This window comes from Polistes dominula, unplaced genomic scaffold, assembly GCF_049000335.1.
Source record: "Polistes dominula isolate Pdom_NZ unplaced genomic scaffold, Pdom_raw_medaka contig_32, whole genome shotgun sequence".
Classification (NCBI taxonomy): Eukaryota; Metazoa; Arthropoda; class Insecta; order Hymenoptera; family Vespidae; genus Polistes; species Polistes dominula.
In genome coordinates, this window is record NW_028300880.1 from 1,172,698 (window position 1) to 1,244,786 (window position 72,089).

A 72,089-nucleotide genomic window follows, 5' to 3' on the forward strand; every position below is an offset into this window, starting at 1 on the left:
TTGATATAAAAGAAATTAAACATAAAATAATATATAATATTTATAATAGGAATCTTTGTATATAAAAATTCAGTGTCACAATGTTTGTCCATTAATAACTTCGAAATTACTGAACCGATCTTAATGAGATTTTTTGTATTTTGTGTGATTTGTTTCAACTTAGAATATAAAATACATTTTATTGCAATTATTTTTATTTTTTATTGCTAATTTAAAGATTTTTTATTTAGAAGTTATCTAAGCCTCTAGGTTCTGTATGTTTTCAATAGATAGAGCTGTATTAAAATCTCAATTATTTCACGTTTTTTTCAGATTTACATAACCTAACCTTGCTTTCTATGATTTTATACATTCCATTATAATGGTGGTATTACTTTATGTTGTTATAATTTACTAAATAGCTTAGAATTATATTTAATCAACATTTTATAACAAAACCTCATCAACACGTCGTCAGAGCATCGCAGTACATATATATATACTCTTGTAATATATATAATAAAGTATATTATATATAAAAGTAAACGAAAATCTGTAACGTTCACTACGTGGTTGTTGAGGCGTGCAGAAGAACGCGGCTGAGAACAAACTCTCTTTCTCTCTCTCTTTTTCTATCCATTCTCTCACTTTTTTTTTACAACCGCAGCCCTTTTCTTCGTCCTACTACTAAAAGGGCGCCTATCCTGTCGAAGAAGAAGAAACGTTCTGGGAGAAGGAGAGATTGGACGGCGATCGGATTTAAAGGGGGCCGCTGATCGACCAACAAGTGGTGGCGGCATCTTCAAAGGATCTTTCCTCTCTCGCTCCCGTTAGCGCCTCCCTCTTTACGAGATCCTCTCTCATCACTCTCTCTCTCTTCCTCTCTCTCTCTCTCTCACACATATCTTTCTTTCTTACTCATACAGATACACTCTCTTTCTTTCTCTTACATGTTACGACAATCGAGTTCTCTTGGTCGGTATCCTTTTCTATAATACTCTACACACCTTCCCTCCCCACCACCTCTCTCTCTCTCACTTATACACCCACACACACACACACATATATACACATATATTTTCTATCTTTCTTTCTTACTGTTACATGTAACTACAATCGGCTTCTTGACCGGTATTCTTTTCTAAAATACTCTACACAACTCTTCCCTCTCTTCCTCTCTTTCACACACACCCACACATATACTAATATACATTCATACATATACACACATTTTATTTCTCTTTCTCTAACGTGTTTGTCGGTATTCTTTTTTAAAATACTCTACTACTGAACACAATTTTTCTTTCTTTTATACATACACACACATACACAGATATTATTATATACTCATACATGAAAATCTAACACATGTGTTTTCTTTCTTTTTCTAATATGTTTGTCGGTATTCTTTTCTAAAATACTTTACACACCTTTTCTATCTTACACACAGAGAAACGTAACTAATACACACACACACACACATGTTTGTTATACATGTATAAATTCTCTAACCATGTTGGGGGTTTGGTTTTACTGGTATTCTGACTTGGTGTCTCTCCCATTAGATTAGATGTCCAGTACTGGGTGATGCCGCACGAAAAAAGAACTTCCCGATCTAGCAAAGGCTTGGTCCTGAAAAAAAGAGAAAAGCAAAGCCAAGACACGACCACTCTGGCTTAATGATGTGCCAACCGCTAGAGTTCTAAGCTTAAGAGAGAGAGAAATGAGAGAGAGAGTGAGAGAGAGAGAGAGAAAGAGATAAAGGTGAACAGAGACGCGATCTTATGGGAATGTCTTCGAAGATACCCACAACGCTTATTATCTGGTTCTATCTCTTTCTCTTTCTATTCATTGGACATTTCTCAAGGTCGGTTGTTAACATCTTCCTAGGAAATGAACGATTGAACAATTTCGATAAATTTTCTTTCTTATTTTTTCATTTTTAATCGATTGGCAATTTGAGTTATTTGAAGATTGTGGAATTTTATTGTAAATGAGTTTGGTTGGAATATTATACTGAAGGGTATTTATTATGGAATTAAGGTTAGGTTAATTTGTTTTATATGTGTATTATATCTTTTGATAATTTTAGGTTAGTTTGCTATTTATATTATTTAGTTAGGATTGTTCTTTGAATTGTATGTTCATAGTGCATTTATTGTTAAGTATTTACAACTAATGTAACAATCATTCAACATATTACATAAAAACAATCTTATTATACAGTAATCCAACATTTCATGGTTGCATAATTGAGTTTTTTGGTATTACAATTTGCAAAAATTCTACATCAAAGATAAGCAGTCAAATGAAAACCAAAAATCAGCTAACCAATCAAAAGACCTTCCCACATTTAAAACCTAATCAAACAACAAAATAACAGTAACATGTACAAGACATACCCTACATATTCAAGAAAAAAAAAAAAACTACAAACAACCCAACACTTCCCAGTTACATTTTGATCATACTTCAAACCATACAAATATCAATCATCCCTAATATAAGAAAAAAGACCAAGTCACCAAATAAAACAATAAAACTTTACCAATAATCCGACCATCAGACAACCCTAATCAAATAAATCATTCCAAAATGTCAATCGACATGAGACATAAAATACAGTGTGTTACATGATGCATCTAATAACAGAAAGATAGAAAGAAAGAAAATAAGCTAGAGAGTTAAAGGTGTGGGTGGGTTGAGGTGGGCTAGGGGGACTGGGGGGGGGGTGGTCGTAGAAGTGTGAGAGTTCGAGGTGTAGGAGGGCATAAAAGGTACAACACCAATCGCTGACGGTACGGGATCGCGGGTCCGCCTACATCTGTTGGCTCCATATAATCGTTTATACGGGCGAGCCAGCTGATGCCATGCCCCCACCATATAACCAACTTGTATGCAAATTATATTCATGCAATGGGATCTCGTACGATTACGTTGGCGGTACCAGGGCGCGAGTTTACAGCGGCAACACGCGTATAAACCTCCGCCGGATAGATAGCCGTGTTTCCGTATGTATGCGTGTAGGTGAGCCACGGTTGATGATGCTGCTTCTCCTCCCTCTTCCTCACTTCCCCCTTCCACCTCCTCTCTCACTCACTTTCTCACTTATACACATATATATACATGTATACACGTATTCGTATAATTCTCATAGTATACACACGAGGATTGAACAGGAGTATGTGTATATGGTTGTGTTTATGTGGATGTGTGTGTGTATGTACATGAGAGGAAACATACATACACTCCTACACACGATATCGTGTTACTCTCTTGCGTTATGCTTCGCATATAACAGGTATACATGTGATTATGTATGTATTTATGTATGCGTATATGTTTATGTAAATGTAAGTGTTGGGAATTATATGTATGTATGTGTGTGTATAGGTGGTTCAACGTAGTATCTGGGCAGTGTTCAATTATGTACCGGGGCCTGCCGCTTACCAGTAATTTCCCGAATACCGCGATAATCGCTGTTATTATCATAGCACGCTCGATCCTCCTCCTCCCCCTCCTACTACTACTATTACTACTACTACTACTGCTAGTACTACTACTACCACTATTCGTACTCCTCCTTTTCATCCTCATCCTCCTCGTTCTACTCTTCCCTACTCTACAATTTCCACCCTATATCGTTGTATCTCTCTGTCTCTTTCTCATTCTCTATCTCCATCTCGTTTTATCTGACTAAATGCATATATGTCTGTCTCACTCTCACTTTTACCTTTCGCGAGTTCCCTTTCCAATGCCATTTCAAACGTTATTACTATATCCTATTGCTCAATTCGTTGTATATAACCAATCAAATGAATGTGTGTCGTACAATTGCATTTTGGTTATTGGAAATTATTCCACTTTGTTATCGAACGATTGGTTTCTAATAAGATAATTTAAAGGTTTTATCTTCTATTTTTTTTTTTTATGGAATGGAATATGTTAAGGGTTAAGTATGTGATTGGTTTTTTTTATTAATTAGTGTGATTTTATTTTTTGTTTAATTGGTTATTAAAGTGACTGTTGCTAAATTGTTTCTGATATTGTATGATTGATTTTGATGAATTGATTTTTTTTGTTTAGCAGAATACAGTTTGTTAAAGAATTAATTCTTGTTGGTTTTAAGTCAATTGATATGCCGATTGTTTTAGAAATGATTTGGGTAGGTTATAAAATTGATGAGATTGAAATTATTTCCGATATCGTATGATTGGTTTTGGTAAATGGAAATTATTGGACGTACTAATCCTAATTAATTTCTAAGCCAATCAAATGATTACCAATTTAGATTGAATCTACGTAATCGAATGTTCGTAGCTTTAAATGAATTAATTTTTGAAGTGAAAACTTCTTTAGAATGGGTGTGATTTGAAAAAATGTAACGGAGCGGTAGACGGCGGCGATGTAACGGAGCGGTAGGCGGCGGTGTAACAGAGCAGTGGGCGTCTATGAAACGGCCAAGATACTAAATAAGAAGAGAAAATATTATATTATAATATTATAATAATCCTACAATTATCCTACACCTGATATTCTACATTCGTCTCATTCTATCGAAACGTTAGTTTTTTGAAGGTATTTTTAATTAATAAAATTATTTCTTGAAAAATAATTTTGTATAAATAAAAAGTAATTAAGTAATTTTGATAGAAAATTTATTCAATAAATATTTTCAAATATTTGTCAACTTGTAGGGATAACAATTATTATAATAATTATTACTTTAGTATTATTTATATATTTTTATCCTCGTAATAATAATAATAATAAAAAAAAATGAACGATTTTTGATATCATACACACACCAAAAAATTCGATTAATTAATTTCAATAAAATTCCGAATTAATTAGACTTTTCAAAGAACCATTGAAATTCGTCAGAATAAATGACTATCACCTTTGTAATCTTATTCGTGATAAATAATAAAAAAAAAAAAATAAAAAGAAAAATTATTAATGAGTAGATCGATGAATCGATCGATCGTGCGATCGAAATAATGAGCTCTTTGTTCTTCCCCCTTTATATTTTTTTTTTTTTTGACGAGACAAATAAATATATATATATATATATATATTTATATATTTAACAGGAAGTATCGATTGCTCGTTACCGAGACATTATGCAACGCGTATGAAATTCATCCATACGTTATCTTTATGCACGGAATACTCAGCACTCGGAGGGATCGTGCTCGTTGTTATCTCGAGTATTGCTCGAGGAAACATAAGGGAAAGGAAGTGGGAAAAAGTTTCTCGATGATGCTCATCACGCGAGCTCAAAGAGTAAAAGAGAAAGAGAAAGAGTTACACGGCAGGTGTACATGCCACGCGAATACCAAACATGTGAGTTTCCACATTACATTAAACGTACTCAACTAAACTTGCAATCGCGAGCTAATTATATATCTGCGAATATATATATATATATAAATAATTTTGTTTCATATACCTACCTTCTTTTTCTTTACAAACAAGTTTAATCAATTTCATATTACTTTCGAAAAAATTACCATATGTATGATGTTTTATCTTTTTTTCTGTTTGAGTAATTACTGTATTGTACTTTATTAATCTTCTTTTTGTATTGGATTGTTCAAAAAGTAATTTGGGTTTTTTATATGGAGATTTCGTTAGTCACATTTTTCGCATAACCTCAAAATTATTTTATATTTCAGACGTGATTTCAAATATTCTTGTGTTTCGATCAGTCGTGTAGATATTTTTTGATACAATATTATTGTCACACATATTTTACTTTTCTTTTTATTACCGTCATATTCGCAAATATTATTATTATTTTTAAATATTATTGATAGGTGCCATTATAAAATATAATCTACTATTATCATAATCATAACTATAATTATTGCTAATTAAATTAAAATAGTATTAAACTCAATACCTAGTCCTTCTAAACTTAAATCCACCAACATAACCTCAAATTCGCCCAACCATCTTTCACAAACTTTACCATATTTCCAAATGAAACATTTACATTTTTTCAATGTCCTCAATAAAATCAAAAATTTCCACATTTATTTTTAATTACACCAATTAAATTATTCAAAAATGTATTCCTATGAATGCACACGTAAACTAAACCAAAACTGGTCGAAAAGAAAAATAGAATAAAAAGAAAATAATAGGGAAAAGAAAGAAAATAAGATTCGTAATCTGTTAAGAAAATGTTAAGAAAAGCATTAATCGAGTCCATCGTCGTCGTCGTCGTCGTCGTCCTCGACACTCACTGTATTATTCGTTTCAACTATCCTCGTTCCGCGAAGACGTTGCTAATGCATCTTTGTTTCCGCGTCGGAGGATCCGCAGAGCTAATTGGATGGAGGTCGCCAACGTAGAAGATAATGGATATTAATTACCGCGCCTTACTTTCCGCGGCATTAAACATTTTCTTCAAGGGATGGTGGATAAGGAAGAAAAGGGAAGAGGACGAGGAGGAGAAGGAGGAGGGGGCTGGGGATGGGTGGTCGAAAAGAACTAGAAGAAGAAGAAGATGAACAAGAAGAAGAAGAAGACCTGGTGATGATGCTGATGGTAGTACTGATACTGTTAGTAGTGGTACCGGTATTTGTATTAGTATTGGTGTGGTTGTATTGGTGATGTTGGTGATGCAATAGTGTTGGTGATAATTGTGATAGTAGTGGTTCGCCATCCCTCATTGTTAGCCTCTTTAAAAAGACGGCGTCCTTCCTCCGTTAAGTATAATAAGTACGAAGTCTGGTGCAGTGTCGGGTACGGTGGTGGCGTTTCTCGTAGTCGTTGTCCTCGTCCAAGTCATCTCTTCGTCTTATTCGTCGTCCACGCCCATTTTCCAAAGCATCTTTCTCGTTCGTTCGTTAGTTCGTTTATTCCATCGTTCCAATGTTCCATCGTTCCTTTATTCATTCGTTCGTTCATTCGTTCATTCGTTCACTCTTTCTTTCTTTCTTCTGCTTCTTCTTCTTCTTCTTCTTCTTCTTATAATCCATCTAAATTTTAAGAGCGGATCAGTGAATTTCTACCAAGATCTCCCCCACCACCTACTCTACCCCCTCTCACCCGCCCTCACGGTAAAACTTTGCAACGGAGTTGCCGCGGTAATCCATTTAAATAATTCCCGTCGAGGCGAGTACCGAGAAAAGGGTTTTCTTATATCACCTCGATCGTTCTTCTTATTCTTAATATTCCGTTGGTCGTTTTATTATTATTATTTTTATTATTATATATATAGTACTCATTATACCCCTATATATGTGTGTATACCTATATATATGAATATTATACATATTATAATACACTCATACCTTTTCTATCGTTCTTGACAATAATTTTGGTATTTTATTAACGCAATTAATATTTTTATCAATTTATTAGCATATTTTTTTAACACTACGGATAAAATATCAGGTGCAAGAAAATTATCCGTTTCTTTTTTTTATCATGTATTTATAATTTTCTTAAATACGTAAAAGCTGTAATAAATTATTAATTGGTTTAATTTATATGCTTTACATTTCCATCCTTTATAGATCGGTATAACTAAAAATAAACTTTTATTTTGATAACAGTTATCAATCCTTATCTTTAAAATGGATTGCACAAAAAACAATTTTGTATTCTGAAGATTACAACAATTACATTTATGTATAAAATACGAACAGAATCATTTATTAATTGAATATAAATGACGTAAATTATTTCAACACAAGAATAATACAATTACAAATAATTCAATGTTAATAATTCATTTGATTTGTATTTTCGTAAACAATTCATTAACATACACTAATAAATATTTAATAAGACAATCAATGTTTTGACGTGAGAAAAAAATGACAATTGAAATTATCTATTGCAAAATAAACATTATTCTATTTAGTAACAATCTGACTGACGTTTTGTATAAATAGTAAATTAATAGTATTCATTAATTATTATACATCAGTGTCTTACTTTGTAAGTAGATCTGCTTACTCATGCATTCGCATGCAGCTTTATGCATCGTACACCCGAGCTCTTCTAATCTTAAAATATCGAAATAAAAGCTAATGAAATGGATACTGAAAATAGCCCACGTTTGATCCTATTTCATTCATTTTAGTTTCCTTATTTCTATTTTTGGGAATTTATAAACGTGGATTGTGAAGCAATTCGTCGACGCCTCGATGAGAATTTGTTGATTTTTCTTCTACTTCTTTTTTACTTATTTAACTCTCAACTCGTCACGTTGAGTTCAGAGAAGAGAAGAGAAGAGAAGGAAAAAGAGGAAGAAGAGGGGGAAGAAGAAAAAATAAAATAAAATGAAACATTGAAACCAAGAAACGATCTTGATGGATAGAACGACGTCTTCGAAAATATACGAAAGCACAGAAAGGTGAAGAACTTCGAAGAGTTTACATGAACTTTGCGACGCTATACTTTGTTTTGTACAAAATACGCGACACTATGATATATTGATAATTATGAAAATTAATTATGGTAAAAAAATAGACAAAATTTCATTTCAAAAATGTTTATATCCCGCCACGCGTTGCTGTTGCTCACAATCAGTCCGATACACACGTGTTTAAGTCAACGAATTACCTTATACCGTCATCTGTTAGAATCTTATCGAACTAACAGAGATAATCATGACTTGTTGTTAATAAACAAATAATATTGCGATTATAAATTGAAATATAAACCATCCTATCTTTCAAGTTGGATGAAACTGCACACAGTGTGCAAAATTTGATTAAAATCGGTTCAGTAGTTTAGGAGTCCATTGTGGACAAACAACGTGACACACGTAATTTATATATATATATATATATATATATATATATATATATATATATTATAATATATTAATAATTATCATTACATATATTACAATATATAATTATTTGTATACTATTATAAGTAAACCTAATTTAAATAATATTTGTGTTAACCTTTGAATAAATTTTGTAAAAATAACTATAAATAATAAATAATAATATTTATAATATATATATAAATAATAAATATAAATAATATTATATATTAATAATAAATTGCATAATAATCTTTAAATAATAATAAATATAATTAAATTGTGACCATAAGAACAATTTCATATAAATTAAATCTAATTGTGATTAATTCACTTCCTTGTATCAAACAGACCCAACAAAGAGACAGAAAAGGAATAAGAAGATAGAAAGGAAGACAGACAGATGAAATGAAGAGAGGTCAAAAAGGAAGTCACATAGGTCGACATGGAAGATTGCTTGGAAGATTCATGGCAGTCGTACGGGAATAGTTAAGCTCGACGAAGTAGCATCGATGACTACGACGAATACGGCACGTTGGAATGCGACTGGTTGGTTCTGTTAACTCGTATACGACTATACTTTTATTTCCAAGTACTTTTGGTCCAGATGTATTTCTACTCATACATACATTCATATATACATTTATACACAAATATGTTCCATGTATAAATATATAGAATTTGGTATGTTAAAAACAATTGACTTTTAAGTTGAGAAAAAATGTTCGAATGAATGATAGTTTGGAATTAGATGATCACAGAAAATCAATTACATGGCATTTTGCAAGAATTTTTATTGAAGAAATATTTCGAAATTCTTCATTTCCAACCATAATCATCGGAATATAATATTTCATTGAAAATTAGATAATACAATTTGGAATAATCTAATGTTTTTGATAAATGTATTAAAACTATGACTCGAAAATAGATTGGTTAATATAATTGTAGAATATATTTATCAAAAATTATAAATAATATGTTAAATAGATTAGTATATGTTTTTAAAACGAAATAATTATGTAAAATATCCCAATAATTATGATAATCAAAAATAACATGATATTTCGTTTAATAATTTTTATTAATAAAATATCTAAATTAGGATTTATAAATAAATTATTTTAATTAAGATGATAGATTATTAAATAAGAAATATACGGAACCATAAAGTTATTTAAATTGTAAATGTCTGAATATTTTTGATAAATATGATATTGTTTCATTTAATAATTTTTATTATATATATATATATAATGTTTATGTGTTATATATATATATATAACTATTTTAATATATAACTAATTAAAATATATAATAATTATTTATTTAATTTTATAATACAACTAATTATATATAACTAATTTTATAAACTATATATATATAGTTTATAAAATATATAAAAGTAAAATAAACGAACTAACGAGATTTATATATTTTATAAACTAACAAATAAACAATATATATATATATATAATAAAAATTATTAAACGGTAATTAATTATACTTTAAAAATAAAATGAACGACGAACGAAATTATTGTTAAAAAAAAAAAAAAAAAAAAAAAAAAAACAATAATTAAGATGATTATTCGATAAAACAAGTAAAAACATAAACCCATAAAGTTGTTCGTACCTTAACGTTAAAATATTTTTGTTAGTAACGCCTGTATATATTCGAAATAAATTAGAGAAGAGTAGACAAGCGTCGGAACATTCGCGACGGCTTATTACTCGACCAAAGTCGTCTCTCCTTCGGCACTTCTAGCTTTCAGCTACTACCGAGACGTGAAACGCGTTGCTTCACGGCCAAAAACACGTGTTCTTACTTTCTGAGAGATTCGTTGCTGCACGACATTGCAAAGTCTTGAGTAGTTTCGTGCCAGACGATGAGCACACGAAAACGAGGAAGAAGAGAGAAAAAGAAAACAAAAAATAGAAGAAGATGAAGAAGTATAATAAGAAAAATAAATTTGAAAAGAAAACAAAAAATTAAAAAGAAAATACTAAGGAATGGTATGTTAGTGAGAGAGAAAGAGAGAGAGAGAGAGAGAGAGAGAGGATGTCTCTTTTACCGAAATAATGTAATGACAGTTCGGCCAGACGTTTTCCACGCTTAAATTCAAACATAAAACACGTTTACGTCTTTCAGACACGTCCTAAACAACAAATCATTGACTCGACAGAAATAAGAGAAACTTTACCAATTTTATTTGATTTTTTTTTTTTTTTTTTTGGTTATATTTTGAATCTGTTAAACGTGTTGAAGAAGATCTGTGCGTGAAAATATTTTGTTTTATTCGAAATATATGTTGAATTTGTTCTAAACTTGTTAATAATTATTGTATGCAATCTTAGTATTGATTTATATTTTTATTTATTTTTGTTGTTGTTCTGTATTATAAGTTAGAAGCTTTTATAATGTAAGAAAAATAATAATAATTAAAAAAAATATATATTTTTTTGTTTATTTTAAAAAATTATGTTAAAAATTTTATACTAAGAATTGCACAAACTTGTTGTTCGGAAAAATTAACATAAAAAGGACTATTTATTAATATAAATTATTTAATAATTAAAAAATTAACAAATTAAATATATAGTTATATATAATAATATAATAAAATAATTATATTTTATAATTTATTAATTAATTTTATTAATTTACTTTATATTATTATATATTTATTATATTAAATAAAATAACGTTTAACCCCACAAATTAAAAATCCATATATTTTTATAACATATAATTCTCTAAAGAGTATCAAGTTAAACAAAATAAAATTATTAAAAATTAAAATTATTTTATCTACAAAAAAAAAAAAAAACAACAAAATTGAAGTAAAAAATATATCGTCCAATAATCGAGTATTATTTTATTTCTTTTTTTCGTTAAGTATACTAGGATTGTTTAGTATAAAAGCTAACGTGTACGATCAAATTTAAGGTTGATGCCAGTTGAGTTTGTTTGTTCCTTCGCGTCCGTCCAAAGAGGGCTCAAACCAAGCCAGTGAGCGATCACCTACGAACCCGAGAAGGGTTTTCGTAGCAAATCCTTGACGACACGGGTCGGCATCGAGGCTTACCATCGAATACCGCTCTTATAAGTCGACGATCGCGCTTTCGTCGCTTGTAAGAGCCGTATAATCCCTTTGGTGAACGCCCGACACCGCGAGACGTTTTAAACGAGCTCTCTCTGTCTCACTCACTCATTCACATCCCTTAAGTTTCAGTGTTATTTCGGTCATCGTTCGAAACTCCGAATAAAAAATGAAAAACAAATACAGCAACAAAAATTAAGACAAATTAACAATTTGAAAAAGAGATACGAGTATCAATTAACATCTTAGGCTTGACGCGCGCCACTATATTGGTTCATTCCATTACCTCACTCTTTCATTATTTCTGTACAAACTGTATTATTAATTTTTTAAAGTAAATGTGACGAACAATACTGTTTTCTTATGTGAGTACATTGCAATGAGGTTAGTGATGATTAAACTATAATTTTTTTTTAATATTATACATGATACACACATACTTTACCTTTACAGTATTGTAATTGTACCATTTACATGCAATTTTCGTAGAACCTTGCACCCTACATAGAACCAACACCGTGCAAACTTCAACCGTGCCTAAAATGTTAAAATGATCAAAGTGTTCCTAATGAAAGATCCGAACAATGATTATATTCGTTGGTTATATTTATAAATATTATTAAAAAAAAATATATTTAATACATAATTAATTGTGTTTTCTTTCTTTCGATCAGTAATTTTGAAGAAAGTAAAAGAAAAGTAAGAAGAAGAAAGAACGAAGAGTGAGAAAGGGTGCTGGTTAAAGAGTGGTGGTGGTGTAGCGAGTATTGTACTATGGGGTTGACGGGGGTGGGGGTAAAAGAACGCGACTTGGGATATCGTTGGAAAGAGAGAACGGAGGAAGGTTTCTCGATACCGCCACTTAATGCCGTGGCTCGAAATTAATTAAACTTTTGCGTTCCTCTAGCAATCGTGGAAAGGGTGCTGAAGTAGAGTGAAAGAGAACGAGAGAATTAAAAAAGGAAGAGGAGAGGAAGGAGTGTGGAGGGGTGGGAAGGGGAGGGAGAGGAGTACGGGCGTAAAAATAAAACGTTGATGACACGGCAACTCGGGTTCCGCAAAGCCTGGAGTCCGCTCGACACCGTCGTTCCTTAATGGGAAAAAGGTAAACGAATTCTCACGCTGTTTCGCAGCTCTGATAAAATAAAACAGGCCAACCCTGATACTCTTTCCAACCCCCTCACCATCCCTCATACCCTTCACCGCTCCTCAAACCCTTAACACCTAGCTACCACCCCAAACACCTCAACCCCAATACCAACTCTTTCCTACTCCTTCATTGCTGGTTGAAATGAACGTGTGCGAGTGAGTTAGTTAGGGTAACTGAAGTGAAACAGTAATTGTGAGTTAGTCTCTTGAGTTAGAATGAAACAGAAGGTGGTGTAATAAACTAAAAGTGAAACGAGGGAGAGGGGGTGGCGGTACGATCTTTCACCTTTTCACCTTGTCCGTGATTCCTATGCTACGTTTCGTTCGTTCTTTTACTACATAACCTATTCCTCAACCCTTCTAATAAGACCCTTCTCTCAGAAGTCTCTTTCTCGTTCTCTTTTTAAGTTTCTCCAGTTTGTTTCGTATTTACCTACCCTTCTAGTAATTCTCTTTTGGAAAATTTGCAAAGGAGTGAAATTTAAGTACCACTATGTTGACATTTAATTTATTGATATTCCAAGCTCGTTTTCTGCTCATTATCATCGCCTACGCACTATTCACTATAATTATAGTAGTAGTATAACGTTAGTGGTTATTTTCAACTATCTTTTTTTTGGGGTTTTTTTCTTTTTTTTTTTTTTGTCATTATAATATCTCATCCTTTAATGCGTTTTATACATGGTAGGTACTCTGAAAGCAAAAGACTTTTCGAGTTTATATTCAATCGTGTCATGGTAAAGTTCAAAGAGACAGAGAGATTTGTATTTATAGGTTCGTTAGTGTTATGTTGAAGAATTTTGAGGAAATTCTATGTAAGAGAGTTAAGTTTAAAGTCAAAGTGTTATTCGTGGTAAGATTATCGAGTCTTACCAAGAAATTTGTCTCCCTTTCTGTCTCTCTCTCTCTCTCTCTCTCTTTTTGTTTGTAGTCAAAGGAAGGTATCGTCAATGATCGTTGGAACTTAAATCGTTTTGAGCAAACCCGCTAATGACTAGTGAAGTAACGAGAAGTTCTAACATCAGGAATAAGTTTCGTCTAAATGCGTGACTCGTTATTAATAATGAGGTTTTAGATTAAATTAATGACGAGAAGATTTGTAACTGTGAAAAAGGTGAAAAAAGAGACAAATCGATCAGTTAACCTATTACGTTTATTAACTTATTCTATTTGTTACTGCAAATTTAAATAAAACATGAAATTTGTACGGGATATTTTAAAAATCTATTTATACAAATAAACAACAAACAAAATGTACAATTAATATTTTTTAATATAATTATAATATTTTATTTATTGTTTAAAGATATGAGTCTCTGAATTAGGGTTTTGGTAGACCCTAGGAATAAGCCAATAATGCAACAACAGTAAATGCTTAAAACATGGAATTTTTGTACGGGGTATTCCAAAAGTCCATTCATACAAATAAACAACAAACAAAATGTACAATTAATATTTTTTAATATAATTATAATATTTTATTTATTGTTTAAAGATATGAGTCTCCGAATTAGGGTTTTGGTAGACCCTAGGAATGAGCCAATAATGCAACAACAGTAAATGCTTAAAACATGGAATTTTTGTACGGGGTATTACAAAAATCTATTCATACAAATAAACAACAAACAACATGTACAATTCATATTTTTTAATATAATTATAATATTTTATTTATTGTTTAAAGGTATGAGTCTCCAAATTAGGTTTTTAATAGACAAACAAATGAGTCAATAATGCAGCAACACTAAATGCTTTTTGTTTGAACTTAATACAATTAAATTTGTAAATTATCAAATTGTTAAAATGATTTTAATATTATCGAACAATTTGATAGAAAATTAAGGAAAAAAAAATAATAAAAATAAAATTAGAAAGGTAGACACAGAAATAAAGAAAAATCAAAGTGCAATAAAATAAGATGACAAATTGAACAAAACCAAAAAAAAAAGAAGCTAAAAGATAAACTCGACGAAAAAAAAGGGTTTGAAAAAGGTGGAAGATATAAACTAAATGAAGAAACGAGTAAAGAAAAGATAATATAAAAGTATAATTTTTTTCAAAGTGTGTTTTCATCGACGATTTAGAATCCCTCTCTTTTCACTCACCCTTTCCTCCCCCTCTATTTCTCTCTCTCTCTCTCTCTCTCATTTCTTTTCACGCAAAAGGCATTCTTATTCTCTAAACTGTTCCCATTCGGTGGTTCGTCCCTTAAAAGGCTCGTTCGTGCTTATAAATCTCAGCCTAGAGAGAACAGTGTGGTGGTTGCTTGGAGAAGGAATGAGAGATGGATTATGCAGGAAGAACCGATGAAAGATAGAAAGAGATAGCAAATAGGGTGAGACACAGACAATAAGAGAAAGAAAGAAAGAAAGAAAGAAAATAAAAAATAAAATAAAAAGAAAGAAAGAAAGAAAGAAAGAAAGGAAGGTAGAAAGAGGATTCTCACAAAGCGTCTAGCTCGTTTCTTTGCCAAAGCACACCTCTTTATGGAGTCAACTCGTTCCACCAGAGACAGAGAGAAACGAACCGGTGAGTGGAATTGGGCTGAGAAGTGGGATGGGTTAGGTGAGTTGGTGAGGGTGGTGGTTGGTAGTTGGGGTTAGAAAGGGGAATTTAGGTGAACGAGGGAGTAGGAAAGAGAAAAGAAACCGACCTCGGAATTCCTAATTCTTCGAAACCGTCAGAGAATTCCCGAAAGGTTCCATTCAGAAGCGTTCTCGTCCAGGCATATCATTAGCACCGTTTCCAGGTACTCCCAAGTCCCACCGCGTGAACCTGAATGGTCTCTTCTCTTCTCTTCCACAGACCCCTTTCACATCTCCCCACCATTCCCCTGGCCCAACTGTTTTTTCCTCTTCTCACCCTTTCCTTTCTTCTTTCTTTATTCTGTCTCATGCACATTCGTTAATTTATACTGGGATGCTGTTATCGGTATCTTCAATTTCGTTTTTACTTTACTTCCTCTGTTTCACATTTAGGTATTATCTATTGGGGGAGGAGGGAGGGGTTTGGATAATCTACAAAATTAATTTTCAACCTTGTTTTAAATATATTGGGGTGAACCAAAAACTTATGCATTTATTGTGTTATAAATTGCATAATGAGTTGTCTTTGTTAAATGTATTTTGAATACGAATTTTTGATTCAACCTAATAGATTAATTAATACGAATACATTGAATATTATTTTGTTCTTAAGTAAAACAAAATCATTGGATTTAATATTGTTACTTAATAGGTGCACTCTGTTTAAAACGTGCTAGTCGTTCGTTAGGTGTTTACGGTGGTAATGATGGCTGTGATCGGTGATTACAGTTGTGTAAGTAGTGAAAGAGAAGTGGAATGGGTATGGTTTAGAGAAAGAGAGAAGACGTGAAAAGGGGTATGAGGGAATGTTTCAGGTAAGCACACGAACTCTAACGTTTGTAAGTGTATATATGGTTTGTGCATGTATATACCAAGTCAAAGACACGGGAAGTTGGGCTGGTACAACTTCTACTGAATGGCCAGACGAGAATCTCGTTAACTACGGCCTTGGCGCCGTTCGAGATGCTCGCTTTGATATCCTCACTGACAATATTCTTTCTCTCAATATTTCTTCAACCCCCCCCCTTCCATCCTCCCACCTTGCGTTTCGGTTTCGAAAAACTTGCCATTATAAGTTTCCTTTTCTTATGGTCGAATTTTTTTATCTTTGAAAACAATCAGTAAAATTATAAATCGTTTTGAAAACACTTTTAGGTAACTAATTAATAATAATATTAATAATAATATTTGTAATATTTGTTTTAGGATGTTTTCTATTTTTATTTAAATAATTATTAAATACCAAATGTGTTGCCAATTATTTTATATTGTAATTAATTATTATTATATATTATCATACAATATTCTATAAAAAATATGGGACCTTAAGTAAAACCATTTATCAAATAAACTACGAATAAATCTATATCTCGATTTAATATTTGCAGAAATAAAAATTTAGAATTTTAGTTTTGAGGTAGTACGAGATTTAAGTTGTGGGGGTTAAAAACGGAGAAATATCGATCGGACCATACTTGAGGGGTGGAAAAGGGAGGGGAGGAAAGAAACAATAAAGCAGAGCAATTTAATGGGCGACACGAAAAGTGAAAGACCTGCGAATTGATGAACCGGTGCTGAAAACGACATTTTGTACAAAATTGTTATTATTTAAATAATACAAGAAACGTAATAAATATTAATAGATATACATTTAATATAGCAAATTATTTAATATTAATAGTATTTTATACTGTATATTGAATCGACTTAATGTAGACAGATCAAACGTTGGATCGATCGTAGTAGTGGGTGGTCAACAACGTGGACAGAACCATGAATGAGTCCAGTGTTCGATGATTCGTTTATGCGCCTCGTTATCGGCTTACAAGCGAATATCCAAATGATCTCAACTCGTCGTACCAACTCATGAACAAAAACCATTTATTGTTCTTACTCTGATGATCCTTTTCTACTACTACTACTACTACTACTACAGAAGATGATATCATTATACTAAAGACAATAAGAAATTCTAACGAGTTGTGATAAAACTCGTATGAACTTAAATTGAGTTAATTAAACAACGAATCCGTTCAAATATAATTATCAACAATTCTTTATTTTTTGTTTTTTTGGAACAATTTTTAATTAGTTTATAAATATCACAAAATCCAGTTCATTTTAGTGTCCCAATAAAATAAAAAACAAAACTCAAATCCCGAAAAAAATACCAATCGTAATTAGATACCACAATTGTTCACAAACCACGAATGATAATAATCAACCTAACGTGGAAACAAATCAAATCTCTTGACGTACTATGATCAAATTATGTAAACCAATCGCGAATCAACACATCCTAGAAAGAGAGAGATAGAGAAAGACTATACGAGTAATATGAGGTGGACGTTGGTTAATAATAATTTGCGAGCAGGTTGGTGATGGTGGTGTCTGGGTAAGATAACAGGAAAGGCTACTGGTAATAGACGGCATATATTTCCTCTTTGGTATAGATAGAAAGAGAGGTATCCAAACGAAAAGTTAGATAGAATGAGAGACAAAGACAAACCCACGTGAACATAACTGAAAGAGAAAGAGAGAAAGAGAGAGAAACAGATAGTGTGAGGTTGGTAGTGGAATGGGAAAGGGCAGGGTAGGGCTGGGAGGATGGGTAGAGGGCTAGGGGGGGTGAAGGTACGCGCAACGTAGAACATACGCTTCATTAACGGATCATCTCGTGTTAATATCTACTTTATCCCGGGGCTGACCGTATCAGCTCTGGCCAGGCGCGCGGATACGAACGGATACCAACGGATACCAACGGAGCGCACGGTGGGCCTGCAATCTAGCGTATCTCGTTGGCGCATCATCGTCCGTTGGTGGGCACACCGATGGGAACGGAAGGACTACACTACCCTCTCTAACCATTTTCATTACGCTTGGGAGTGTCAACCCCTAACCCCACCACCACCACCACCACCATCAGAACTTCACTCATACCCCAAATTCAACACCCAACATTCCACCCAATGACTCCCTCTTTCCCTAGTCCTAGTACACATATCTCAATTGTTTTGGTTATGTTCGTTTTCTTTTTGCATTTCAGTTAAAAAGATCTTATACTTGTTTGATTATTTAGATTGAAACGAGTACGGATAAACGAATAGGTTTTTGCGGTTGGTAGTGTTGTTTCCTTTGAATATCTTTTTTAATTTTCTAACCTAGTAGGTGAGTAAATTTATTAGGTAGCAATAACAGAGTCTTTATCGTTTTCTTTCTCGTACTGTAACGCGTTGGTAAGAACGTTTATCAAGACGTTGGAAGGATATATGTATACACAGGTATACGAGGATGTGTAGAGTCGCGAAAATGTGGAGACGATGGATACGGAGAGTAAGAGTAAGAGAGCGAGAGAAAGAAAGAAAATAGGAGAGAGGGAAAGAGAGAGAAAGAGAAAGTGAGTGAGAATACAGGGAGTGTGGGGTTACGAGCGCCACGGGGCCGTGCCGCTCGTATAACATCGTAATCGCAATGACGGTAATAACGTCTCGTAAAGTCTTTTTACATAATCAGCATTACTCACAATTTAGGGGGGTGGAATGGGCTTAAGAGAAGCAGAGAGAAAAGGTACTAGCGTACCTACTATTCCTACCGATGCTAGCAATGTTGATGGTGGTGCTAGTGTTGCTGTTGTATGTAGTAGTAGTAGTAGTAGTGTTTGGTAGGGTGGTTTGTGGTCTCCTTCTATCTCTCTCTCTTCCTCTCTCCCTTTCTCTTTCTGTTTATTTCATTCACAGTGTGTTCCTTCTCCTACGTACGAACTTCCCACACTCATACGTACTATCCCTTACCGTATTCCGTGCTCGATGACAAAGTGGGCATAACCACGCGCTCCTCTCTGGATACACCAGTGAGAAAGTGGGCAAAGGGAAAGGAAGTGGGAGAACGGGACTGGTTAGACAAACGAGCCCCTTGCGGGGTGTTTCAAAGGATATCCTACCAACCGACCGTATCGTGGGTACCTAGACATTGCCTGCAGAATGCTTAATGTTATGTACCTATTCACGTTATATTAGTAGTTCTTCTAACCCCCTCTAACCCAACACCTAATACTCTTACTCATGTATCTTACTCTTTTGTTTATTTTTTTGCTTTGGATTTAATGATAAAGATTATTTTATCGAATACATTTATTCTAATTATTTAACGTTTCATTGACGATTATCATTTCTCAATCTTGTATCAAACTCAGAGGAAACATATATATTTACATATACCTACTTTTAACGATTAAATTAAATCGAAAAATAATCATTGACAATAATTACTTCATATCTGTGGCTATTAAATAACCGTAGCAAGCTCATATCGATTTAACGTCATTACGACTTTCCATATATATACCACGTGCTTGTCCATTAAATCCAGAGCTTTCGTTAAATCCCTCCACATTATGTCGATGCATTCTCGTATTGCATATGTATCAATATCAAAACCGTGAAGTATATCCATAGATAAGAATACACATAAACACTTACAAATGTATCCCAAATATACAGTTAAATCCAATACAAATAACACATTCAACAAAATACATCACAAAATCTTATACAAATAACATAAAATAATGCCCACTTACTACACAAAACGAAAACAAAAAACAGACACCCGGTATGAGGATTAAACATATCGCAAAACAATCAAATATATATTCACTAATTGTATAAATCGAACAATCTCTCACAAAATAAAAGAAAATCGGACATACCACTGAGATATACATGAACGAACATACCAAAATACAGCTTATACACACGTATAAAACCCAAAGTTAGATAGACAGATTGGATAAATAGAAAGATAGAGAGAAAAACAGACATGAAGAAGAAAGTTTCCCCTTAAATAGAGGAGACAGTGGAACTGTCGAAGTCTCTGGTCAGGAGTCTTTAACTTTTCAACGGTTCGGAGCATCTGGAAAGCGGGCAGTCGGTCGTAGAACATGTGAAAGCTATATACGATCAAAGTCAGAGTAGGAAGAGAAAGGACAGTGTAGTATTCTGGTAGCCCTAGGTAGAGAAAGGATGTTTATCTTGGAAGCTAAGAGATAGATAGATAGATAGAAAGATAGATAGATAGATCATGAGTGAGAAAGAGAGTCCCAAGTCCAGGAAGTGGAACTGGACGACATGGTAGGATAGTAGTTGAGCAGGAAGGATCCGAGGTGTGGGCTAGGTTGGTCGAGTCTGTAGTCAGCTGCTGTCAGTCCGCTTCGTCCGTTGCCCGTTTGGTCCAAGTCCGTTTCGTAACAGCCTCGACACATAGAGACTCACACAAGAGCAAGAGAAAGAGAGAGAGAGAGAGAGAGAGAGAAGGAGATAGATATAAACCCCTACCTCCTTTCGAGCTCGGAGGTAGATACACGCTTTTCTACTTAGCGAAGGGGCACCCCCAAGGGGGTTGAAGGCCGAGACCCACCCTAATTGCGTCCGAGAGACCGGACAAAGCGCGACTCGTGTATGTGTGCGCGCGAGCGAGCGAACCTTCTGAACTGTGGAATGGGGGAGGTGGTAGTACTGTAGGAGGAAGAGGCTATAGGAGGTTATATGGGAGGTGGACTACTAGGTTGAGAGAAAAGAGGAAAACCCTGACTCTATCTCTCTCTCTTACTCTCTTTTGTAGACGATGGTAGGTACACCGTAACTGGAGATGCCGGAAAACGGGGTTGGAGGAGGTTTATGTCCGGAGTCGGCGTTCGGTTCCGGTTTTCCACCTCTCTCTATCTCTCTCTCTCTCTCTCTCTCTTTCTCTCCCATTCTCATTCTCGTCCCCCTACCCTTTTCATCTCTTCTCTTCTCTTCTCGTCAGATTCCTGCCCTCTGGCGGTGAACACGTTGTACTACAAAGTTTGGCGGACTGAATAAACTTGGTGGTGGTGGTAGTCCAAACGCGATCCCTCCCGACAACTTAGAAAAACTAGACGACGACCTCGAGGACTGAAAAGCATCGCTCCGGAAATAAAGGAAAGGACAACGGGACTGCCCTGATGATACCCTTCCTTCGCTATCACACGCTACAGAGTTCATTCTCATCGTCCAAGTCCTTCCGTTATAGTACTACTACATTTTTAACATTACTACTACTACTGCTACTACTACTACTAGGTACCAATACTAACACTTTTATCATCTCTTTTTATTCTTCAGTTCATGCTCCAAGGACTTTTGCGATATTTGTGTATCTCTTGGACGATCAAAAGGAAAACTTTTCTCTGATACTTTCTTCTATCTTTCCGCTGTTGTGTCGTAATACAGTTTATGAAATATCCTAGACATTTCTATAGATTCTTTTCTCCATCATACTATAAAAATTATATTTGTGATATCTGGAATATGGCTTGACCATCAACAAATTAATTTAGAACATTATTAGTTTCCAATCAATTACCTAAGTAATTACTTCGAATCACATTTACGAACTTATTGTAGAATATTTAATTAAATCACTTTGATAATGATAATGAGCAAATTTAGGACATCATTAAAAAGAAATCTATAAACGAGTAATAGAAGAAGAAGAGGAAGAAGAAGAAGTAGGTTGAGGTGTAATAGTTTAAGTTGTTCCCATGTAAAAGACAACCTAGAGGATCACGTAGGAATAAGTATTTAGTAGTATTAGTAGTAGTAGTAACAGTAGAAGTAGAAGTAGAAGAAGAAGAAGAAGATACTGTGCCGGTTGTTCGTGGTCGAGTGAAGAAGGGGTTCGACTAGTGTTCGTGGATACAGCAGCGCCTCCTGCGGCAAGACACGAACAGTTAGGAGAGGCGGAGTGTTCGAGGTGGGGCCTCCTAGCCATGCTCCTCCCATAAGCTCGAAAGCTGCCGACGACCTGGCACGACACGACCGCTGCCGTCGTCTATGGATCTCTTGAAAGCTGTGTGTTCACAATGAGTGAGACAGAGACACACTCACACACCTAGAAAGGGAATGAGTTCGAGGGTGGTGAGGTAAGGGGAATAAGGGAAGAGTAGAAAGAGATAGACTGAGGTGGCGCACCCTGCTGGGAAGTGCTCGACAAACTCCTAGCACCTATTCCAACGACAGGAGTCAAGATCAACGGACCTCTCGTCCTTGCCGTGTGCCTTCGCGATCTTCCTCGTCGATACCACCAAGTAAACCCCATAATATGTAAATTCTAAAGTAAGGAGAGAACGACTCTACTAGTCACGATTGCCTACTACGGTTTTCCTTTTTTTTATACCCTTTTTATCTTTTACGACTCAATTCTGATAACTTTGCTATTTTATTTGTAGTTTGTCTTTATTTTAAAGTGACTTTATCAACTGTTAGATGTTCAGGATTTGTTAGGGTTTTGTTTTCGATGTATTGGATTAAGTTATAGGAGGTTTTTTTTGTGATTTTTATGTGAACTTTTAGGTAAAGTTTGACTCATTCTGTGTCAGGGTAATTATTCTAGCACAATACGTTGATTAATTTTTATTTAATTCTAGTCACCTATAAGGTTGCAATAAAAAATATTACATCGTTTGCATTAGTTTGTTTTTCGATATGAGCATAAATATATATCATTAAATTAATCAAAATAATATTTTCTGATTACGTTAATTTCAAACATCCATTCTAAAATCCATCAACCTGACTGATTCTCTAAATCCAGTCCTAAACTTCATTCGCTACACCCCATCTAATCACATTAAGATACCAATCCAACAACTCGTCAATCATGTCATCACATCAATCAAATTTTAGCATTAATTGATCAAACATAATATTTCTAATTCTACTAATTTTAAACACGAAATTTGAAATCCATCAATATGACGGATTCTCTAAATCTAAGTCCTAAACTTCATCAGTGAATCCTTTCTAATCGTATTAAGATACCAATCCCACTTGTCAAACTAATCAATCAAATAAATCCCGATATACATATCCTAACCTTAATCCTACTAAAACTTAATAATTTAATAAACATAATCAATTACAGTTAACTCTAACATGAATATATTCAAAATCAATGATTTGTTGCTATTCAAACAAAAAATCCATACACCATAAATGTACGATTTTAATAATAAAAAAAACAAATAAAACAACTTTTTAAGATCCTACCATAACCTCAAACTTTAAAAGAAATTGTTAAAATAATATAAGAGTCTTCCCCATTAAACCAGAATCCACGCAGGACGAACCTAATAAAAATAAGGAATTTAAAGAAATATTAACATTCCTATAATAAAAAAAAATTATTTAAATAAAAATAATCCTTTTTATAAAAATGATAAAACACACAAATATGCAAGTAAATAAGTATCCCCTATAAAACAAACAAAACAAAGACAAAAACCAAACTAAAACAAATTTTCCAGTTGCCAGCAAAACCCTACAACCCAAGTCCTAAAACTTTAAAAGATATTGTCCAAGTATAAGAAAGGAATGTCTCAACCCCGGCACACACAATGAGAAATAGGTTCCCTTTTAGTAAACCGTTTTAGTAGCTCTGTCCGCGAAAGGAAAGGAGATCAATAAAACAGTGGGAGAAAAAGGACGATTTGAGGGTGGGCTCCGGTTTCACGGCGGCGATGCAGGATTGGTAGAGATGGAGAAGGGGGTAACGCGGCGCTTCGAAATCGAGAGGAGGAGGAGGAGGAGGAGGATGTGGGAGGGGGGATAGAAAAAGAAAAGTAGAAGTAAAAGTAGAAGAGTAGAAATAGAGGAGAAGAACGTTCGGAACGAGAGTAGGTACTGTAGACAAGAGGTGCCACAGAAATGAGGAGTAAGAGGGGAGAAGGAGGGAAAGGTTGATGGTAGTGATGGTGGGGGTTGGCTGGGGTGAATGGTGGAAGACTACGACACTTGGGTTCAATTTAAATGAAACTCGTATTAACGGTGTGAAATCAGCGAATTCAATTAGGCGCGCTTTTATTAATACAACATGATTAATTAAATAATATTCGCGAGGGTGAGAGGATAGGCAAATGGGGGGGAGGTGGGTAAGGTTTGAGTTAGGTGAAGAATAAAAGGGGTGGGTGGAGGTGGGTAGTATTTGGATCGTCGGCCGAAGCGCAAAGGGTTGTCGAGAGTGCGGCAGATGTTCGTGGCGTCGACCGAATTATTAAATATCGTAAGTTGCATGCTTCTCCTCCTCCTCCTCCTCCTCCTCTTTTTTTTCTCCTCCTTCTTTCTTGAATACCCCACCCAACCCAACTTCTACTCCCCCCCATAATCCAATCCCTTATTATACCCCAACTTTTACCTCTTTTTCTGTATTAATTCTTTCAGTCCCTACATTTTTCTTACATCCCGTTTTATTGGCTTTTAACAGTGTATTTGTTCAAATGATTACTTTGATTCAATACATTTTGATTTAATTGATTTTTTATCATAATTTATTTTAGAAAAGGATAGGTTTAGGTTGCTAACCTCTTTTTGGTTTCATGATCTTCCATCTTTTTTTTTTTTTTTTTTTTATTCGAATAGATTTTGATTCTTCCATTTTGATTGTTTTCTACGCCATGTTTATTGGATTTTTACAGCGTTTTTATCATAGAATGGAATTTTTATTAAATCAAGTTGGAAGAAGAAGTATGTGTGATATGTATGTTTGTGTGTGTTTTTGAAGTTAGATCGTTATAAAGAGATTTAAGTTGTAAGTAGATAATTAGGAACGATAATTTTCTAGATGGATATATGGATAAGTTAGGTTATAAATTATAACTCTTGTGCTCTCGCGTTTTAACGAGCTTGTGCTAGCTTTCTTATGATGGATCGTACTACACGGATATTCTCATAGTATCAATGTATACTTATGTATATAAATGTGATGTATCACGCATATATGTATATACCACGTATATGTGTATATGTGTATATCATCACGTATATTCCCCTGTGCTATTAATCGAGTACTTGAAACTTCGTATAAGGACTGTCAATCAAAAGGAGAGTTATTTGTTTCGTACAATGACTTTACTCTTAACGGGGTTGAATTAACTTTTGTATTATAATATAATATTCTTGATATTAAATTGTATCATAATTTATTGTTATAAATAAATGCTAATATAGTGTTTTTATTATATACACAAAATTATTTATTATTACATTTTTGATATAAGGGTTCAAATTGTGATAAGTTTTACATTATTAATGCGTTGCATGTAATGGGAATCACCGGTGATCGTCATTAAGTTTGTTCGTAGCGCCACAGTGGTCATTAAGTAAAATAAATAAGTTGCACATAATTTAACACAATATTAATTGTTCTAAATGATATTTTATTAACACTAGATTTACGAATTGAGCCAATTTGACTCATTGAACATTTGATTATTTTATATATTTATAAAATTTAAATACTATTTTTTGAAAACTTATTGGTTTTTAGTTACGTAATGAAATATACGTAAATATTAGTTCAATTCCTTTACTCAACCCTACATTCAAACAATGTTATTACGTCATTAAAAAATAATGAACAAAACATCCGTAAATCTAGTGTTAATAATATTAAAGTATTATCACAATTTAGAAGAAGGAAAAGAGAGATAAAATAATTGAATAAATTAAATTTGTTAGAATTGTGCACATCAAATTTAACACCTATAAGCAACGTGTTAATTAAGCTTGAATTTATGAATCTCGTATAAAACGATGAAAGAATGAAGAAAAAAAAAAGAAACTGAAATAAATAAAAATGGGTACGAAGAGGAAACACGCGTTGGATTTGCAAACGTCTTGACAGTATCATTATCCATCTTTTTGTCAAACGCCGGAAGTAACTTCCTTCCGACTCTTAGCATCGAAGCGAGGAACGAGACTCGAACGTTGCTAAGGTTTAAACAAACTTTTTCAATGAAGATTATACCCAAGTCCGCTAACTACTCGCCGTTTCCCTTGAGGGTCCTGCCAACTTTTTTCATTCGACTAACTTTACGAAACGTCTGCAGCAGCAGCCGAAAGAGAGAAAGAGAGAGAGGAAAAAGTACTGAGAAAACTCGAGTATGAGAAAACCGAGAACAGTATATGTATAGAAACCAAGGAACGATTTCTTCTTCTACTCTTTTCTTTGATACGTTAACGTTTATTTCGATCTTAAAGTATACTTCAATTGGATTCTATATTATTATGTTATTTTAATATTTAATTCGTATAATTTATACATTGATAATTTATATGCAATTTTATTGCTAAATTTGTGGGTTTGCATAATTTCAGAAGTAAGGTTATGTTAAGCTTGGAATTATTGGAAGCTTGTATTAATTAATATTTTGAAGTATATTATAATCTTGAATTTTATAAATTTGTATTTAAAGAATATTAGTTTAGTAGTTGTTTATTTTAAGAAATAAAATTGATTATATATATAATAAGAATACATTTATTACATTACTGGAAATATTATATTGCATGTAAATAAATTTTAAAACTTAAATTATATAAATTCCTTTATTCTGACATAAAACAATAATTTTTATAAAAAGTAATAGTTTTAATTGCTTTATAGACTCAACAAATAAAAATACAAATAGTGTACAATATGTATATAATATGTACTACAGTAAGTACATATCTTTTGCAGAATGATAAGCAATAATTATACCACCATAGTATAATAATTATGTCAATGCATTATCAATACTATTTAGATTGCTACATATTTTATTAAAACTAATAACTATACATAAATTTATTATAAAACACATTACCACTTACCATAGATGGGTGTAAAAAAAATTTATTGTAAAGTATAGATACCTGCATGTCTACAAAAAAAAAAAAAAACATTCTTATAAATTATACATAAAATTCTCTTAATAAAATGGAACTGCAATCCAATGATAAGATCTTCAAATGCTAATGTCCAAGAATATCATTATTCTATCCAAAACAAATAATTACCCACATATTTACTATAAAACATAAATACCCATATGTAATAAGAGATAAAATAAATTACAATGTACACAGGAATGCCTATAAATTATAAATTTTCATTTTAATATATTCAAATTATTATCTAAGTAAGATCTACACAATTACAAACCAATGTAAAATATAACATGATTAATTCGTTCCATATTCATTTAAATGCAAACATATATATATATATATAAACACATATTAACATTAAATGATTACACATCCTTTATATGATAAAACAGAGAAAAGCAGAATAATAATTATTAATCAAGGCATCTCTCATATTCCTCTCATTCTTAATACACAGAAATCATTATTCAAGTAAAAAAAATCAACACGTTAATAAACCAAGTTATACAGCAATATAATTATATTTTTCTTCATTCCAAGAAAAATGCTTATGCTTTTATCTCAAACAATGATTCCATTCGACACGGTATTGCTCACGAATAAAACTAAACTAATGAAATCATACGTTGTTGATTAAAATAAAATTTCTCATTTCCCTATTAACAATCATTCTCTACTTCTTCTTCTTCTTTCTTTATTCTATCATATAAACTGAAGGATGCATCAGAATAAGTGGCGTCAGGAGCAATGCCAGGAGCACCAATGATGTACTCACGAGAATAGGCACTCGATACTTGCGATTTATCGCTCGTTAGTCTTCAGGGAATCATCCTTTCGAGTTCCACCCCGTTCAACCTCAACCTCCTCATTTTATTCACAATCCAAGTGTCGATGTTCGCTAAGCCATAATGACGTACGAACGTAGAGGAAAGGAATGTTATTTCTTATTCAATCGTCATGGGGAAAAAAAAAACAAACAAAATAAAGAAAAGGCGTCCACGTTGTGCAAAATGCCCATGGACAACGTTCAACCGGCGCCTGCCTGCCTGCTTGCCTGCCTGCCTCTCGTAATTGGTGCGTCATTCTTCGATACGTCAAAATACACTAACAGAGTAAAGGATAATAGATTGAGCTAAAAATAAGAAAGGAGAATGGGCTAAGGGTAGGGGGTTACAAGGGAGGAAAGTAGGAAGGAAGGAAGGAAGGAAGGAAGATGTTGAAAGAAACTGATTAGCAACGCGTGGACCTGTCGAACTCGTAAGATAAGTCCAGACACCTATAACAGTGAGGTAACTGAGTGAACTGAGTGAGTAAGAGTATTAAAATAAAAATATGACGAATAAATAATAAAAAAATCAAAAAAAAAAAAATAAAAAGAGAAAGGATTGGTAGAATAAGAATAAGAAGTAGAATAAGAAAATCCTCGAGGAGTTCTCTCTTGCTCTCTTCTACTCCTTCGATCTCTCGCTCGCATCGTTTGACGTTCATTCAAGGCAAGCATTCGAAGGCAGCCTCTTTTCAGCGCCAAGGATAGAATAAGGAGTCGACAATAGGGGCCGTGACGCAGACAGCGTAGATAATTGAACGTTTCAGTGGCTGCCTGCCAGGAGTAATAACGGTATACATACATGCATACACCTGATTGCGAGGGATCAGACACTTCTCTACAGAGTATCCAACCAAAGTTGAATTTATATATATATGTATGCATGCATGTATGGGTTTAAGTATGTGTTAGTTCATGTATGAATGTATAATTTTATAGTACGTTTGTTCACAGATATATATGGGTATGTGTTACTTCTCAGGTTGTGTATATATATATATATATATATATGTATACTAGGATGCAGTGGCCACGAGTTGTGTTGTGGCTTTGTTATAAAAAAAGCTGATTTAATATAATTCTAAACTATTTAATATAGTCAAATTAATATTCACTAATAATTTCTGGGAATTTAAATTAAGCATAAAATTTTTAATGTATATAATATGTAATATATAAATAATAACACAAAATAATATCACAATTAGAATGGACTACATAAAATAATAATACACGAGGAAATGGATAAAGTAAGATTATGTCGTATGTAAATTGAAATACAGCGACATCTATTGAAATTTTACAGTACCTAAAGACGTAGATAACCTGCAAATAATAAATTCTTAAATTTGTATTAATTATTAATATTGTATAATTAACTTTGTATTAAAATTGTACTAAGTTGACAAAAATCACACAAAATACAAAACATTTCATTCAGTAGTTTCAGAGTTTATGGGAAACTAACAATGTAACCACTGAATTTTTATAGATAAAGATGTGAGAATATGTAATATGGTGTATTTATGAGTTTATATGTATGTGCATGTGAAGTATACAATATTATGGTGTTTCTATGGATATGTGTGTATGAATGCGTGTATGGATGAAAGTATGTAATATTATGGTATGTTTAGGTGAATGTGTATGTGTGTTAGCATTTAAGAAGGGAAATGCTAACTCCTCGTCTCTCTCACTTTCTTTTGAAACCCCTCTTAACCACTATCCTCCTCCTTCTCCTCCTCCTTCTACTCCTCCTCCTCCTTACCGAAACGTCTTCATTATCTACTGACAAGCCCGTCGACTTTCAAATGGAAACAACATACGGTGAGTTCGTTGGTCGTAGCACGAATCGAATATGTGCCTGTGTTGTGTATGTTCTTGTGTATTTGTGTTGGTTAGTGTTGGTGAACATTTTATATTAATAATAATGCACGTGTTTATTAATAAATAAATCAATGAATAAATGTATGATAACAAATTGTTTATTTAGGTTATTAAAATGATTTATTTATGATAATCAAATTTTTTAGAAACATTTAATGACAATAAATTAAAACAATTATTTAGAATAATGAAATACTATGGAAAAATTATTTATTTATCAAATTATACAATTTTGGGGGAATAAATAACATAATAAAATTATAAAATATATTTTTGTGTGTGTGAAATATAACTAATATAAAATATTTCCTACTTGTGCAATGACAATATTTAAAGAAATTAATTATTGTAATAAATTTAACTATTTATTTGTAAATTGAGTCAAAGACAAATTACGTCAATGAACATTTAGCCAATAACAGCAATAAGTTCACAACTAAACTACAATAACTACTATAATAAATTTCCCAATAGCAGCATAAATAAATCCAACATTTTTGAAATAGAATTATTACAATAAACCTCTTCCTAATAGCAACATAAACTTCATCAGCATTCCAAATACAAAAAATAATAAGTTACCCTATCAAACCTTACTCTCCTCTAACTCACCAATTAATAACTCAAACAAATACAATGAACCATTTCTAAAAACCTAACTCGTCCTAAAATACCCAACCCTAACAACAAAATCCTCAACATCCTCATACAACTCAACAATTCAACATGAAACCTTCCACCCGAATAACTGTGAAAATCAGTGATCTGTAGTCTCTCTCAGAGTGGGGGCTAGGTTATTGGGGGGTGGGGTTAAGGGGGTAGGAGAAAAGGGAGTACAGAGTATGGGTTGTGGGTTGTTAGGTATGTGATGGGGGAAAGATAGCAATGGCAAAAGGGGTGGGGTAGGGTGGGGGGAATCGCATTTAATTTCAGCTTTCCGTAGCCGCAGGAAACGACAAACATTTTGATCAAACATTTGACAAACACTCGTCATCCGGAGCGAGAGCTCGCTTCGAACGAAACGGCTTCCTCGCGCTTTGACAAATACCAACGAAAACGAGACGAGAAAGGAAAAGAGAAAGAGAGATAGATAGAAAGAGAAAGAGAGAGATAGAGAGAGAGGAAAAGAGAAAGAAAAAGAATCCGCTAGCTGGCTTGTTTTGCTACTGTCTGTGCACCAAAGTTCGTTCGGCTGCATACCTCGGGGCGTTTCGTTCAAAAACCTTTTCCTTCTTTTCCTCTTTTTCTCATTGTTCTTTGTAATCCGTTGTGGTGGTTCGGTGGTATTCCTCTTTCCCATTCCACCGTGTAATGTAATCATTCCTTAAAAGTATCCCAGTTGGAGTTTGATATCCTTTGTCGTTCTATTGAAATTTTTTATTGGAATGAAAATTTCGTGTTATTTGATGCATAAAAGAGTAGGACGACATTTATTACTTTAATGAATTAATGTAATCAAATTTAGTTCAAGGTTAAATTTATGATTAGAAATATATTTGTTGATTAGTTAATATGAACTTATTATATGATAAAAAGAATACTTATTTTTTATTCGTAAATAAATAGTAATCCTAATTTAAAATAATTTTTATTATACTTTATGAAATGTGTGTAAATAAAAAAATCGTTAGAAGGTTTTTGTGGATCATGTATGAAACGCAATGGTTGCTAGAATTTTTTCAAACGATTTTTATGGATGTAACACTGTGTCATACCTCAAAGGGGAATCCCTCGTTTCGTACTCTATCGGAAAAACTCATTAACTACTAAATATCCCTAGATAAAACACGCCATCTACATTGAATTGACGCATTGATTAGCGCGAAATTTACACAAATTCGAATAAAATCAGCTGTAATTAAAAAGAAAATTCATTTAAATAAATAAAAAAATCTTTCATATTTCTTTTCAAAATTTAATTTCCAAGATAATATCTTAATTTGAGATTAATTAATGAACAATTATTTTAGTTATACTGCTTGCTAATTTAAAAAAATATAGTTTCAATCAATTTATGATTCTTAAAACCATAAAGTGTATTATTTTAAAAGATAGGAAAAAATTGATTATGTTGTTTAAAAAATTAAAAAATAAATTTAAAATTTTATTACATATGAACTATATGTGTGTGTGTGTGAACGTGTCTATATAATCAAATGAGATAAAATTTTATTGGAATACCTATCAATTAAAACGATAGTTATACTAATCGTTCAAACTTTCACAACACTACAATGCGAAACTTCGAAGCTTTGAAAGATCCCAATGTATCCTGAAGCTAAATGGAAACGTCAGGATGTTCGTGTAAGTGGCTTGTCTAACATTTTGATTAACACGTCTTAGTAGGCGAGACCCGAACCCTTAAACTTAGCTTCGAATGGACCGCCAAAACGCAAAAGGTGCTTACATATATGTATATATATACAGGGTGTACCTGTTAACTTTATCAAATATTCCCATCATTTTTTTTACTTCGTTTAAGAACAAAATTTCATGATTTTATGAAGTAGGTTCAAACGATTGAAATTATTTTGTTTCATGATTATTTGTTTAAAAAATATCAAGGTCATGAAGGTACTTTTTCTAAATGGAATTTATTTCACGTGTAATTTTAAATACAAATTTATTGATGACTTGTGCTATTGTAAAAAGTCATTCGATACTTTTTCTAACTTTTTTAATAAATATATTCAATTATATAAATTATCTATAAATTATTATTATAAATTATTCATTGCAACAGCACAAGACATTAAATATTTTACAAAATATATCGAAAACTAATGATCTGTCTCAATTTTACAAACCACTATACAAATTTAATAAAAAAAAAAAAACTATATCTACGATCTTGAAATTTATTACTCAAAATGTAATCTTGAAAAAAAATAATCCAAGTAATCTCGTTTGAAACAGAGAACAACATCATTTGATTTATATTTAATTTAATGAATTATTACAATTAATTTGTTATTGGAATTATAGAATTATTTAACACGATAAAATAAATCTGATACACCCTGTATATATCCTTGAGAGCCGATCGTTATTATATCGTATCTACAGCACGTATACCATGGTATTAGCTTGTCGAGTAAGAAAAGGCGGGTCTGTCACTCACTGATTCTGAGTTCTGCCCAGTCAAACCAAAAGACTGACTGTTTTTCTGAAGGGAGGATTTAGCTAAGTGTGTAAGTAAGCTATGCAACAGAGCCACATCACGAACAACGTGAATCGATCTGTTAAAAACATGTTTACACGCTTACCACCTTCCATTCTTCTCTTCTTTTTACTTTCTTATTTTGTTCTCATCATCTCTTTTATTTCTTTTGTTCTTTTTTTTTTCTTGGTACATTCAACGCCCTTAGAACGTTGGTGTCTATCCAACAACGAAATTGGACAGGTAACCCGAGGACTATTTGCTTTTTTAAAAACAACTTTTAACTTCGATATTAACGTTCTTTACTCTTCAAGTTGTTTTTCTTTTTTCTACATTTATTATGATTCCTATTATTTGATTAAAGTAGGTGTGTAAAAAAAAAAAGGGGGAGTTTTGTGACACCTGTTAAATGGTACAATTTAAAGTTAGTAAAGTTTTAAACATTGTCATGCATCTTCTGGAATTATCATTTAATTTTCATGAAATAGAAAAAGTAGAAAACTAATGTGAAAAAATAAAAAAAAAAAAGGTACATTTATTGGTTATTATTTTATTTTTATCTTTTCTGTTCATTAAGTGAGGTTAGGTTAGATCAATGTGATTACTTCTAAGCCAATAAATCAAATTAAAACATAACCAATGTTTATTATTATATATAATATTATTTAAACAATATATATATCTGCTTAGTATTTTTTATTAATTAAAGATTTATAAAATAAATGATCAATCTTTATATAAAAAAAAAAATACGGTGTATATATAAATTAATAATTTAAATATTTGACCCAATGAATATCAAAGATATTATTTCAATAATTAATTGATCATATATTTTTATATTTATCTACATAATTATTATTTCATAAACAAATACTTTATATTGATTATTAATTCAATATATTTCCAAATACCATAACTTAATAAATAATAATCATATCAGTCATATCATATTAAATAAATTATTACATATTTTTATTTATATATATATACCTGTTTATTATTTATCAGAAGAAAGGAAAAAAACATATATATATAGGAATCGATCTAAGCAATAAATTTGCATCGATGGCTCTCTCGAGAGGATCGGAGCAGTGGGTGAGAGGTTAGGAGGAGGGTGTTTGGTAGGAATGGTGAAGAGGGTTGGACGGGGGCAAGGGGAGGGGGGTAGGTGGATTGGTACGAGTAGAGGAATAATAGTGGGAGTAGAAACGATTGGAATTTTTGAAAGCACCGGCAGAAAATATCGAGAAAAATAGGAAAAAGCTTTAGCGAAGGAAAACTTTGCTCGATGTTGACGTGGTCCGATTTCTCATACATATGAAATTGTTGCAACCTGGTTTCACGTTTCAAGAAAATTAGCATACGTCCGCGTTCATGGGCGTTCGATCCGATTAAGTTTTTAATCCAAACCGGTCCCACATCTTCCATGTCTCTCTCTCTCTCTCTCTCTCTCTATCTATATCTCTTTTTATCTATCTTTCTCACTCACACTTACGTTATTTCTCTCTTTTTTTGTTTGTTTCAGAAAAGACATAGGAGGGTGTAAAATATTTTTTATGAAGGTTTATGGATCACGTTCGTTTCGGTATAATAATCATCGATCCGATTCAAGAATCAAGTACTCTTTAATAAACCTCATATCTCGTGGTTCTCATAGATGTTATCAACTATCCCCATCATCAACGTCAAAGAAAAGAAAAGAAAAGAAAAAAAAAGGAAATTGACATGAGAGAAATAAAAGATCGAATCTTTTAGTTATCTTTCTATCTATCTTTCTCTCTCTCTCTTTTAGAAAAAAATAAAAATAAAAAAAGAAATGATGCTAATATGATACGCTTAATATCAAGGATATATCTCACGTACCAATAACTAACGCGATTATACAGGGATTTTGTAAATGTTCCTTTTTTACTTATCTTATCTCAACACGTCGTTCTCAAATGTCGTATTCCATGTCAGAACATTATACAAAAAAAAATATATATATATATATATATATATCGCAATAAGTGGAATCAAAATAGGACGAAAAATTAGATACTTTTTTTTTATTATTATTATTTTTATTTATTTTTTTTTTTCTAGAGAAAATAAAAGAGAATAAATGAGGTTATATTTATGACGAAAATGTTGATTAAAATGTTAATAGAGTTCTTAGTTATACAGTTCTTATCGGTTTAACGTCAAATTTATTACAAAGTTTGTAAGAAAAAATTTCATACCGAATTGATATTTCAAATAAACATACGAAGTTATGCTACAGACCAAAAGTATAGTCGATCAATCGATAAATAAGTCGATTAAATCGTAATAATAAATTAAATAAAACTGGTATATTAGCAATCATAATATCGATAAGAATAAATTTGTATATAATTTTACGAATGATTACTAACTTATTAACAATTAATTTAAATGAAAGATTACACTCTGACTCTGACATATTTCTGAAACAACAAGCAACCTTCGTAATAATCGGATAAACGTTCCGTAATCAAACGAGTCCCGTTCATCTTCCACCCGCCCCCCCCTCCTGTCTCCTCCACATCACTCTCACCCCTTCCTTGTCTCCATTTCATTCCCTCCCACTTTTTCTATCATTCTCTTCTATTAAAGGGGACCCCTTTTCTCTCTCTCTAGGGGCTGTGATCGCGATCAGCATATATATTTGTATGCACTTGCACTCAAGGCGAAAACGAGTTCTAAACGATGGGTAATTTGAGAAGAGAGTTAAAGTGAGTTAGAAAGATAGAAAAAGATATCTATATATATATATATATAAAGGAAGAGAGAAAGAGAGAGAGAGAGAGAGAGAGAGATTTGACGAGGTTACAGACGAGGTATGCCTTATAGAAAGGAGAAGCATTATACTCGGGGGTTCCTTCCTATATAAAAGGGGCCGAGTACCTCCGAATCGGCCTTAGTAAGTAATATAGGGGTGCCTACGACCCTTACGCATAAGGGTTGTATTCTAAGAGGGCATGAATTTCGTCCAACTCATCTCTCTTTATCTATCTTTCTCTGTTTCTATTTCTGTCCTTGTCCTTTTTCATGTTCGTGTCTTCGTTCGTTTACACATAGAGCACAAGGTTATCTCTCTCTCTCTCTCTCTCTTTCTTTTTAAAGAGAGAATGAAATAGAAAGAGAGGGATGCTTTACATTGCATAAGTAACGCCATGAACCCCACGACCCTCGACTGTAAACTGTGCTTATTTGCCCCGGTATAGTAAGAGCCTTGGTTCTGGAAATATAGAAGGACGACGACCATTTGTCGGGCGTGCGTCACTTGCCTCTTACCGTGACTTGGGACTTGCTATGAAAAATGTTTCTGGATCATCCACATTTTTAATCTTATATGTATTATATTAAATGTTGAAATTATTAATGTCGCGTTTTTTTATCTTCTTTTCTTTTTTTAGTTTTACTAAATTTAATTGTTTATTTATTAGGGTGAACCACAGGTGTAGATTGGCGCATTAGCGGAATTTTAACGCTGCGGTGGCGTTAATACGTAAGTACCTTGTTTTTTTTTTTGTAATAATAAAGTAAAAATTGAAAGGATAATTTATAAAGTATTTTTTTTTCTTTCGTTTACGATTTTACGAAAAAAAAAAAAAAATTATATAAATAGTATAAGAAAAATAAATAATTATAATTATGAAAAATTAGTTATCTCAGTTTAAAACAAGAACGTTGATTGCCTGTCGGACACGACGTAAATCTCTCTTCGAAGGTTCTTTAATCATCAAGCCTGATATTATATATATATATATATATATATATATATATATATATATATATATATATATATATATATATATATATATATATATCGGCTAGCTTTTAAAGTTTAACATCATTCGCACGTTATCGTCTACATCGAGTTTCTAAACGTATATTAATCGTCTCTGTCGCTTTACACGCCTCGCTACTTCTCTCCAGGAGAGACTTTACGTGTCAAATGCTAATGAACTTTCTCTCTTTCTTTTTCCCCTAATCTGTCTACGATTTTCCCCATTCTTTCTTCCTTTCACTATAAATATAATTCTATCATTCTCTTACAATGACATTTTTATTTTTAATTTTCCTTCTACTTGACGACTAGTCTTTCATTTTCATTACTTGTCTATTTGTTTCTCTACTTTTTCTAATTTTGTTTCATCTTATACTTTCTCTCTCTCCCTTTCTTTTTCTATGATATTTTTGTTTATTTCTCTCTCCAACTTTCCAATTTTTGTTACAATACTTCCTGTCTCTTTTTACTCTCCTGATTTCTTTCACAACATTTTGTTTTTCTCTCTTTCTGACACAATAGTTTTTTTTTCTTCTCATTGTTTTTATCTTACATTATTACATTTATCTCGAATAATATTTTAAACGTAATTAAATTAACTTTTCATCTTTAATTTTGTAAATATTATCCTATACTCTTTTAATATTTCGTTTTTTTTTTCAATTTTTATTATTTTCAACACACTCACTATCTTTATCTGTCATAAGCGTATCATTCGGTTCATCGTCAAAAAAAAAAAAGAAAAGAAAAAGAAAGAAAAATAGAAAAAAAAAAAATATCTTTGATAAAAGCATCGACTTTACGTTTCGAATGTACATAGACGACAGCTGTCTTATACTTTTCCTTGTCCTTCTTCCTTTTCGAAAAGTAACAAGATGAAAAAGAAACGTAGAGACGAAAGAAGAAACTTGTTGAAAAGAGACAAAACCATTTCTCTCTCCCTCTCTCTCTCTCTCTTTTATTTTCTCTATCTCTTTCTTTCCTTCTTTGACAAATTCGATTCGCGTGTCACGGCACGCGGAACACGTTGAGAGCCGGAAAAGTGGAGGGTGTTCCACTCTCGGAGTCGCTAAATCAGCTAAATGGCTGGCAGACTGAAGGGGGATGGAAACCTGTGTAACGCGAGGTGTGTGACAGCCGTGGTGGCCTGATGCCATCGGTGAAATCTTGAATATTTTATGTTCCTTCTCATCTTCCGTTACTTCTTCTTATTTTTATTCTTCTTATTCTCATTTTATTTGACGCAACGAGATTGCAAGAAGAGAAGAAAGGAACTTACAAATAAAATTGATAAATTAAAACGTTTAGTTATGAAAAGAAGTTTGTAATGATTAAGATGATTAAATCATCATCATCATCATCATTATAATCATCATTATTACTATTTTTATACTTAACTTATTGAAATTATTTTTTAGAGATAATAATTATTATTATTATTAATTGTACTTGATATTGTTGATAACAGGTATCTATATTAGGTGTTATAAACAAATAATGGTAAATCAGATTAATAATAAATTTATTATAATAATATACAAATTATATTATATAATAATATTTAGTTATATTAATAATAATATATAGTAATCAAAAAAATATATTATATATTATATATATACTCTTTCCAATCCCCATAATATAAATATACCAATACATATAAATAAATCTAATAGGATACTTCTTGTATTTAAATATCCCAAACTATATAAAAAGAAAATAATTATACAAATTTCATGAAATATCAATGATCATTAAATATAATACAAAATAACACACTTACCATATAAATACAATAAAATAAACATAAAATATATAAACACTATGAAAATCGAAAGTATAAGAAATCCCGTAAAATCTTGCTACAAAGATAAACGAATTTACGAAGACCAATATATTGGTATACCAACACATTCATATACTCATACATATATATATAACATTATATTTTTATGTACACATTCATACATACATATATACATGTACATATATATATATATATATATTCTTAAGAGAAGGACTTCTATCGGAGGTTAAACTCGATATTATGAGTCATCTCGTCGACGAAATGACCGAGGGCGATAACGATCACGTTAACGCTTTTACGACGTGTGTCCAGCACGTCGGGCAACCAACCAACCAAAGATCTTTCTCGGTTATCCATCGACACTTACCTCAACCTCCTCATCCCAACTCTCCTTTCTTCATCTTCTTCGTCTTATTCTTAACAGTCTTTCATTCCTTCTCTCTTTTTCTTCACTTCGTAGAACGATGATTGAATTAAACGTCTTAAAACCACCAACACTCTCGTTCACTATTACTATATTGCTATACTATACTTTATACTATGTTCCTTCTATTTCCATCAGCTGTTAATGTTCCTCTTATACTCAGTCTCAATCCTCCTTCATCTTCACCAGAGTATACCAGAGTTTCTTTCACCTTCTTCACTTTCATCTGCAGCATCCTTCTCCTATTTTTCCTATGCTTTCTCTTCCTTCAACTTATTTACTTATTTCAATCTTTTCTATTTGTTCTGTTCTTTCCTTTCCCCTTTCCTCTTTCATCTTCACCAGAGTTTCCTTCATTTTCTTCACTTTCATTTGCACCATCCTTTTCATATTTTTCCTATTCTTTCTTTTTCTTCTACTCTATCACCTTCTTTACTTATTCTAACTTTTCCTATCTTTCCAATTTTTTCTTTTATTTCCTTTCCTTTCATCTTCACCACCATTTCTTCAACCTTCTTCACCACCTTCATCTGCACCATCCTTCTATTTTTTCTATTCTTGTTCTTCCTTCCATTTCTTAACCTTCTTTATTTATTGAAACCTTTCCAATCTTTTCATATTCTTTCTTTTTCTTTGTTTCCTTTCATCTTCACCACCATTTCTTCACCTTCATCTGCACCAACTTTCTTCCATTTTTTCCTATTCTTTTTCTTCCTTCCACTTCTTCACCTTCTTTACTTATTTCAATCTTTCCAATCATTTCATATTCATTCTTTTTTCTTCCTTGTTCCCCTTTCATCTTCACCACCATTTCTTCATCTTCATCTGCATCAACTTTCTTCTATTTTTTCCTATTATTTTTCTTCCTTCCACTTCTTCACCTTCTTTACTTATTTCAATCTTTCCAATCATTTCATATTCTTTCTTTTTTCTTCCTTGTTCCCCTTTCATCTTCACCAACATTTCTTTCATTTCCTTCACCACCTTCATCTGCACCATCCTTCTTCTATTTCTCTTCATTCTCTTTTCGCAGAATACTTTTCGCAAACAGACTTTACTACTCTATGAACAAACAAGACTCAACGTACTCTCAATTCCAAACAGTCAAGCTCAATTAATCATTTTACGAGCTTCACCGTCCATCTATCTAACTATCTATCTATCTAGTTGTTTTCTTTTTCCTTTTTTTAATAGACAAATATTCGTATATAATAAAAGAGAAATATCTATTGAAGTAAAAAATAAAAATAGGAAGGAAGGTATATTGTTTTCTTTCAATATTTATCTTACGATGTTCTCATTCGCATAGGTTTCTTTCTTTTCAGTTTATTCAATATTGAAATTAAATTTTTTGTCTTTTATCCATTGAATAATCAAAAATCAAAATAATTAAAACGATAATATACATATATACATACTATAAATAAATTTGATTCTATACGATCGTTGGAATGAGATAAGAAAAATAAAAAATAAAATAAAAAAGGGGAGGGGGCAAATAATTGGTATAGTTGTATGAATTTGAACGTCAGAGTGAAAAGTAGAGAATCGTCGGTTGATAATGGGTGCAGTTTATCAGTCCACCCCTAGCACACTGAAGTCCAGTTCGTTTCTTCCACACAAACACACATAAATACACACATATGCATATATATATATATATATATAAAACAACTACAAAAACGCTAGCAACTACAGGTTCAGTTTTCCGTATGAGAAAGGATGGTACGCAATGGTATAACCAATGTGTTGGTGGTGAACGTGCTTTCATTATACGAACGGCCTGCAAACAATAATCATGACACGTGGGATTGCCGGCAATGACAATGGAATTGATGATATATCGATTGCGCCCAACGACGATACCGTATAATTGTTTTACAACGGGTCGAAGCGCCGATAGAGCTTCGACCGTAGTAAAACCATTTCCGAAGCAGTTTGTGATAGGGACGCGTGGCACTGTCCCTATATACCCGGTGTACCAAATTTTTATTAACGTTTCTTCAAAACAATTCATTTCTAATATCATAATACTCATTATACGTATACAACGATATTCCAGCCATACATTGCTGTAGCTTTCTTATAAAATGTTGATTTTATATAATTCTAAACTATTTAGTAAATTACAACAACACATAAAAAAATACCAAAATTATAATAGAATACATAAAATAGTAATACACGAATAAATAGATAAAGTAAGATTATGTCGTGTGTAAATTGAAATAATTCAATTGAAATACAACGTCATCTATTGAAAACTTACAGTACCTAAAGACTTAGATAACCTCTAAATAATAAATCTTTAAATTATTAATAAGAAATATAATCAATTAAATATATACCAAATATATCAAGAATATAAATTACAAATACAGAAAGGGAGAGACAGAGAGAGAGAGAGAGAGAGAGAAAGGGGGAGATAAGATTTAGCCAAGGTTATCAAGAATGTTTACGAGTATGCGTATTAGGAATTATTAATGGCGAATCTCATAAGCGTAGCATAGAACAGTCATGTCATATACAGGCGTCTCGTGTGTGTTCTGTGTTAGGGTTGCGGGGTGTTTAGATGTTGCAGGATGTGGGGTGTAAGTGTAAATGTATATACGGGTTTAGGTTGGTAAGTGTGGGTGTGTCGTCACCCGTAGTCGGTGCGTTTCTAAGAACAGGTGGCGCCTAAAGGCCTCAGAGAGAGAGAGAGAGAGAGAGAGAGAGAGATTTGTAGTTTCATTAGGCAACGGCTGCTGCTTATGACGTCGGGGCCTGGTTGTCTACAACCACTTACATTGCTACTTACCTGCATCGTAAGTAACCTCTCTACCGATTCACCAGGCTTCCACAGTTACTATCCCTATATTGTAACACACCCAACACTATAACAAAAAACATTTATGCAGTGTCTGTGTGGGTATGTATATATATGTGTGGCTATGTTCTTGTACGGAGAGACACTTAACAGCAAAACAAAAAGCATATATATGTATATATGTACTTATACATATATGTGTGATATGCTTATGTGTGTTTGTGTATCACTTAGGTTTATATGTATACCCGCAAGCAATATACGTAACTTTATTACGACAAATTTATAGCTTATTTTCTTTGGATACTGTCACTGAACCTGTTCCAACCATAAAGTAGTTAACTTTATTGTTTAATTATGATTATTAATAAAAAAATGAGAAAACTTATATAATCGGAAAATGCAATTATTCGTTGTTCAATTTTTTATTTGATTTGTCTAAAAAGTTCGTATTAAATGCTGAATACTTTGTGTTAGTAAGGACGGAATATTTTATTACTAATGTGATTATTTTAATTCTAATCAGATTTAATAATTAAAAATAATGTTTTTTACATAATTTTCATGTAACAAGACTCAAAACAATAATATTATTTACATATATATTAACAAACATGTATATGTGACAATAATCCACGTACTGGGAATTTTTTATCAAACGCATATATGCGTCCATAGCATGTTTAATTATAAAAAGAAAAAAACAACAACAGGATAATTATCTTTTCACGGCGATTTAATAACAACAGTAGACGAAAGTTTTCACAGACAATTTTCTAGGATTCTGTAACACTAGAAGAAAAGTGGTAGATGAAGGTGTTGGGGATGAGAAGATAGGGGAAGGGGTAGGATAGACGGATTTCCAGACGGAATTACATCGAAGGCCTTGAAAAAGTGATAGCTTAGAAGTTTCTTCGTTCGTTGAAACCTCAAAATTGCCTTTTGAAAGAAAGAATCTTGAAAAGTTTTGCTCGACCGCTATTTCAAATACGAGTAAGAGTGAGAAAGATAGAGATATGTTTAAAGTTGAATAAAAAGAAAATGAAGAAAAAAAAAGAAAGAAGAAGAAGAAGAAGAAGAAGAAGAAGAAAAAAAGAAAAGGTTAGCGTACCAAATTGCAACGATGATCTCGAACGATACGACATTTTTCTCGCGTGTTCTCAAAGCTTTCGTCCCGGATGAAAAACTTTCTAACTATACATGCATGTATATATATATATATATAGATATATGTATGTATATATGTATGTGGGGGGTTAAAGTTGAGTCCCATCTCTCGTCGCATCTCGTATTCATGCATTCGCACCAAAAAGATGCAGATGGTTCGAGCAATAATATGTGCTCGAATGTGTTAAGGGGTAGGTTGGTAGGTAGTAGGAAGGTAGATAGGTGCAGCTGCATCGATTGTATGATTTTTCTCAGCTATTACGAATATAAAGGATGTTACTTTGTATGCTGCATCCTAAATGTCACGTGTAATATCAGATACTTCCGTTTTTTCATTGTTCTCTCTCTCTCTCTTTCTGATATTATTTTATAGACATATTTAATTCGTTGATTTAATATTTGATTTATTTTGATGAAAGAAAATGTATGTATTGGTCGTAAAAAAAAGATTGTTTTTGATATTTTATGATTAAAAAAATATTTTAAACACATATTGAATTAATTTATTTGGTATTAGTGTAATATTTTTAATGCTAAAATTTGTGTAAAGAGATATATTGTATTAGTTTGGGTTCTTCTTTGCTATTTAAATATAAGGTTTGATAAAAAATAGTTTTTATTATTAAAATATATATTAATTTATGAAATATTGTTTTATTGATGATTCTATATTCAAAACTCATTTCAGTTGTTTATATATCTACAATCTGTTCTTACTACCTAAACCTAACCTCACAAAACCAATTATTTCAACTACTTAAAAAGATATTTCCATTAACCTTACATTACAATAACTTAATCATTATATAATTAATAATAATAAATACATAACAATTATATTACAGTATAATTATAAATATGATAAAATAATCATATTTAAATAACAAATTTTAGTATACCCAAAAAATTGAAGAAATAAAAGTTCCAGTGAATCAATTATCAACAAAATAACTTTAGCATATCAACTAAAATACATATATCAAATAATTATATAATTAATAATAATAAGCATATACCAATTATATTACAGTATAATTATAAATATGATAAAATAATCATATTTAAATAACAAATTTTAGTATACCCAAAAAATTGAAGAAATAAAAGTTCCAGTGAATCAATTATCAACAAAATAACTTCAGCATATCAACTAGAATACATATATCAAAGATAGATATATTTAGATATATATATCAAAAATATGATCGAGAATAGTACGCGTGGTTAAACATCATAATAATCAACATGGCTAACAAGATGTCTCAGCGAGAGCAGAAGTAAAAAACATACCAATGACTCTTCTTCATCATCTTCTTCATCTTCTTGTCCCGTTGAATGGTTGCTTAATTTACGGTGGTATCTCGTACGTTACCGTATCTTTCGTTAAAAGAAGAAGCTCAAACTCGAAGTAAGCTTAGACTCGATATGTTCTTCTTCCTTCTTGGACCTCTTCCTCTCTTCATCATTCTTTCTTTTTCATTCTCAAGGGACAGAAAAAAGGTCTCGTCATCCTGCAGAAGGAGGTCCTGTGCTCGATCATCTCTCGCGACGGCTGTATAAATATCTACGAAGCTGCTTATAAAAGATACCCGTAATTGCGGCTGTGCCCAACACGCTGATGCTGAAAATCATCTTTCTCTTTTCTTTCTGCTTTCTATTTTCTTTTTATCTTTTTTCTTCTTCTTCTTCTTCTTCTTCTTCTTCTTACTTCAGTCGATACTTTACTCTTCAAACGAGAAGTTTCTTTGAACAGAAAGAGAGAAAGTGAGGTTAGGTTAACACCCATAGGGTGAGGTCACAGTAACGGGGTTGTGATTGCGTCACGTTTCATCAGAGATCCGCGGATCAGAAGCGTAAGCACGTACGTGCTGTCTAATGTAAGATGAACAAAAGGAAACAATAAATAAAAATAAAAAAAAAAAATAATAATAATAATAATGAAAAATATCTTTTCTCCTACGTTGCTATAATGATTGGATGCTGACTTGTCAAAAAAAAAAATAGATATTCACGGTTATTTCTCAAATTAGTTGAACGTTTGACATCTGCCTGTATAACAGGATTGATTACTTTCCCATTTATTTTTTTTTTTTTTTAATTTAACCTAATCGTGATGTTCTAAGGAGTATTTGGGTTTATCGGTTTTTAATTTTTAACAATAAAATCGAAAAATGCACAAAATTGGGGTTATGTCAAGATTCACATAGGTAGATGTCAACACATACCAAATACGTCGGTCAAACCCCCAAATATTAACTGTAACATATATATATATATAATAGTATATTATAATATTATAATAATATATATAATATTATATATTATATTAATTATTATAAATTATTATATATTATTATATAATATAATATATATATAATATTATATTATAATATATATATATATAATTAACTCACATACAGCAATATTAATAAAATTCAAATAAATAAATAAATTATACTATTAAAAAAAAAGAAATAAAATTAACAAACAAAAAAAGGAAGGAAGGAAGGAAGGAAGGAAGTAAGATAAAATTCTTTGGTAATTTCGTGCAGACGAATGCACCATAGAAAAGCATGGATAACGTTTGAAAGGAAAGGAAATAAGGTGGTGGGGGAAAATATTGGTGGTAGAATTGTGACGACGAGGGCAAAAGAAGGAGGGGGATAGCAAGAGCGAGTTAATTTCATAGCTGATCACCCCGGGTAATCCAAGCAGGGGCGCCGTCATTGATGCGGAAAACAAAGCTGCAGGGTGCTCACAAACTCAAACCCTACGAAGCTTTTCCGAGTCATACGTCATAAGTGCTTCCAAGCTAGATTCATCATCTTAGTCGAGCAGCTTCCATCCGAGGTTTATCCACTTTTTTCTACCCTCGACAAGAGCTTGACGGGAATCATTCCGCTCGAGGACGCGTTTATCCTGATTTTTTACAATATACAAATCTACATGTTCTTTATTTTTCTTTTCTTTTCTTGGTTAGTCATTTTACACAAAATAATCCAATTATTTTCAATACTTTTTTCCAAAGTATTATCAAATTTGAATTTAAAAATTTAACGCAAAGCACGTAAATCCCATAAAACAGAAGGAGAAATAAAAAAATGAACAGAGTGTCTGTGTGTGTGAGAGAGAGAGAGAGAGAAAGAATTTTAGCATGAACGTTGTAGTAGGAAAAAAGGAAAGAGAAAAATATAAAAGGCTGAGTACGTGGGGCGTGAGCAACGTACACACCACAGGACCCTAATGGTGTCTGCTTACGAGTTGATTTATTTATCGGAGTGGCAATACCACGACGAATCCACCCTAAGAGCAGCTAAGATTAGTGTTGTCCTTGTGTGTATCTTTCTCGCGGCTCTATGGACGCATAATAGACACGCGTGATAGACGAGTTAAAATGAGATAGAATGTATATACGTGTCAAATGGTGAGAACAAAAATGTATATTATAATATTCGAGCTTTTGAAACATTTTTTATTTCCTTAGGATAAGTCCCACTTTGATTTAAACATTATTTACAAATATTATTTTTTTGAAGAATTCATATAATGCAATATTTAAATAGATTTGACAATAATTTAGTAATATTATTTTAATATTAATTTAATATTATTATAAAACCTCAACTTTAAAATTAATTACCATATTTTTTTAACCATGCAAATGTGTACTTTGTAAAATTATTTACAAATATTATTTTCTAAGAAACATCGAAATATAATTCAATATTTAAATAGATTTGACAATTTTTACAAATAATTTAGTAATATTATTTGAATATTAATTTAATAATATTATACAACTTTAACTTTAAAATTAATTACCATATTTTAACCATAATTTAGTAATATTATTTGAATATTAATTTATTATTATTATAAAACCTCAACTTTAAAATTAATTTACCATATTTTTTTAACCATGCAAATGTGTACTTTGTAAAATTATTTACAAATATTATTTTCTACAAAAAATATCGAAATAATCCAATATTTAAATAGATTTAACAATTTTAAACAATAATTTAGTAATATTATTTGAATATTAATTTACTAATATTATAAAACTTTAACTTTAAAATTAATGATCATATTCTAACCATGCAACAAATGCGTACGTTGTAAAATTATTTATCAATAATTAATTAGCCATGCTCGATCATGCATACTTACATATTTAACATAAATGCGTGACGACATTAAGTGATATTATTGAATAAAAGATAATTGAAATAAAAATGACGAAGAAATACACGGATAATAAATAATTTTTCATTTCAACATCTTTGGTTGCATTTATTAAGCAACTTAGGTAGAATTTTTTTTTTCAAATCCGCGTATGTTGCAAAGTGTCAGGACGTCGATCACGTATTATCCACACTACACACTATGCGATAATCGTTCTTGGGAGCAAGCAAGCAAGCAAGCAAGCAAGCAAGCAAGCAAGCTACTCGGCATCAGAATCACGTTTCCTATAATCTCCGGTAATCTCATAAATAATGCGAGGACTACGTGCTATATGCTCGTTCACCACGTATGAAAGATAGAATTCTCGTGTACCTACATTAAGCTCTGTCTTCGCGAATTAATTTTATCAATTTTTGTTTTGTTTTGTTTTGTTTCCTTTTTCTTTTCTTTTTATTCATTATTATTATTATTATTATTATATTATTCGATCTCTCCAACATTTTCTCAATTCAAGAATTATTTGCAAAATTATCTTTCAAAATGATACTTCCAAATGTAATTTCGTGATTTGTAATTCGCTGATTAATACAGCAGATGGCGTTAACCACGGTGAATTTTTTAATGGCTGCCAAATATAACCTATACTAATCTTTGATATGAAAAATTTACTTGACGCCGAATATAACCGGCCTTAGCTACAAAAAGTCTAATCTATTTCAACGATTAAATGTAATATCATAATAAATAACATATATATATTATAAAAATACAAAAAAAAAATGTATTATAGTCGTACTAACTCAGAAGAGGTATTACAAAAAGAAAAAGGAAGATAAAAAAAAACTGTATATTTCAATTTATTTTTCAAGATCAACAATCCGGAGTAAATCTACGGATATGCAGTATTCCAATAACATCCGACAATGACTATGATAGTCTGACTTTTTTTTTTTTGTTATTTGGGAAAAGGTATTGGAAAAAAAAAAAGAAGAGAGAAGGAATGAAAGAAATGAAAAAAAAGCACACACAAAAAAAAAGAACAAGAGAACTCACAATCGATTCCGGGTACATACAAAAGCACGTGTACGTACATAGAAACCCGTACGGTACGATGACGTAGAGGATGCTGCCGAATGACCACCACGTCGTCCATATTCCCGGCTCGACCTCGATTTTCATTCTCTCTTTCTCTCTCTTTTTATTTCTATCTATATATATATGTATATCTGTCTTTTTCTCTCACACTCACATATACATTGGTTCAGTTTACAAGCGAGGGTGGGAAAGAAGAGAGAAAGAAGATGAGAGAAACGAGAGATCACCGTGCGAGTCGGATTGACCTCACGATTTGACGCTGTGCAAACTCGCTGGCCAATTATCCGCAGTTTCCCCTCTTTTTCGGATTTCATGCCCATTGTATAGGAACCCTCAATACCAGAGAACGAGCCATATCGTGTAGACCTAGTACACACACATACACACACAGTTAAAGGTTTATACAGCTTTTACTCTATGATATTCTATGTGAAACGAATTTTACCCCAAGAATATTACCTTATAGGATATTCAATAAAATATCATTCGCGATTATTATTGATTTTGTTCAAACGATTCATCGTTATTTAATAACTTATGTATATTTTATAATGTCTATTTTATTATTCAAGTATACAGTCACTTTCATCGTCACAAATTAAAACATTATAATTATTCTTAGGTTCAAAATGATGGAAATAGAAGAACAGTTTTAAAAATGTACATTTATTATGATAATGATTTTTATAAAAGTTGAAATATAAAGGACATTTGTTACAACAATCTAAACAACGAATACAAATTTTCTGACTGCAGTAAAACAATTTCAGACATGAAATTTCTTGACCAATTTGACCTCCCATACATTGTATAATTTAATTGTTTTCAGAATTTTTTGTTATGACACCATATATATCTATATATATTAATATATATCTGTGTACACGAGTAGACGATCATATGCATAAGCGAGGATCGCGTGGTTCATGAATAAAAGTGCTAGTAGACGGACATAGCACGAGGCATTAGCGAAATAACACGGCCGTTATAGCGAGTATGTTGAACACGCTCACCGGTTGTGTGAAATTTCATCTCTCCAACGTGCACGGTTACGAACGAAGAGTAAAACGAACAACTAGAAAGAGAGAAAAGGATAGGAGAAGGGGGTCCTGGATTGAGGATGGGGTTTAGGTGGGTGTTGGGGTGCTTAATTTTCATTTTGCGCATCCAACTCACCAACTCGCTTTTTGTCTCTCGAACAATCGCACGTTTACCTATAATTTTCGTGTGCTATAGTGTTCGTAACGCGAAATAATTTATAATCTGTAGACGTACTAGGTTCGTTCGTTCGTTCATTCGTTGGTTGGTTGGTTGGTTGGTTGGTTGGTTGGTTGGTTGGTTGGTACGTTCGTTCATTCGTTCGTTCGTTGAAAATTATGAGCTCGCAAAGGCGACCTTATCGCTTTAATTAATCGTTACGCTATTACCTCGGAAAAATGCTGATACACACTCGAGGTAATACGAATTATGGTTGGTTGGGTACACTTTGCTGGAGGTTAATAAGAAACATTTGATTTAGGCTTTGATGTTACCGTCTTTTTTATTCTATTATTTTTAATATTGTTTTCATGTAGTTCACACTTACTAATAATATTAAAAACAATAGTAACAATAAACTTATTTTATATTTATATTCTATTGAATATCGGGGATAAAGTTTCTTCGTATTTTTCTGTAATACTTTTAATCCTAACCTATAAATGTTTACCCCACGATTTTATAAATTCAAAAATTGAAATAAATTTCATCAAAGATTCACTCTTTCGCTATTTCAATTATTTTAAATAGGGAGAATAATATTTTCATACTTCTTCAATATGATTTAAAAACCTAACCTATAAACTTAACATTTCTTCGAAATATCTTTGTCTCAGACTTTATTTTACATTAAATTAAGACAATAATTTGAATACTCTAGAACCTAAAATTAATTTCATTTACAAAATATAAAAAAGAAAAAGAAAACTATTTTCACTTGTAGATTAAAAAAAAAAAAAAAAAAAAAACGAAAAAAATAAAAACATAATCCTCGAGTGAATCTATGACTACAAATTCACGTGTATCTACATGCTTACATCCACCATCACGATGTGTTCCATATTTCCGGAAGTGAAAAGGAACGAGGGTTAAAATTGCTATTGCGGGGAACCGTTAAGTGCACCAGGACATAAATTAACCTATGATATTACCAACTAGACACGAGAAAATATTATTCCAGCCGATGCGAAGTGAAAGAAGATTCGCACGGAAAAAGGAGGACCGGACTCTTCTGCCACTCGATAATAAAATGCTCTCTTTGTCCCTACCCCTCCCATTCCCTCCCCTATTCCCTTTTTATATATATATATATATATATAATACTTTCATTCTCGGAGTATAGTGCTTCCGTGTGACAGAAATCTTTTTCTTTATTTCTCTCTTTTGCTATTCGTTCTTACATGTCTCTTTCTTCCCTAGCCCCCACCCCCTTTACTCCCTCACCCTTTTCCCTTCTATATGTGTATATACGTAGGTACATATTGAAAGGATCTCGACAAGGAGTTCCGTGTCCTTGCAAGAAACGAGGGAATGACGTGAAACGTCGAAGGACTTTTCTTTACAGAAAAGACAAGACTTGTCTTTCTGAATTTTTTTTATGTATATGTATATTATGTTGTATATGTATAGTATATATATATATATATATATATGTATTGTACACATGTGTGTATTTTACATGGAAAAGATGAAGACCGTTTTCTCATATTTTTATATCTATTTTTTTGATTAGATCATCGTTTGGTTTGTTGAAATATTTTATTTAAATATATTATGTACTAGTGGGGTGCCCCGTACACAATCAGGCCCATTACCGGCATTTATTATCGGCCCATTACCGGCATTTATTATCGGCCCATTACCGGCATTTATTATCGGCCCATTACCGGCATTTATTATCGGCCCATTACCGGCAGTTATTATCGGCCCATTACCGGCATTAATTATCGGCCCATTACCGGCATTTATTATCGGCCCATTACCGGCATTTATTATCGGCCCATTACCGGCATTTATTATCGGCCCATTACCGGCATTTATTATCGGCCCATTACCGGCATTTATTATCGGCCCATTACCGGCATTTATTATCGGCCCATTACCGGCATTTATTATCGGCCCATTACCGGCATTTATTATCGGCCCATTACCGGCATTTATTATCGGCCCATTACCGGCATTAATTATCGGCCCATTACCGGCATTTATTATCGGCCCATTACCGGCATTTATTATCGGCCCATTACCGGCATTTATTATCGGCCCATTACCGGCAGTTATTATCGGCCCATTACCGGCATTAATTATCGGCCCATTACCGGCATTTATTATCGGCCCATTACCGGCATTTATTATCGGCCCATTACCGGCATTTATTATCGGCCCATTACCGGCATTTATTATCGGCCCATTACCGGCATTTATTATCGGCCCATTACCGGCATTTATTATCGGCCCATTACCGGCATTTATTATCGGCCCATTACCGGCATTTATTATCGGCCCATTACCGGCATTTATTATCGGCCCATTACCGGCATTTATTATCGGCCCATTAATGGTAGTTGATCATTGGCCGATTAATGGGCCCAGCAATGGGCCACGTTTTATTCAAATTATTAGCCCATTAACATCATCATAATTTAATAATCTATATATCATCATCTTCAGACAGTTATATATTTCTCTATGTCTGATCCCCCGAAAAATATACCTGACAATACGAAGGATTATACAGATTACAATAAAAAAAACTGCTTGAATAAACAATGAAAGAGAAAGGGATTGAACAAGATAAGAGTCGTCCGTGCGCGCCGAACGCTCAGGAAAGCGGTCCGAGGTAGTTACGTTCAGGCACCAAAAATGTAGTTAGAGACATCGGATCTTTTTGAAATTTTAACACAATATTTCTACATATATATACATTCGAAAAATGTAAAAAAAAAAAAAAAAATTTTTTTAAATTGCAGAGTAGAAGGTCCCCTTAAGAGTAGAATGAAAAAGAAAAAAGTAAAAAAGTCTGGTCAGATGAAAAACAGCACCCTTGTGCAGAATTCTCTTTGGGGGACGTACACACGTTGCTTGTTCGAATGGGACCAAGAAGAGAAAGAAAAAGAAAGATAGAAAGAGAAAACAAGCAATGGTACGTACTGTGCTATACATCGTAGAAAGAGAGGGAGAACGTAGTGGTGGATAAAGAGAATGAAGAGAAAGAAAGGAGGAGAAGCGGAGGTGGAGGTGGAGGTGGTGGTGGAGGAGGAGGAATGGCAAAACATGAACACGTCGACGTGTCGTAACGCATATTTTCTCGCGGCTCGGGTAATCATAAAACTCAAACCATACCATATAGCTGTTATATATAAAACTGAAGCGTACCATACTGCACTTTTCCAAGTGCATATACAAGCACATACAATGGACAAGTTCTCGCTTTGAATACAACGAGCTAGCTAGCTAGCTGCTAGGACGGCAATAAAGAGTTTTGATAAACGCACTGAACAAGCCAATGAACGCCTCCGTTACTGCACTGTAGTCTATTGCACTAACTCTCTGTCTGCTTTCTTCCTTTCTTCATTCATTCTTTCATTTCTTGGTAACCTGTTCCATTGATATTAACGATTACCAATATTGTCAATAATGTCAATAATTCTGTACCATTTATAATATTAAGTGTGTATAATCTTTTTAAGGGTTTCGTTGTTTTTTTATAAGGGATAGGTTATGATTGAGTAGTGATCTTTGTTTTGAATTTTTGATATACTATGTATGATTCTTGTTTTAGGGGTTTATATTTTTTTTGGTATGCAGTAAAAATCTGGTTATGTTTAATTAAAAGTTGGGTTATGTGTGAATTAAAAATAATTATTGATTATTGTTTTGGGGTTTTTTTTTTAATTCTTTAAATAATATTAAAAATATAATTTTATTATAAATATCTGTCAAGATAATTATTGCTTAGAAATCAACAAAAACTACTCGGACAATTTAATAAATGAAATATAATCCAATAATTCTAATACAAAACAAATAATAGTACAAGCTAATTAGCATTTAAAATCAACAATTATGAATAAATGAAATAAACAAAAACAACACGGATCTTTCCCAATAAAAACAAAAAAAGTATTCAAACTCACCAGTCCTATTTTCCTAGAACATAAAAAAATAAAAAACCTATCTCACGTTTTGATACTAAAATAAAACGAGTCTTAAAATAAAAAATAAAAAAAACCAACCGTAACAAAGTTTCTAAAAATACATACGTACCAAAATGAAAGAATAATCTCAAGCGGAATTCTTTTTTTTTTTTTTTGTTGCCCCAGCTAGACACAACGAGAGTGTTGGGGTGGTTTGAACGGAGTTGGTGGGTGTGAGGGTTGTACAGGACAACTCGATGACGCAAGAGAGGAATTAAAAAATTCCATATAACGATAAAGAAAACGAGTAGGAACGTTTTCGCAGTCGACTATGTTCGTCGTTCTATGCGTTTTCCTCTCTTGGCGCCGGCGTTGTACTCCTCCCTCTATTGCAACCGAACCTCACCCCCTCCTTTTCCCAACCCCTGACCCCAACCTCTTTCTCCTCCACCTACAACTCGAGCTCTTATACTGCTGCTCGTTGCGTTTGCAGCTCGTGACAATGCACCGGTGGCTTTTTCATTTGCCCGGGAAAAACGAATGAACGACAAACGGCGAGAACACGTCGCGTACATGAATACACGAGCGGCCGTTTATGCCGCTCATTCTCTCTCTCTCTCTCTCTCTCTCTCTCTCTCTCTCTCACATACACATATACACTCACTCTTTTGCAGTATCACTACGACTGCTGCTAGCACGTATTAAAACAAATCATTGCTCTCTACCGAATAATGTTCCATATACAGCAATGCCAGCATCCTATTTTCACGATCCGCTTCAAATGTAAATGATTTATTTCTTCGTATAATATACATACGTTCTATCTCTCTCTCTCTCTCTCTCTCTCTCTCTCTCTCTCTCTCTCTTTTTTCTCTCTATCTCAGTGAATTTTTGTTCTATTTTATTTTATTATTTCATTGCAAATTGGTTGCGCGAAATTTGAATATTTATCTTCGCCATCTTTCTTTTTGCCTCTCTTTTGACTTTTTCTTCTTTTTATTATATACGCGGAAAATATATTAACCTGGGTTGATTTAATAAAAAAAACATTAAAATGTTAAATTAAGAGGGGCAAAAAAATATTCCACCGGCCAGTTGTCGTTATGAAATATCGTCCATGTTACGTGAACCCCTCCTGACACAAAGGGATTCTCCCATTTGGTGGTGAATCCAACCAAACCACTACCACCACCACTACCACCACCATCACCACGTTACTCCTTTCCACAACTAAATTTCATTATTTTAATTGCATGCACGTTTCTAGCAACCTTTTCCGTATCAGAATTTTACTCGAGTATCAAAACCTGCTACGCTTTGAGGAAAACCTAAAAAGCTTGTTTCTTTTTTTTTTTGTTATTATTTTGTTTTTCAAATCAATTAACACCGTGACGATTTTATAAATTTATATGAAAATGATATTAATACTCTAAAATTCTTTATTTCAGTAGTTCATTTATATTGGACCGGGGGAAATAAGTTTTTCGTATTTTTTTCTTACATACATTTGAACCCTAACCTATAATTGTACGATTATTTAAAATTTTTTTACTGGTTCCATAAAAAATGTATTTAATGCGTACAAAATATTAATCTAATTTTTACGTTTTTGAACAGACATTGAATCCAATATACAGGGTGACCCAAAGTTATTTAAATGACCAACAAAAACTATAAATTTTTAAAAGAATATTAGGTTAGGAAAGAAGCTGTTTTGTATTATTCCTATAGATGTATTTAGGATCGTATAACTCTGATAATATTAATCAAATCTGACAATACTTTCCTATGTTCGAAAACTAACAAATCATTGGACAATTAAAATTATTCATTTCATAAAAAATTAATACACCTTGAAAATGTATGAAAATAAAAGAAAAATCATAAAAATGAAAATAGGACAATCTTAGTGCATTAGCAGTAGAGATATCAATAAAAAACTGAATATGTGGTACAAAATATGAAAAAAAGAACTTGTACATTAAAATACAAAGAAATTTGATCCCTGATCCAATACTATCTCCATCTTTTTCTATCTTCACTCTCGCGATGTACACCAACTACAGCACGGTGTACATTTTCGAGTACATTTAAACGTGTGCGATGGTTCAATATCGGTGAACAAAACTTTAAATCTTTCTACGTATTTGTATATACGTGTAGGTGTGTGTTAGTCGATATACAAGTCGGCCAAATGACAACACGTTGTATCACACGATGGATATACACATCTGCGTCAAGTCGTCATCCTGGGGGCTACTTTATCTCTCTCTTTCTCTCTATATTTATATACAGAGTGTCCCAAAAAACAGTATCCCAAACTGAAAAAACAATACGTTATTTTAAACAAATATTTGAAGCGTTTGTTTTCATTTATTCGACATCCCTGTAATCAAAAATTAATATCATAAAATAAAACAAACAATATTGCTATTGTAACGATAAACCAAACGATCGATTTTCAGTATTATATTTTTCTATTTTTGATCAAATGATTTGTGGGACACCTTGTATATTTATTTCTATCCTTTTCCATGTCGAGTATATAGTACCTGGTATACAGTGAGTGGAATCATCGAACGATGAAACGGCCAGTAACTGCATTAACAATGCTACTAATTCGTGCAATACACTGTATTTCTTTCTCACTCGCACCACTATCAAATGGTGGTGGTGGTGATGATGGTCCTGATGAAGGGGAAGGATGAGAGGGACTCTCCGGACCACTTTTCGAAACTCGAAAATCGAAATCCAACGCTCTTTCCCCCTTTTCCTCTCTTCACCTCTTCACCATCGATACGATGCAACCACGAGCACTCGTTTTCCATCGGCCGTTAAAACGGTTAAAACGACCACAGAAACGATACGTCACTCCTCGATGTTGTTCACGAACAGCCACGCTTGTCCCCTAACACGATTGCCAACCAATCGTAATCGTTGACTCCCGATTTTCATTTCAACTATCTATAACAGTAATGAAATTTCATTTATTTATATCAGTCCTATCATTCGTTCTATTCTTTTATTGTCTTTCTATGAACATTGATTGTTGTTAATCATTTATTTATTGTTTTCAAATTTGATAAGTGTTTGTGAATCTTTTTAATCTTCTGTCGCGTTTCATATCATTGCGAGTCAAATTATTTATTGTATATTAAAAAATGATTTATATTATATATCATATTAAAATTTATAAATTAAACTATTTAACTATTTTTTTATGATGATTTTATTTTATCTATATTAGGATTTTGAAGTTAGATTTATTTTTTATAAGCTATTTTTTCGCATCAATAAATTGTACAAATTTATTTTGAGGTTAGTTTCTTTCGTGAATTTCTATTGAAATTAAAAATTAAAATATTTTTGTGTTTTTATGATTATACTTTGAAATTCTGCTAAATATTCAGAATCTAATTTTTAGAAATCAGGATTTTTCCTAACCCCCTTCTATTTCTCTCTTCTATTTCCTATCTTCATCGAATATTGAACGTCCATGTTGAAAACTTTGATGCAGTAGTAATCTCAGTCGATAATGAAAAGTGGTAACGATCCGTGTCTTCGATGCTTGCCAAAAAGCAAATTTTCTAAGGCTTATATGTCATTTTTTTTCTTTTAATAGACAAAGTATAGACTTTATATTCCAAACTATACTACCTACCGATAATAGTGATCAATATTTCATTCGTAAGATAAACCTTTTTTTCTCAAAATATTATTGAGTTGTCCAGAAAGTTCGTGCCGATTTTGAAAGAAGATCAAAATGCAACGAATTTAAGTGGTTTTTTTTTTTTATATATATTTATTAAATTATATATAAGTGTCATTCTGTTATACAACCTTTCTCAATATTTAAGGATAACCTAAAAATTTTGTTCTTCCATAACTTCTCAGGTTTTTTTTAGCAAAAAAACATTATGCCACCTATCGAAAATCGGCACGAACTTTCCGAACATCCTAATACTTTGATAATTTCAAAAAATGTTTACTAAGTAAAAAACCATATTTTTCAAAATAACGCAAAATCATTTGACATAAAAAAAAAAAACCTTAATCTTACAAACAACCCCTTGATCATAAAAATCGAACAAAAATTGCAACCACGTGAGAATTAATGAAGTACTTTATGTGCATATGTACAAAAGACTCTTATAGTTGAATAACAAATGTTAACAAATCGTGTTAATCATTATTTTATATGCCACTCACATAAAGAACAAATACACACATATACAAACGAGTACACTCGTATTTAGAAAATATCAAACAGACAGACAGTAAAAAAAAAAAAAAAAGGGGGAACACAAGGTAGAAATAAAAAGACATTTTCTTTATTCTGCAACGAGAAGATACTGCATGTATTATACGTCAGTGCAATAGTTTACGCCGATATAAACGTAGTTGGGTTGTAGGATCGAGACATGAAAGTAAGATAAAGAGAGAAAGAAATAAAAAGAGAGAGAGAGAGAGAAAGTCAGATAGAAACATTATCCTATGGCTGCTGTGGGTCGAACCAAGAGCTCCCCCCACTGTTGAAGCAATGAATACGAATAGGATTGGAGATACGATCTCTCTCGGGATGCACGCTATGGAGGGGTTAAATTAAATGATTTGCATAAGTAGGTGGGTGTCGACACTGGCAAACATTGACAAACGCGTGTGCCCCGGCAGCACATTCACTTTCTATCTCACTTTATCAATCCATCCATCTTTTTCTAACCTGCATTCATACTCTGTCTCGTTCTTACTCATTTTGTGATGTGTATATATGTATATATGTATTCTTTGATCAAAAGGTAAGGTAGGAAAAACATGGATAGAAAGCAGGAGAAGGAGGGTTTCGAGGGGTTTCCAGAAGGGATGGGGGGGGGGGGTTATATTCTATGAAAGAATATATTATTACGCGTAATGAAAACACAGAAGGACACTCGTAGGTTAAAGCCGGTCCTGAACAGATAAGAGCAACTCTTGCCACGAGTCGACACGTGTCGGAATCGACTGCGAGTCACTGATACAGGCGTTCGCAATTACTGTACACACGTCACGCATCGTCGAAACTTCCCCTCCCTAACGCCCTTACCCCCCCCCCCCTCTGCCCCCCCTCCTACCGACAGTTTCAGATCGTTATGTAGTATAACTGTGGTATGGTATGGTATGGTATGGTGAGAGGTGAGGTGAGGTTAAGTTAGGTGTGGTATAGTGTGAAGCTTATTTTTCCTCTCTAACTTCACTGTTAACATGCATGCATCCGTAGCGGAGTTCAACGTTGCGGAAAATTTCCAAAGGTTTATCTTACTCTCTCTCTCTCTCTCTCTCTTTTTCTCTCTTATTCTCTTAATTGTACTCGACTAATTATTCTTAGGCAATCATCGATGTAACAACTTTCGTTGTTATTTTTTTTTTTACTTCTTCGTGTCATAGTTGTGAATCTTATTAAGAAGTGTAAAAGAGGGTTGTCTTTTTGCTTGATCTAATTAGTATCGTTGTGTTGAAGTTTTAATTATTCCTATTGAATATTAACAAGGTTTGAATGTTATTCATAGATTTGATCATGGGATTTAGAATTGTAAAAAGGTCTAAACCTATTTGATTCAATATTTAATTAATAAAATGATAGAGATCTTTAGTGTTCTGTTTGCTAACACAACGGACATCTTTTAATTTTCAAACATGGCTGACATTTGATTCACAGCATAGAAGAGCATTTATTTTTGAATTCACATATTTTTAAAAATGGAAACAAATTGTTGTTTTAATGTTCGAAAAGTTTGATCAATAAAACAATAAATCTTTACCAATCTGTATAAAGTACTTTGTATAAAATTGAATTATTGCTATTACTTTTTAACATAACCTAAAAAACTATATATATATATATATAAATTGTACATAGAAAATAAATTATAAAATTAACTAATTTATAAAAATGCAAATCATACAAATGTAACATTAAACAATATAAATATTAATAAAAAAAAATAAGTGTAAAAATTGTATTAGAAAAAATAAAAAGAAAAAAAAAACAATACTCGTAAAGAAAATATATCTAAGTAAAAGAGATAAAAATATAATAAAAACATATTCACGGTTCGTGTCACTTGCTTTGATAAAAACCCCTTAGCCTCAGAATTCACGTTACTAGCCAGAAGAAAATGTTTGCCGTTGTTACGACAACGTCGTCACGTGTCGATTCGCATTATTACTATTTGTCCAAGAGCGTCACGGAGTATAAGGATGAGAAAAGAAAGAAACACCCCTCTAGTCTAGAGGGGTGAGAGGGAGGAATGGTTAGGATTGGTGATAGAAAAAGAGAAACAGAGAAAAAGAATGAGAGAGAGAGATAGAACGAAGAAGGGATGCAACCCTACGTGGGAAAAGGCAACACAAACAGAATAAAATAGAGATAGATAAAGTGGCTTGGATATCTCGATAGGAATCGTTAGGGGTTGAAAAAGGGAGTAAAAGGAAACATCCCTTTAGGATACTTTCTATCTCCCTATATCTGTCTTTCTTTTTTTTTCTCTTAAAGCTGTGTTTAATCCTGGATTGACTCGTGTCACTTATTAATATTTTATGCAAACACCATGATTTACGGTCTCGCGAACGCATTACGATGTTGATCTCTATTTACTCGAGTCACCCGATAAGCGGCCGCTAGGACGAGCTTCTTATCTAGTCCATGACATCTTGACGGATGATCCTTACGTCTTGATTTGGAGTAACTATTGAGTTGTCCTAACATAATTTATGCTATATTTAAATATATATATATATATCTGTATAATCAATTTATTTGATTACTAATATTGCATTACGTGTCTTTTCGTATTATTAATTAAATAATAAAGAATAATAATAAAATAAGTTAATTAACATTAAACTTACATATTCGTTTAACAAATAAAAAAAAAAAAGGTTAAATGGGCAATGCCAATTATAATAAAAGCCTTAAAATCTTTTCTAACCTCAAATAATATTCATCGAATTTGTATACAAACTCAACACAGATTAAATAAGAAATATTTTGATATACAATTAAAAAGTAATATAAAAAATTACATTTTTATCTTAAACGACAGAAAAATTCATGAACAATTATCACAGTTACTAACACAAATTCAACTTAAAAACTTCTTCTATCACATCCATAGCGATAAAGGTAGTGAAAGAAAGAACCGTTTGCAACCGGTTGTATCGCGTATAACGGAAGCTATATCCAAGACCAAAGTAAAATGAGAGAAAGAGAAAGAGAGAATGAAGAGAACGGGCAATAGTATTACTGCCGTGTGCCCACAAGCAGCCATCTTCCTACCGGATTCATTAAAGACTTTTATCGAGAGAACACAGAACCGTCTATGTACCAATTCACTTAACGTAACCAATCTAAAAATGCTCATCAGCAATTTAAAGCGACTAGGGACTTCTCAAGGGACAGCGACAGGCAAGAAGTGGTTGGGGTGGTGTAGGTGGTGGTGGTGGTGGTGGTGGTGTTGAGAGGTATACTGGGTACAGGGTATAGGAGTATGAACGAAGGGAGTAGAGGGGGGGGGAGGATATGAACTGTAGGGATTGGAGGACAAGAAGAAGAAGAAGAAGAAGAAAAAACAGAATAAGAGATAGAGAGAAATGTTATGGTGGTGAACCCAAGTTCTTCTACCACAGTGACAACTCCTTCCAAGAAAAGATGGTCGTAGAGTGTGAAGAAAGAAAAAGACAGAAAGTCGAATAGAAAGATGTTGAGATGAGAAAGAGAGAGAGAGGAGATAGGAAGATCCATTTACGAAATGCTCATCGAGCCACACAGTAATCGTGGCTTTTTCTTCGAATTTAGGGTTTGGTATATTCCAGTTTTGCAGTAGAGGAGCTAGGAAGTTAGGGTAAGAAAACTGGGGAACAGAGAAAATGCTTGGGGTATTTTCCATGAACGTGTCGAGTTGGATTATTCCGATGATTCGTTTTTGGCTTACGGATTTGGATTTAACTGTTTTCTTTATTTTTTCTTTTTTTTTGCTTTAATTTTCAGATTTTTCTCAAACGCTTTGCGAACAATCGAGCTTATTCGAGATTCATTTTTTAAATGATTAAATGTGTTATATATATATATATATATTGATAATTAATTTTTATGTTATAAATTAAATCATAAAAATACATAAAAATGATTGAATGATTTGTCTAATATTTTACAAATAATATTCAAATGAAATCTTTTCTGAAATGTCATGTCAAATGTGTGAGAAAATAGAAAAGATTGAATAATATTAAATATAATTTTTGTATGAAAAAAAAAAAAAAAAAAAAAAAGAGAAAAAGAATGAAACACTTGATAAACCATATTACCTAGCATATATTAAGTAAATGGACAATTGTAGAGGTGTACTGTTAGTATAGAATGTCATCTCATGAAAGTATCTCTTACTTTTTGTCTCTCCTGTTATATATCCGAGTTCTCAGTAGACAGAACTTTTTCCTCGGACATGGTCGAAAGGATGAGAGTAAAGCTGTAAAGGGAAAGCCGCTGACACACGTAAATACAAAACGGGATAACTGGAGAAAAGATAGGAGAACGAGTTAATTAAAGCTAACCCTTTCCTAGGTATTAGAGTCAAATCGGAAGGTTCTCACACTTGTCCTTTCATTCTCTAGAAATTGTCTCTCCCAGTCTTGCACGCACGCGTGCCGATTTTACTACACTTCTCCTTCTCCCCCATCTCGAAATTTTCTTTCTCTTTTTTTTTTGTTAATACATATACATGACATATATAGGCCTGTACAAGCAGGGATGTCTCGAATGAGGAAGAGAATAAAGAATGAAATAAATAAATAAAAGAATGATAGAAAGAGAAAATGAGTGAGCAACTGATTCAGGGACAACACAAATACAACTAACAGGGTCTCTACCTTCTGGGCTCATCCGATAAAAGGAACGAGTAGTCAGCCGAATCCGTCCGGGACCGAACAACAACAATAATATCGTCGTCAGTTCGTTAAGCACTTCTTTCAGAACCACCTCACTCACCTTTATCCTTTAACTGTAGAAAGGTCGAGTGTGGAGGTACGACCCCGAGATAACTAGCCTTCCTCCTTTGCAAAGAGTCCTCCTCGTACTGGGATCATTCTCCTATACTGTTAAACTTCTTCGTTATGTCCTACGGTCTGTACGATATTTTAGTATAAAGAATTGTCATCTTAGATAATATATCTATCTTTATCTTTTATTTTCAATTTATCTCTTTTTTTTATCATCTGTCATTGAGGATGATTATACTATTTTATTTATTTTATTATATTGTAAGAAAATATTTCTGTTTATGTTGCATCAAAATCATTGATTTTTGATTATCAATTTATATTTTATAATATTAGTTTATTTATTAAACAATTTGAAATAAGATTTTGGTAGATTCTTTATTTGTAAATGCAATTATTTTTAAATTTGTTACAACTATTAACTTGCAACTTGTAAATAAGTTATAATATTGTCACTCAATTTAAAGTATTAATTAAATATAATATTTATATTATTTTAATTGTTAATAAATATTTAATAATTAATTAATTTAATTTATATAATTATAATTGTAATAAAAGAACGCAATAATATTAAATGCATAATTTTACTCAAACGAGCGAATATTAAACAACAATTTTACAGATGTTGATATTTATTAATGTATTAATTAATAACAAATCTTCTAAATATTATTAAAATTAATATAGTTTAATGATAAACTTATTAATATATTTAAATAAATAAAACAAAAAAAGAAGATGAACTTTTATATTCAATGTAAGATAGAATCATGAAAACAAACTAATCACCACATCAGTGATACCCCCACCCCAACCCCCTATAAGATATAATTACCTATTAATTAGTGCAAAAATTAAAAGAACAACTTATCAACATATCTACAATTCCAAACTAAATGAATGAAATCATCTAAAACCGATATTCATTTATCAAACCAATGATTCCAATAAGAACATGTTCAACAATTTCAGACATGTACATATTGATTCATACAATAATCAATAATTTATTACCCAATTATAGTTAAATTGAAAAAAAAAAAAAAATTGAAAGATATACATATGAGTAGACTTAAAAGTGAACTTTAAGGGAGTGACAGAGACAGAGATAGGAATAGAGAAAGAAAGTTGGATCACAACACGTAGGTGGTTTTTACCAGCTCGATCTCACGTCAGATCGTTAAGTGATTGATCGTTGACACACGATGACTCGGCAGGATTATCGTACCTATGCTTCTCTCTCTCGCATTGTTAGTTAAAGAAAAACGTCTGGTCAGAACGATAACGCGTATTACTCATCATGTTGCATGACTGTCCTCCACCAATGAGACGTCTAACAAACGTCGATCATTTGTTGCATTTGTCTCTCAGCATACTTGTTTACATGACATCTATATACATATACATATATGTATATATCGATTCCTACACATACGTGTATATAAAATTTCAATTTAGAATAATTGAATTGAAGTCTAGTAATACGATTGATAAAAAAAAAAAAAAAAAAAAAAAATCGTTCATGAATCATCATCAATTTTATTCCTTGTTGATTTTTCATCGTCACATTAGATACGCATATTTAGATTCGTTTCTATTTTGTTAATGAGAAAAGTGCAATTTCACCAGTCGATAACAGGTACTAGAATTCGAATCCCCCCCCCCTTCCCCCTCTCTCCTATGTTACGAAATAAAAAAGAAGAAAAAAATAAAAGCAGAGAAAAACATTTGTTTTGTGTACCGTTAAATGCACACGTATAAAACACACGTACGTGCATATACAAACACGGTATACAACAAACTCCGTGACAATAACCAGATTGCTCTGGTGCGGTCGACGTTGCAACTCGACAACCCTATTCGTTTGAAATAGAAAGAGAAAGAGTATGAGAGAGAGAGAATTAGAGTGTGTGACACATGATCATCAAGTAGTGAAACAGAGTAGCTTGTATGTAAATATTAGAGTAACTACTGCCAACAATTGAGTACCCCGATATCCAGTTTTATCACGAAATGTAGAAAATTATTCGAGTTCAACTTGACCCATTAGGTACTTAAGTATCTGAATAAGATTTCATAGTATTGTAAAAGTAAATTTAATAAATTTACAGTGATATTTGTGTTATGGGATCTTTGTGATTCTTATTAAGCTGGTTAGAGTATCAATTAATTAATGTTAAGTTATTTTTATAATAATAGAAAATATATTATTGTTTATTTCAAATTAGTGCACTGTCAGTTATCAGGTACCACATTACTGATAAAGTAATAAAGTAAAACATACTTGTTAGTAACTTATTGGATATTTGACAGTTGGTTTGTAACAGCTGTATTGCGTGCATATATAAATTGTATTAATATAATATATCTAGATGTTTTTAACAAAACGGAAAGCAAATAGATTTGGCAACAGATGTGAAGCGTAACGCCTATCATAGTTCTTGACGAATCAACGAAGCGATGAAAAAGTGATTGACATACATTTTCAATGTCCTGTCCAACTCCCTTTCAACTTTTCGAGTTTGTGCATCCTCAGTTTGCGGTAACTGTGAGGGAGAAGAACGTACCAGAGAGTAGGATTAGCTTCTTGCATAAAGGTCGACACTATTTCTATATATATATGTATATATATTTGTGTATGTATTTGTCTCTTGTTGGACCAAACGTTATTTCTCGCTAGGTCCCTCGACGATTCTCTAAGCGAGTGCTGTCGATCTGTCCTCTACACGTTTCGTCCTTGCTGCTGTTACGAACGATTCGAAAGGACGAAAGACCCTTCGGTTCAGACTTAATCCCATGATCTCACGGGATCGGTCCTGATACACATAACAGTATTTCACGATTCGTTTCCTCTTTGAATCTATGGGAAGGATACCATCGAATATACAAAACAACAACAAAATCTTTCTAGACGACAATCCTAACTATTCCCTAATCGAGATTATAGAATTATGATTTTAACTTTAATATTAATTCTATCAAAAATATTAACTAAATAGGTTATGATAGATGACAGATATAAATTTACATGAAGTATCGATACATTTAACCTTAAATATTGAATTCATGAAAACAACTACAATATAAAAATCAAATATAAAAAATCCTAAAAATTCGAAAACCATCATGTACCAATCACGACTCTCTTACATCATCTAATAAAAATATCCCTTACCCTTACCAAAAAACAAAACCAAGTACTATAACAAGTTCTCAAACGAAAGATAAGAAAAACAAAATAAATGAAGAAGAAGAAGAAGAAGAAGAAGAAAGGATAACAAGAAATGAGGACACCGACAACGAGGTGGGCCACTGTCTAGTATCCTGACGTTGACAGCAAATACCTTCCACTTGGCAGCTGTGTACATGGCCTTTAAGCGGGTCTGCCCGTTGAGATTTGAAACGTAACACCCGTTACAGGCTACGATCTCACAGGATGGGTTGTGCCGAGGACAAAACCCCACTTCCACCCCCACCATCACCATCACCATCACCATCACCATAAACATCAGCATCACCACCCACCACAGTCACCCATACAGCTTTCTGTACCCAACGAGCAAACTTGGCTGGACCCCACCCCCCCCTCTTACCCCTCTTGACACCACCTCCTTCGTCTGAGACTACGGTACGAGGCGACACGTTTAATTGGTAATCCGTTTAAAGGATTAGTAACTCACGATGGGTATTAGGACGTGTCGCTGGTCCGCCTGCAGCTTGTCTGTTTCGCACGGACAAGCCGAAGAACACGATCCTGGGCACGTCGATGTGTGCTTTCCGATGGATCGACGACACTACTCCCTCAGGCAATCTTTCTTTGGGTTTTGGTATACCTTTGTATCTAACCAAACCCTTTCTTTTCTTTACTCATCCGATTTTTTGTTTGTTTTTGTTTTTTATTCCTATTCCATTAATCATATCTGCAAGAATAAATTTATAACAATACTGTCATAATTGTAAAATTGTTTGATTGATTTTTATGTGGTATATTGTAGAGTTAACAATTAATGTATAATATTGATTTATTGTTTTGTTCATTTCTTGAATATAGTGTGCAGCTGAATATTTAATTAGAAATAGTTTAAATGATAGGATTCATAGATTGAGTAATTGAATGGGGGTGTATGGAATAAAGGGTCTATGTTACACATTGTAAACTTGTAACATAGGTAACTAAAGTTTAACATAGGCTCTTCTTCCCAGAGGCTTTAAGGATTCTGGACTAATACTGTTTTAGGGTCTACCCAATTAACTTAAATTAACCCAAATTTAGATTTGTTTGTAGTAACAGATTCTTCATTTTATGGAAAACCTGTTTTTATTCTCTCCTTAATAAATAAAATGTTTTATTATTATTTATTTTTCCTTTAATTTTTTATTGTTTTTATTTATTTATAACAATTGAAGAGCAAAAAAGACCATAACATGATACAACCTTGCTTCTTACAGACACCCATTCAATTATTGTAGGACTGAATTCAATCTAAATAGAATAAAATAATATTATTTATTTATTGCAGGTCATTTATTTGCTAAATACCTAAATTATGCATCCCAGTAACTTTTGTAAAATAGTCAAATTATAATTGTATCGTTTTTTTATAAAATATGAAATAATTTGTATGATATTTGATAATTTGCATTGTTTACTTATCAAGATACTATTCAATTCCATATAACCTACAATTAAACATTGTTTGCAAAATATAAACAATCCTAAACATTGTTTTAAGTTAACTAATAAATCTATGCACTTTTTGTAAAACAAATAAATAAACAATAAGCTCATAATCTTAATGAATAACTTAAAAAATACCTTTCAATTGAAAACTCTGATCACAGATTTCATGAACCTCAGGTTACAATACATAAAATGTTTCAATATTAGTAATCGATTAAAAACCTAACCTAAAAACAACAAAAATCAAAGATTAATCGATCTTAAAACTTGTTCATCCTACTTATAACCATTTTATTATTTAGTCAAACCAAAAAGATAAAAAAGAAATGAAACAAGAAAGGTTTTAAAGAATAGTAGTCAGTTGGAAAAGTGAAATCGTTCGTTTGAAAAAAAAAAAAAAAAGGAAAAGAAAAGTAAAAAGAAGGTGTTTAAGGGAGGGTAGGGGAGGGGAGGAGTGGGAAGGGGAGGGGGAGGGGAGTGATCTGGAAGGTAAATTTTCTCGCGGGATACAAAAGAGCTATCGATCTTCGATCGTGCTCGACGAGACTGAAAAGTAGGGCCCGAGGGTTAACCTCTTCTCCTTTTTCTTCTTCTTCTACTACTACTCTTCCTATCCTTTTTTTTTCCTTCTTTTTTTCTTTTTTCTTTTTTCTTTTTTGCACGAACGTTGCTCTCTTTTTTTTTTTTCTTCCTTCACTATCTTTCTCTTGGTTGCAGTGTTCGACACGAGCCTGCGGGGCGTGCTCACTTTTCAAACGAGCTTACTCTTTGCCACGCAAGAGCACATAGCCCTTAAGGGGGGTGGGGTTAGGAGAAAAGGGGGGTAGGGTGTAAGGTTGGTACAGCTTTCAAATCCAGCCCGATCTAATAGGGATTAACAGAGTGACAAATGTAAGAGTTAGTGACGGAAGGACTAAACGGGGTGAGACGAGGAGATGGTAAAAAAAAAGGGCTGGGGTAACCTTTTCGATCTCTCTCTCTCTCTTTCCTTCTCGTTCTCTTTCTCTTCTTCCTTTTTTCTTTCCTTTTCTTTTTCTATCATCCCTCTACGTACTCGTTCCCGTTCCCTTCTTCTCTTGCTCTATTTCCCGTTCGAAAGAATTAAATGAAGAACTTAATCAAAAGCGTACTTAAATCCTTTTTCTAGCCCTTCACTATTGTCATTATTCGTTTATTTGAAATAAGTAGTCGTTTGATATAATTATATTAGTTTGAAAAATGTAATTATTTTGTTTTATTAGATTTTTACGATATTCAATGTTTTTAACAAGTTTATAGAAGAGAATGATTTTTATATTAATTAAATTAATTATTTTTGTTCGAATTTTAAATAATTTTAGTATTAACCCTTTGTAATTCCAATTAGTGGTAAAGAATATTTTCATTATATATTTTTAGCAATATTTATGCAACATTTATTTATATAAATTTGTATAATTAATTAAAATATTCCTCAAATATTTATTTAATTTATACATTTGTTGTAAATTTGTTTAAGACTTTTTAAATGAATTTAAAATAAAAAATCATCATTAAAATCACACAAACATATACAGTAGAATATCTGTGACAAAATAAAATAAATAAAAATACCATAAATAGTTCAAAATATTCTATATAAATTTCTTTCTAACAACCATCATTCAAATATATTATAATAATATTATACAAATGATAAGGTTTAATATTATATATCGATGATCGATATGAATAATAAGATCGTTTTAAGGTTCTCAAACTTCTCTCCAGTCTATATTTATATTTTTAAGTAAGATCGGGGTAGATAAACCGTGAAAAGGGAAGTATATACTTAAATTAGGGAGAAGTTATGGCAGACGTTACAGACTACCTTCTGTATGAAAATGATCCCTCTAAAAGTCTATTGTGTTGATTATTATAATAATAAAACTTTTATCAGAGATAAATATAATATGGTTGAATATTAAATCGCATCCTGTTTTACACACACACATATATATAAATATTTATTTATTGTATATACAAATGTATATATGCTCGTATTAAATAAATAATAATACATAAACACGTACTGTAAATATAAAGTTCTCATGAAATGAATGCACTTATTTATATGCACCAAATTTATATATGCAACATTATTCTATTTTAAATTATAATAATAATAATAATAATAATAATAATAATAATAAAAAATAATAATAATTATTATAATTATTAATATATATAATTTTATATTATTATTATTATAATAATTTAAGTTATAATTTTTATTAATTCTTTTTTTTTATCAAATAAATCAAATTATTTACCAAATAATATTTTTTTTAAATAAAAAATGTAATTTTTGTTTTTTTAAATTATAAAAATATAAATCTAAGAACTTTTAACTCACACTTGTATTTATAATAAATAAAGTAAAAGTTTCTTAGTATTTCTCTGCAATACTTCAAAACACAATTTTACAATTACCCACAAAAAATAATTAAATAAAATCGAAAAAAACAATTCATCATAACGATAGTAATATCGATTCACATAACAATGAATTTTATGTATGAAATATAAACTAAACGTGTTTCCTTGTATCCTGTACATATGTGTGTGTGTGTGTGTATAATATATACATATGCATGTGTAAAAACAAGTATTAAAGATGTATAATATTTTATATCTTTTTATTTCACGTTATTGAAATCTAATGGAAGTGGGAGGGGGAATCATTAATCGTTAGGCTAATCGTCTATATATATATATATATATATATATATATATATATATATATATATATATATATATATATATATATATATATATATATACATGTCTATACATACATACATATATATTTTTTTTTCTTTCGTAAAAGTTGAACGCGATAAATTACCTGATCATGCGAAAGATTTTATCTTCGAAACGCGTATCCGTTCGGGAACGTTAATAACGAAGGACAGGATCGAGAGCAGAATTATCTCGGCACTTCGTACGCGCTAAACTCTTCGCACAGGCCATCGATCAGAAAGGTTGCTCGAGAACAGAGAAATACCACCACTAAGAACACCACCACCACTAACAGTACAACCATACCCAACACCACAACCACCACCACCTGGCAGACCTGACTTTATCGATCATCTTTAACTTCTTTCTATTCGAATCCAATTTTGATCAAAAGATTTCAGTTAATAATAGATAAATGCAAATCATCTTGGATTTAAAATACCTTTTTTGATCATCTATAGTCAGATGTTTTTTTTATTTGCTATATTAAAGTTTTATTTTTAAAATTGTGTGTAGTATATTTATACTTTCAAAATGAAGTATATTTATAATTATTAATAAAGTAAGTGAAGAAAAAAACGTATGAGAGACGTGAATATATCGAAATAGTAACACTGTGATACAGCACCATCTATTGAAATCTTACAGAACCTAGAGACTTAGATAACCTCTAAATAATAAATCCTTAAATTAGCAATATGGAGGAAAGAGGTAAGGAGTAACATCTCTTATGGAAGAAAATGTGAAAAAGTGTACAAGCGTTTTCTGTAAAAAATAGTTCAAAAACCTTCCAGAAGTGCGCTGGTGTAGACAGAAGATATGGTATGAATGTAGCAATTGTAAACGAATTGAAGTATGCCGAGTTATGTAAAACATAATAAAAAATATATATTATAATAGATACATTATAATAGAAATATATATATATTTCGATATATTGATAGTTTGATAGATCGATAGACCGATTGACTGTTATTGTAGAACAATAACTAAGTTATAGTTATATATATAAATAATAATTAATAAATTATAAATGTACAAAATAATGAATTAATTTAATTGAACTATCTCTATCTCTCTCTGTTTTATTTATTTGTTCTCTTTTTATTATATGTTGATGTTTTTCTATTTGTTAATAATTATATTTTTTATTGTCTATCTTTCTCTCTCATTCTGATTCTTTCTTATTCCCTTTATTCTCTTTAAACTCAACTCTATGCTTAAATTTTTGTTGAGTATGTCTGATATTTAAAATTCAGAGTATAGTTTTGCAAATCCTAAAGGTATTCGTAATAATGTATGGTGGAATTTGTGATCGGACAATGAGAATTCGAAAGATGCGATCCCTTTAGTCCATGCATTTGGTTTTGTCCACCATCTCGTCCTGCATGGTTGTCCTATCGTTGATTGTAGTCTCGTTGTAGTTGTAGTTGTTGGCAATGGTCTTTGAGTAGGACACGCGTGTTCCTTCGACTGGTTCGAAGGGAATGTTATCGCCCTGTATCGTATAACCGCAGTTTTCATTATCATTCTGTTGCTTCGGAAGGTTCGCGAGATCTTTCTGGTACGTTCGAAAAAAGTCGATTTGATTTATTACCAATGGAAACCGACGACATCTTATAACATCCGTTCGCGAACCATATTCTTTCACTCTTTCGTTCTTTTTGAAACTCTACAGAATAAAAACAATCAAAATAATGAGTATCAATAATGCGTATGTGTGTGTATGTATGTTTGAAATTTGTTTGGATGTAGCTTTTGGATTGTATGTTTTTTTTTGGGGGGAGATTTTATTTAACTTATTTTTAATAATTATTTATTAATTTAATATACAATGGTAAATGTTATGGTTTTTTTAAAAATATTATTCTATATTTAAATATGTAATAATTATTATTGTATTATCTTATAGTATCTTTAATAATTATTTGATCTTTCTATGATGT

General features: G+C 32.2%; 1 protein-coding gene across 1 annotated transcript; it reads left to right on the forward strand.

Moving 5' to 3' along the window:
- The first annotated feature begins 16,316 nt into the window (after positions 1–16,316).
- LOC149033551 (uncharacterized) lies at positions 16,317–52,515 on the forward strand. Its single transcript, XM_089176831.1, has 3 exons — positions 16,317–16,343; positions 51,266–51,808; positions 52,261–52,515. Exons 1-3 carry the CDS (start codon positions 16,317–16,319, stop codon positions 52,303–52,305), a joined length of 615 nt encoding a protein of 204 aa, XP_089032957.1. The 3' UTR covers positions 52,306–52,515.
- Positions 52,516–72,089: the final 19,574 nt, after the last annotated feature.

What these genes read in the sequence shown, in the direction of transcription:
- LOC149033551 (XM_089176831.1), top strand. Translation starts at nt 16,317, where the DNA reads ATGGCTGTGATCGGTGATTACAGTTGT. An exon ending in TGATCGGTGATTACAGTTGT is followed by an intron (nt 16,344 to 51,265) that starts GTAAGTAGTGAA and finishes TTTTTTGATTAG; the next exon opens with ATCATCGTTTGGTTTGTTGA. An exon ending in TTATCGGCCCATTACCGGCA is followed by an intron (nt 51,809 to 52,260) that starts GTTATTATCGGC and finishes GACAATACGAAG; the next exon opens with GATTATACAGATTACAATAA.